A 72,089-nucleotide genomic window follows, 5' to 3' on the forward strand; every position below is an offset into this window, starting at 1 on the left:
CCGGCCAAGTCCAACTTCTCAGAATGGGAAATAGGCAGTTGTCAGAAGCCAGCAATTTAGGGGCTGTTGGTTACTGCAGCAGAAGCTGACTGATACACAGAAGGAACACATCACCGTGGACAACTCAGAAAACACAGGGTTAACCTTCAAAGATGTCAAGCCGCCAAGCTAGGTGAGCCAAGGGAGCTGTGGGGTGAGCCTGAGGCTGTCTAGGATAGTCCAAGTTCGTGAGCTTACAGCCAAAAGGCCAACCCCACTGAGGTGCCCCCTCCCCCCGCCCTCCGTCGACTCCCCACCCAGTCCTTTCCTGCAGAAACTCAGAGGCAGGAGCCTCTGAGATCGTTCTGGCCAACCACCACCTACCAGATCCACAAGCCAGCAGGCTGCGGCACTCCACAGGAGAGGACGCAGACCACGGACATTCCAAGGGCTGACAGCCACGCCACGCACCCGCTGGCCTGTCACACGACACCCAGCCCTCCGCAGCTAGATTTCCTCGGCACGCCCAAGAGATTGCATGGGGAATTTGTCTCCAGGGCTCCGAGCTGTGGTGCTCCACTCTGGACAAGTTGTTCATTGGGGCGGTGAACTGTTTATGAAAGCATTCTAGCTTTCCTACCCTCAGGCTGCACTAGGATTTCAGAGACAAGCTCTCAGGGAAGCTAACCACGTCATGTGGCCCTCTCCCATCCTCTGGATGGACCGACGTTGGTCACTTCCTGCTGTCCACCCGAGGGTCCAGCTGTGGACACCTCTAGCTATTTCCAGGGTGTATCATGAGCCAGCTATATGTAATGCACACATCTCCCTACATCCAGCCAGCTCCAGCCCTCCTTCAGACAACTCCCACTTCAGCCTTACCAGGAAGCCATCTCTGGTCCCCAGGATATCTTAGAGACCCCTTCAGCCAGCACTCGGCCCCTCCCTGGGCCCCTTCATAGAGTACCTGGCCCCTCCATGGCAGGCTGAGGTTGGAGACAGGTGTGACACCATGTTGTAGAACAACAAGCCAGGTTCAAGGGGTTCACACCCCAATAAAACTCCACAACCAGCTGCTTCCTGTCTTGAAACCATCTAGCTATGAGGGAAGATGCCAGTCTGTCACGAGCCACGTCCCTCGTGGCACAGTTACGCTCAACATTTCTGTCTGTTGTTGGATGTTACAGATGATGGGAATAGACAGCTGGCAATGCCCACGGGCGCCAAGGGCACTGGGGAGAAAGATTTTGACAAGAATCTTTGCGAGGATATGGAATCGCCGTTGTAGCTCAAGTTTTAGAGATGTGAAATCGATGGGCAGACTTGCCCGTACCCGATGTGAAGCCACCGCCAGACTCCTCGGAAGGAATGTGGTGCTCTGTCCCATGTAAATCTTAGCTCCATTATGCACAGCACCATCTCAACACGTGGATGTGGGGACTCTGTCCAAAATGGCCACAAATGAGCACTGTTTTCTTCCATGATGAGCTAGCTCGCGAAATCCAGACTACCACAGGACACACGATATGCAAGATAATTCATCACAGCCCTGAGGAAGTGAAGGGAGAGAGGAAGACAAAGACCACCCACCCTCTCCATGCCTCTCCCCACTCTCTGGAGGTTGTGAAAACTCTGGGACTACGTGCGGTGGCACCCTCTGGGAGGTCCTGGGTGTGAGATGGCCCCACGGTCAGGGTGACCTTCCTCAACGCTCAGTGCATCCTATCCCCTGGACACAAAGATCCAGCAACTCCCAAACACCTCCAACCCCTGCCTCTCCCTTCCCATGAAGCCTGTCTTTGGTTAAAAGCCTTCACGGGCCAACAGCATGGCTCCACACCTTCGCAGAGCTGGGAGAAAGATGTTGCATCACAGAAAACCCATGGAGAAAAGAAAAAATGGAATCCAAAGAATCATAGCCCTCCGCACCCACATGTCCCGTCTTTCTAAAGCACCGTAGGGGATGCTGAGTGCTCCCCTAGCTCTGCAGAAGCCATCCGTGTACCTGCCCGACCTTCCAGAAGCATAGGCTCCACTTCTGACCTCCCTTTCCGACGTCTCTTTCCTTCGGCCAAAATCTGTCATCCTCAGATGTGCTAGAAGAGCCCGGCCAGGAAGCTGCAGTCCCCAGACTCCCCGGGCTGCCTCCCACTCTGATCTCAGAGTGCTCTGTGCATAGACACAAAAGGCCGCAGGCCGCCAGAGCCCTCATCCCAGCCCAGCCCCTGCGCCGCTGTCGCCAGCGAGGACCGCAGTCCCGTGGGTGGCTCTAGATCCCAGCTAAGCAGCTGTGTCTGTGTGGGAGCCCATGCTGATGTAGCACCCTGTCGGGAGATGGAGTTTATGAATGAGATTTCCCCTGTCCAGGATAGAATTCATGAATGAGATTTCCCCTGTCCAAGATGGAGCTTATGAATGAGATTTTCCCTGTCAGGAGATAAGAGTTTATGAATGATATTTCCCACATCCCTAGAAATGTGCAGAAAGGGGGACTAGGGGCGTAAATGTGAAGAGATTTCTACACTAGGTTTTCAGTCATCATTTGGATATGTATTTTAGGGTCTGTTGGGGTGAAGGCAGAGGACAGGAAGGAGGTTGAGCAGGTGGCACACAGGGATTTAGGACAGTATACACCGAGGCAAGGACACACAACATCGTGCATTAATCAAAGGCCACTAAACATGCAAAGCCCATTGTGAGGTATATTGTGAACTGTGGACTTCAGTTAGTAACCGCATATGTGCCAAGTGTGGAAGTACACACCTCTAATCCCAGCTGGGAGGGTGAAGCGAAAGGATGGACAGCCAGGGCTACACTGCAAGACCCCATTCCCAAACAGACAAATTAAACCAGTTATGACCAATGTGCCAACAAAAGAACAGAAACAAACACTACACTGAGACCAAAGTAATGGGCTTCGTACATGCGAAAGAATGAGTATTGGTCGGTAATCGATGGTCATCTAATTGATAATCAAGAAATAATAAAACTTCACAGGTGTGATACCTTTAAAGAAAGAATAAAGTGCTCATTGCTAGAATCCAAAGCTGCGGCCAACAGATTCACTGCGGGATTGGAAGAGGATGTGAACTCTGTCTTTTCTGGCCTCAGGTCAGACTGTTCATAGTGCTGACCCCTAGGTCACAGCAGCCCACTGACCCCAGAGTCGCAGCCATCCCCACAGGCTGGTACCCAGCCCGGCATGAATGGGGTTAGCAGGAGATGCAGCACAAGGTGCTGGGCCGGGCTCCAGCCTTGGGAATCACTCATTCTATGCAGACAGGTATGGAAGACACAACCCTCCCTGTTTTCTTAAACAAGGAGTGGACAGAACAGTAGTCTCTGAAGAAGGAAGCAGGGGTCCCAGGTTGGGCAGGGCTGGAGGGGGAAGAACAGAGTGAGCAGGAGGTAGTTGAGGAAGTGGATGACCCAGAGAGTTCCACAGGGGAGGAGGACGAGGAGAGAGAAAGGAAACCTCTTGGACTTTGATGTACAGTTTTATTTGAACCAAGAGTTCCTCGGCTTTAGAAATAATACTTTTTTAAGTGACCATCTGGTTTCTTGCCCCGAAGGCATTTGCTGGGGCCAAGGAATGAAGCACCTGTGGGTGGAGAGCAGGTGGAGGCTGGGGGCTATGCACCCCAGGAGCCCATTCTCATTCCTAAGGGGATTACCCATCAGGAAGAATGGAACACCCACCTAGCATCCAGCTCCCACTTGGCTGCCCCTGCAGCTCTGCAGGGTGCTGTGGGTCGGGCTCCCTTCAGATCCATCCCCTGGGCCTGCAGCCTGGAGGATAAACAGCCCTGTCCACATGAGGTCAGCTGAAGCCCGGACCTAGGCTCTGACAGACAGGGGCTGACACGGTCCTGGTGTCTCCGTACTGAGGAGAAAGCAATCATTTATGCAAAATCATCTACTAGGTGAGAAGACACACACTCAAAAAGGAAGCAGGCAAACACTGTAATTATTTCCTTACAGCTTTCCGAAATAAAGGGCATGACCTACCAGAAGATACCATATTGGAATACATTGAGATTTGGCTTATTTTATTCATTTTCATCTTCTGTAGGTCCACAATAGACAAGGGTATTATCAATGGGACCTCAAGTTCACAAATTCATAGTTACTCGTTTTGACGTTCTAACCATTTAATTATCACCACTCCCCATCCCAACCAGCTCATGAAAGCACACAGACCACTTGGCTTCCCATGGGCTCCATACTCTCAACCCTGACCCATGAAAAAGGACAATTTTCCAGGCCAGACACCAGTGGCAGATGCCTATCATCCTAGCTACTCAGGAAGCTGAGATCTGAGGATCTGGGTTCAAGACCTGCCAGGGCAGACAAAACGAAGTGACTTATCTACAATTAACTGGCAAAAAGCCAGAAGTGGAGCTGTGATTCAAGTGTAGAGTACTGGCCTTAAGCCAAATGGCCAAGTAAGAACATAAGACTCTGTACATGCATGTACACCACACACACACACACACACACACACACACACACACACACACACACACACACAGTTTTAGAGGTCCCAAGGATCTTAAGAATCACATCCTAGGAAATGGTGAGTAAAATCAAACACGTTTCACAGCCTCGCAGTCCATTCTGGGCCTTATATGTGGCTCCCTTTCACCAAAAGGACAGGCACATTAGAACCCAAGCCATCATCTCTCATGAGTCTGGCCTGTCTCACTGTGCACACACATCTCCCTGGTGAGGTCACCCAAGGGCTCAGGCTGTTTCCCTATCTTGCTGGGCTCCATGAGCACTGGTGGTCCTCACTCCAAGCATCTGCTACACCAGAACTAAGACCCAGTCAACCTGCTCTGAGCCTCTTTCCAGGTGTCAATGCCATGTTGGATTCCACTCTGCTCAACACCCATGCTTTCCTTTCTTTGCCTCCTCTCTATACACTCAGCTACTCCACCCACTTTTATCCCCATTCTTCTTAGGGTCCCCAACTTTAATGCTCCACTACTTTTTGTCCAGTACAAAAAGTTGAGTCAGGGCTGGGAAGGTGGCTCAGTGGTAGAGCGCTTACTTTGCATGCATGAGGCCCTGGGTTCGATTCCTCAGCACCACATAAGCAGGGAGAAAAAGCCAGCAGTGGCACTGTGGCTCAAGTGGTAGAGCGCTAGCCTTGAGCTGAAGAGCTGAGGGAAAGCGCCCAGGCCCAAAGTTCAGGCCCACGACCGGACCAAAAAAAAAAATAAGTTGAGTCAGCTGCTGAGTTTCCAACAGCTAGCTACAGAAGTTTTTGAAACTTGAGCTATGAGCAGTCAGGGAATTAAGCCCAACCACACACATACACACACACACACACACACACAATCGAAATGTAGAGGTTTAGGCACAAAGTACTAGAGGGGTTCTAATTGGCTCCCCCAGCCAGCCTCTTGCTAACTGGTACCAATCAATCAGACAAGACACAAGAGCCCCCAGGAAATCTAAAATTAGGTTTTATTACCTATGCTGGAGGATTTATGGGTGGTTTAATTGGTAGTTTCAGAACTAAAACCTAATGGGCGGGAGGCGAACATCTTTTGGGGCCTGTGCACCCTCCACAACCCTCATCTGCAGCCCCTGAAGCATAGGCTGAGCAGGACGGAGGCCGGACACAGCCTTCATCCAAGAGCAGGGCCTTTCCTGTCCCTTCCACTTAGAAGCCCATTTGTATCTTGTGGTAGGATGAGTCTTCAAACTACACACTGACACACAGATGCTCCAAAAGCAAAAGAACCCATTCACATGGTCCTGTCCCCAAAGGTCCCAAACAAGACTCCAAGGTTCTGAGATGCTTCAGCCTGTCCACTGTCCACTCATTGCAGTGCACACCTGGCCCCAGCCCAGAGTCCCAGGTCACATTCTTTGGTCAATGTAAAGAATGAAGTATTCAGCCAGTAGCTGGCAGCTTGCACCAGTTATCGTAACTACTCAGGAGACAGATCTGAGGATCACACACAGTTAGAAGCCAGCCTGGGTAGGAAAGTCTACGAGATTTTTTTTTTCTGTCCATTGAGGGGCCTGAACTCCGGGCCTGGGCACTGTCCCTCAGCTCTTCTTCTCAAGGCTAGCGCTCTACCACGTTATCCACGGTGCCACTTCCAGGTTTTTTTCTGCTTATGTAGTGCTGAGGAGTCGAACCCAGGGCCTCATGCATGTAAGCTAAGCACTCTACCACTCTACCACTGAGCCACTTTCCCAGTCTATGAGATTCTTATCTTCAAAAAACCACCAAAAAAAAAATCTGGAAGTGGAGCTGTGTTGTTCAAATAGTAGAGCACCAGCCTTGAATGAAAAAGCTAAAGGACAGTGCTCTGAGTTCAAGCCATTCTCCCCAACGCACACCCCCCCAAAAATGGGGTGTATGTGTCTGTGGTCACCATGTGTTCCGGGAGATGTGAAGTAAAGAGGAGAGAGGAAGGAAGGGACTGAACTGCCGTCTGTCACCTACAGGGGGCAACGCAGAGCCAGGCACCTGCAGAAACCCTAGTGCAGGAATAGGGAAGGAAGATCCCAGCCCTTTCTGCCCCCTCTGCCCCTTCTTTCTCCCCTACCCTCTGAAGAAATGTTCTGAGTGGGTCTCTTCTCTAAAGGGTCTTCCTTTCTCCCCTGTCCACTGCGGAGCAGGAGACACAGGGAGAGAGGAAGTGAGGGGAGGGAGCAGGCAGGAGGACTGGCTTGGGACTTGGTGTGGTTTGACCATCTGCAGCAAGAAGCCCTCACCGGCTGCAGCGCCAGGCTCTTGAGCTTGTCAACCTCTAGGCTATGATCCACATAGGCTCCTGTTCTTTATAAATTACCCAACGTCTGGTGTTTTATTACAGCCACAGAAAATGCACTAAGACGAGGCTCTGATAGAAAAAGGTAGAACCTTTTATCAGCATGACATTCTTTCCACAAACCGGTATTAACAATACTGGTGCTGCCATGAAAACTTCTGTTTATTATAACGCACTATAGTCAGATGCAAACCCCATCTCCTAGGGCAGACCTCCCTCCCCGCTTGTGCAGGAGCCTTCCTCCTTTCCACTTGTCTGGCGGGGGCTCCCTGTGTAGGCCGAGACTTCTCTGCATCCTGGGACAACCCCCTCCACCTCCCCACCCCACCCCCTCGACACCAGCAGGTGCTTTTGTGCTACCAGGGAGGGCTTTGCATTCTGAAACTTCCAAGTCTGGGCTCACAGGACCGTGATGTCACATAATCATGATGTCATCTGGCCATTTGGTCAGTTCTGTATCTTTTTGGGGGCGGGGGGTAGGGTCGGTCCTGGGGCTTCAACTCTGGGCCTAGGCGCTGTCACTCAAGGCAAGCACTCTACCACTTGAGCCACAGGGCCACCTCCGAGTTCTGAGTCTTGATCTTCAAAATTCCCACTATGGAACCCCACTGACTTAAACTACCTCTCTGAATTTTTTTAAAGGCAATTTGAGAAGACAAGAGGAACTGAGGAAGACAGAGCTTTTACAATCAAATGCTACTTAGCAAAAAAGAATTTTTAAAAATGGAGTTTTTACATTCTGAACACGGTGCAGAGAGCAACAGAGGAAGTGAGGCTCTGAATTCTCACTCAGACCCTGCACCTCACAAACGCCCTGTGGAATTCCATCCAAAGGCACTGCAGGTACAGCACCCCATACCCAAATGCTTTGGAGAGGAGGATTCAGATTTCGAATTTGTTTGGAATATTTGTGCTTGCTCTGTGTGTGTGTGTGAGAGACAGAGAGACAGAGAGATAGAGATCTTGAGAATTAAACTCAAGTCAAAATACAAAATTCACACAGGCATTGTATACTTTTTTGGTGTGCCAGTGCCCAGTTTTGAACTCAACGATTCTGAATGCTGGCTTGGCTGTCTTGCTCACAGCGGGCACTCTGCCACTAGAGCCACACACCCCCAGCCAGTCTCTTCATTGGTTATTTTGGAGATGAGTGTCATAGAGTTGGCTTTTTGTTTGTCTGTTTGTTTGCCCTAGCTGGCTTTGAGCCTCAGTCCTCCAGATTTCAGACTCCTGAGGGTTTTTTTTTCTTTTCTTTTTTTACACACCAGTCTTGGCCTGTGTTCTGTCTGTCACATGAAGCAAGGTGTGGAATTTTCCACTTGCGGCATCAAGGTTCATCAAAGTTTTGAATTTGGGAGAATTTCAGGTTTTAGATGATTGGATTAAGGATGTTGAACCCTTCTGGAAGATACCACAGCATTTTCTCTACTCTGAGCTCGGGGGTGGTCATTTCAACCAACAATCCGTGTTTCGGTGCCTTCTATGCTCCAGGACCCTAACCTATCACTGAACTTTTCCTAGCAGACAGGAGGCTCTGTCAGGCCAGAATTAATGTGCCATTCTCAAAGTGGAGGGCTGGCTGGCACGGGGGAGGGGGAAGAGGGAGAGAAGGAGAGAAGGGGGAAGAAGGGAGGGGAAGGGGGGAAGGGATGGGAAAGGAGGGAAGGAGAAGAAGGAGAGGAGGGGGAGGGGAAGAGGAGAGGGAGGGAAAAAGGAGGAGGGAAGGGGGAAGAAAGGCAGGGGAGGAGGGGGAGGAGAAGGGAAAGGAGGAGAGGGGGAGGCAAAGAAGGAGAGGGGGAGGAGGGGAGAAGGGGGAAGGAAAGGAGGAGAGGAGGAGAAGGGGAGGAGGGGGAGGAGGAGGAAGAGGGAAGGGGAGGAGGAAGAGGGGAGGGGAGGAGGGGGAGAGAAAGGAAGGGAGGGGAGGGGGAGGAGAAGGAGGTCCTCACACAAGGCTGGGGTCTCCCATCCTCTCTTGTGTCACAGCTCATGCCTCTTTCCCTCTAGAAGGTTCTGGCTCTTTCCCAATTTTTGGTGTCCTTGGGTCATTTGTGACTCCGTGGGGCTGCAGGCATGGGTGTTGTTCGGCCCGCCTCACCCAGAACTCGCCGTCCTCTGACTCAGTCTTCTCTTCATGGAAATACTATTCGCTGATCATTTCCATAAAAATCTCTTCTGGCGCAGTTTTGTTTCTTTTGACATTGGCCCAAGTGTTTTTCCCTCCTGATTGAATTTTGGTCTACATGCTGCATGCCTTCCCCCCCCCCCCTTCTTCCATTGTTTGCTTTTTAATATATTTCCATTTTTACTGGAGAGGAACTGTGAGAATCAACGTACTCCATGGCAGAAGTGAGCCATTCCCCCCCCCCCCCCGCCCAACCTGTATCCAAGGCAACAGGAGATGCTGCCCACAGAAGAGGGGCACGGGGGTGTCACGAGACCTCTGAGACACAGGTGCCCAAAGCCCCCTCTCCCTCAGGGCTGCTTGTTCCCGACTTGCATCTTCCCACAGCCCCTGCCATCCTGCGCCCAGGACTGTGAATAAGCCCGTGCCCCCTTTCCACTTGCACTCTGAGGCGTGCGCTCACGGGTTTGTTTCGTTGAGATGCAGATGGAACCCAGAGCCTCCGGAGCACGAGGCAAGCGCTCTGCCACCCTTTGCTATGTTTTTCTATTTTGTCTTTGAGAGTCTGTCTACCTTTCCCCCAGCTGGTCTCAGACTCATGATTCTCCTGGCCTCCGCTTCCCAAGCAGCTGGGAATACAGGCATGTGCTGCTCTGTCTGGCTCATTTCACACGTTCCATGGTGTCTCTACAGAAACACCAAGGGGAACTGTCCACTGTCTCTTGCTGTGGCTGTCAGTTTCCTGGCACATCGCCCAGGGAGACCACAGCAGTGAAATGTTCCTGGTATAGTGTCTGTTCTACTGATTGTCCTTCTTCCTTCAGTTCCATCCAAAGATAGGGATAATCAGAACCTTTGTCAAGGTTAAGATCAGCACACATGTGGAAGCCACACTCTCCCACGGAGGATGAGGTTGTGCTGTTGTGGTGGTAGAGAAAGGCTCTTTTTGCGTACAAAGAACAGAGTCCTTGGTGTAGACACTCATGTTGTATATGTAAAACACCACACAGACCGACAGACAGACAAACAGACGGTGCAGCAATGGTATTATATTTTCAGATAAGAGAGAGCCAATTAGGAAGCCAATGTCTGAAGAGGTAGACTGAGATCACAAAACCAGGTAGAAAACACTAACCTAAGTCTAGGGAGTAACTGCAAGAGCAAACATCCTTCCTTCTAGAGGATTTTAGCCTTAACACCTGCAGTGAGGTGTATGTGCCAGGGCTATATTTATTCTGATCTGTTTAATGCATGTGACCTCTTGTTTCAAAAGACAAAGTCATCAGGTAAAAGAAACCAAAGGGGAAAAACTAAAGAGTTAATGGTCTGACAACTCAAAAACAGCCACATGCTTTTCTTTTCTTTTTTTTTCTTTTTTCTTTTTTTTTTTTGGTGGCACTCCTGGGTCTTGAATCCAGGGCCTGAGCTCTTTTGCTCAAGGCCAGCCATTCTACCGCTTGAGCCATAGTGCCACTTCTGGCTTTCTAGGTAGTTCACTGGAGATAAGCATCTCTGGGACTTTCCTGCCTGGATTGGCTCCTAATTGTCATCTTCAGATCTCAGCCTCCTGACTAGCTCTTATAGGCGTGAGCCGCCAGTCCCAGCTTGCCATGTGCTTTTTTTGTGTCTGTAAGTAAGACTTCCCAGGACACCTCTGTCCCCCACAGTAAGTATGTGCGCAGTGAACACCTCTCCCTGCAGCCGGCTACCAACACCTCACCTCTTCCAGAATCGAGCCGTGCCCTTCACACTGCCAGCAGGCAGACATGCAATTCCTGTGCTCACTGGTATAGAGCAAAAAACAAGGCAGGTGTCTCATCTTGCTTCCGAGCCCAGTTCCATTCCCTTCTCGCTCTTCTCCAACCTGGGCTAGGCCAGGGTTCACTCACAACCTCCAGCAAGGGTCACCACACCTCACACAGGCCCAGTTCTGACCATGCCAAGGCCTTCTTGCATGCTGGAGGGAACAGAATTGAACTATGAAGCTGAACTCATTGCCTACATTTGAGAGCACGAGCCTGGTAAGTTACCCCTTAGCATGGGGCCAGGTGAGCTGCCTTCATTTCTCATTTGTCCGGTGGTGGCATGTCAGTGAATTGTTTGTGTACTCGCTGGCCAGGGCTAATGGTATACTAGAGCCCACATCCATGTTCTTGGCTTGAATTGGGGGAGAAGGGGCCATTTTACAAAATAAACTATGAGGACCAGGCCCAGTGGCCCACATCTGTGATCCCAGCTACTCCAGAGGAATCAATGAGAGGATCGTGGTTTGAAGCCAACTTAAGCAAAATGCTAGAGAGATGCTATTTTAATCAACAAACCAGGCATTTAGCCTGCTCCTCTTATCCCATGTACACAGGAGGTGCAGGTAGAGGATCCTGTTCTGAGATCAACCTGGATAATACCACCAAGACCCTATTTTTAAAAAATAACTAAAGCAAAAAAAGTCAGGAGGCATGGCTCAAGTAGTAGAGCATATTCCTAGAAAGTATGAAGCCCTAAGCTCCAAGCCCAGTAACCAGCCAAAAACATAAAAAATATAAAAAATAAAAATAAAAGGGAATCTCGGGTTATAGGTTAGAGGCTAAAGCCTGGAGGAATCATGGTTGAGAAACAGCCAGAGCAGAAAAATCTGTGAAATTCCACCTCTAATTAACAAGCAAAATGTAGGGCTGAAAATATGGTTCAAATGGTAGAGCAGCAGCCGTGAGCAAGAAAGTTAGGTTAGAGCTTAAGACCCTGCATCTGATCCCTGCTGCTGACACAAAAATAAACTGATTAATTCATTAACAAACTGCAGTGTTCTTTCTCCCTCAATGTTTGGTCACCAATAGCTGCACTAAATTAGGTGCCAAATTTGATATGGCAATTACAGTTTTTGTTTTTTAATGGCAGTCACTGCCCACCAGGAAGAATGAGACAGCAGAACAAGAAGACCATCCTTGTGGACCAGCAAACCAACTACATTCATGAGGAGCCACAAAGTAGACACAGGATGCAAAAGCCAACTTCCCATTCAGGAAAGTATTAGGGAGGCAGAAGCTTCTGGGGAAGTTCTCCTCTGCTTAAAATGGAATCAAATAGCAACTTTAAGCAGGCCCAGCCTAATTCATAATTCAGAAGCTACATTATTCAGTCATACATTCCACATAGAAGACCAGGAAGCCTAGGAGCACCCTGAATTAACTCTTCCTCATTATTAGTATTATTATTATCTTTAAGTCACAGATCAAAAGAGCTTCAATTTGGCCTGGCAGCTCACGAGCCCAGTGCATCTTGCTCCACATTCCTGGATTAATTCTTGATGTAATTAACCTCTACCACTAACTTCAGTTTTCTACAAAATGCAAAGGTCTGAGTTGTTTTTTATTTTTTTTCAATATGCAATTTGTCATTACCAGGCTGCCTGACCGACCCTCTTCGAAGTTAATTCTGTGGTAATGTATTTAATCGATGCCTTTTCTTTCCCTGGGATGTCAGCACGCTAAGAACCGCTGGTCTTCAGAATGATAAATGTGTCTATCGTTCTCTAGAAACGTGCAAAATGAGACACATGTCATCGGGCTGGAATTATATTTAAATAGGGGGTCCTGAATCATGTTTTTGTGCATGAAGTTGTCCAGGCAGGATTCCAACCAAAGCAACTCCATTTGTTGCCAGGCATACAAAGATTCCCTCTGAAAGTGGGGATTTTGTGCTGCCCTTTGAAAAGCCTGGAGTGACTCAACAGGAAATTAAATATACATTTTTCCCTCCAATTTGAGACCCACGGATTTAGTACAGTGTGCATCACTGGAGCATTTGATTTTCTATCGCTTCCCTATCTGGTTCCACAGTGGTGTTTTGGGGTGAAGTTACCGTGGAGACACAATGTCACAATGTCACAAAACTGCAGTCTACCATAGACCTCATAGCTGCTGGTCAGCTTAACCTGAACCTCATGCTGATCTGCAGCACCCACCTGCCACGGAGCACTGGAATGCGGCCACACCAAGAAAATGGGTGCTCTAGGTGTGAAAGAATAACTTCCCCATTTCTTTTCCACAGACATGCATTCACACCACTTTCTAGATTTCATTGCATGTTGGTTCACACCTCTTCCTAGATTTCATTGAATGTTCGTTCACACCTCTGTTTAGATTCCATTGCATGTTCGTTCACTTGCATGTTCATGCACACCTCTTTCTAGATTTTATGGCACCTGCCTTCACACCTCTTTCTGGGTTTCATCACATATGCACTGACTGCCTTTCTAAATTCATGTGCACTCCTTCTCTTTCTAGATTTCAACTTCCTAAAGTGGGACCTGAGGCTTCCCTGTGGTGTCTTTCTGGGCATCCTGAATGGGAGACAAGGCAGCCAGATGGGAGCATAGCCTTCCCCACTGCAGCCTGCCCTTGCCAGCCTCTGCCCTGAGCTATCTTGTGATCCAGAGTGGCCAGCTTTCTGCAACAGGAGTCCAGGAGATTCTAAAGCCCATCTCCCTACCCGTCCTGTGTGAGCATTCACCTGCAGATGAACCATGGCAGTGTCCTGATGCGTGGCCACTGCTCAGCAACACTTAGCACCCTGAAGCGCTAAGGTCTGTGAGACTGGTTAGAAAGAGCAAAGTTCAGGCATGCCATACTTTCTGCAGTTGGAATGACAGGTGGATAGTCATCTCTGCACTGGAAATCAAGTTCATGTAATTCCTCCATGTATCTGCTGTGTTAGCACTCCCTGTCTGGCCACGTGTAAGTGCCAGAATAGCACTTATGTCCTAGGGAATTAGCAGATCTTAATTGAGAAATATATCTCCAAATCAAATTAAATTCATAAAGAAAACTTAGCATGGATTAAGGATTTATTTTTGCAAAGAAAAAAATAGCAGAGATGTTAAATGCACGTTATAAATACATTCTTCACAAACACACGAACGCTGCCTCTGTCGGGCTGTAGGTATGTACGGAATGAGTTTTATTGACTTGCCTTGGGTTCTGCGATTTAGTCACAGAGTGAGAAGAAGAAACTGCTTGTGTGGAGAGCCTGCTTCATCATCTACATTTATAAAGTTTAGCAAACAGCAAAAACAAAATTCAAATACATCACAAGATAGTGTAACTCCTTAACTGGTATGATTTACAACATAAAATGCCTTCCTGTTGCCATCTCGAACTGCAGTCAATAATGTCTCAGGGTGTTTTGGTGACAGGGGCTTTGGTAGGGTTTTGGAGCCTGGGGTGAACACTGGTGGTTTGCTGATCTAACCAACCTCTGCCTGAGGCCTATCGGGCTCCTCTGATCCAATTTTATTGTCATTATTTCTACTTTAAAGCTCTGTTGTGAAGTAGAAACTGTACTGCCAGGGTCAAATAAGACAACATAGTACTTTCGACACTGAAGAAGCAAATTTTTCCTCCACTTTTGCTTATTCTGTCATCTGCAAAAAAGAGCAAGGCTTGCACAAGCCAAGTTTAAACTTTTTTTTGTGTGCAACTAGAGACCCAGATTTGTAGCTGTGGCAGCAGGCTCCTGTGGGGGCCCAGGAGGCGGGATGCAGGTCCTGGGAGACTCCATTCATTGTACCAAATCTCAGAACAGCCTGCAACGGGGTGATTTCTTTTCCAAATGCTTTTAATCTCCTTTCCTTCCAGTAAAAGAAATCTCAGCTTTTAGCTAAATCTCGTGCATTTAGCTAAAATGTTGTAGGTGATGATTATATGAGTGGTTTGTGTTTAAAATCTTTCTCTTTCCTACAGCCTAATTTGTTATTTATTCTCAGCATAGATCTGCGTGCCTTCCATGCAATCATGCTAAAATGCAACTCCATCCGCCCTGGGCGTTCAAGGTTTTTCCCTTCTAAATGGTGCCACCATCCTCCTCTGCCTCACCCACGCTGGCTTCTCCTTACAGTTTCTTTCTGGCCTTTCTCTCAAGCCAGAGATCTCCAACCACCTCACCGTAGCTTCAAACAGAATTCCAAGCACCAGCCACACATCTGGGCAATTCTGTGGAGGAAGCCCCTGTTCCTGGAATTCCTGCTTCACCTGAATCTCTAACCTCCACCCCTTCTCTCACCTCAAGACAGCAGCATGGTGACCGCCTGCAGCCTTTCCCCCATCCGCAGTAAACTCACAATCCGCCGGACTGCTCCAAAATCTCCCTTACCATCCTCCGGCCTGGCCGACCTGGATGTGGGTGGGACACACAGGATGCCAGGAAAAATGTGCTCCCGGGTAACTTCAGAGTGGGGGGGGGGGGCGGGGGGGTTGGTAAAATGCTGAGCGGCTCTGCATCTAGCATGATAAAGCTTTGCTGTTTCCAGTCACTTTCTGAGACGTGACAGCACCGCCAGCAAGCGTCCAGGTCTGAAGTGAGTTACCAAGGATGTGGCCCCTCTCCTCCACAGGAGCAGAGCTTGGCGTGAAGGAGCTACCTGGGGAGCCACCCACAGTGCCTGCCTGCTTCCAGACGTTTCTGTTCAGTCTTCAGGCCCCAAGATGCCAGGGTGCCAGGGCTCCCCCATCCCTTGCTTTTGCCCCAACTCCCACACACCCCTCCACCTTGCCGAGGTCCCTACCATGGGGAAAGGGGGGGACTGTCCCAGAGGGCTCCCGTGTCCCACTAAGGGAGAGCAGAGAAGAATATTAGAATAATATTAGTTCTAAAATAAATCCCATTGGAAACAATATGTAAGTAAGAAGGGAGCTATAGGTCTAAGTTTTAAGAACCTTTAGACATGCTACCAGCTCGTCCAATGACAACTCTGACGTCTGCTTCTCAAAGATCAAAATGTTAAAGTGCTGAATGAATCCAGTGGCTCTTTCTACACCTCTGATGGACACTGCTATTCTCACGCATAGCCTTGAGAGTGGACACACTCACAGATCATGCTCCCTTTGCACACCCTTCAGAACATACACTGAGCCAGGTGTCTGTGTCTCACACCTGCAATCCTAGCTAGTCAGGAGGCTGAGATTTGAGGATGGCAGTTTGAAGCCAGCAGACAAATCCAAGAAACTCTTTATCACCAACAAATTACCCAAAAGCTGAAAGTGAAGTTGTGACTCAAGTGGTAGAGCGGTAGAGCACAGCTTTGAATAGAAAAGCTAAGCAAGAGCATGAGGCCCTGAGTTCAAGACCCAGTGCTGGCACAAAATAAAATAAAAAGAACACACATTGAGTCAAGGTAACCGAACCTCTACTTTCATTGTTAAATTACTGCTTCTCAGGAATCTGGGCCTTCTAGATTATGACCTGGCATTGTAAAAATAGAAGAACTTAAAAGTTAGTCTGAATCTAAAACTTAGAGCCCGCGCTCCATTTTTAGACACACCCTTTAATTTCCTAGGGCTGTCTACGTTTTACTTCCATTTAAATTTAGCCAAGTAATTTTAGCTCTCTCTCCTCCTTCACTACCTTTCCCTAGGTTCACAATGTCACAAACAAGAAGCACTGAGTTCTTGTCTTTCCTGGCCATACTAACGTTTAAAATAACAGCTAAAGTTAAAAAGGGGAGAAGACCCCACTGCCCCCCGCCCAATACACACACACACACATACATTTACCCTGACCAGCTATTTTGAAAACCTGGTTTGGATGTGAATCCAGCCATCAGAGACGAGTTTACCCAGGGGAACACCCAATGAACAGCCGGAGAAGCCAGGGAGAACGCTTCCAGAAAAGGACCTCAGCAGCTTGGTGCGTGACTGGTGGACCGTATACATGCATGAGCAGCACAAGTCACGGCAGTGACCTTCCAAGTCCCACAAAACTCCACTCCCCCTCTGCCACTCATCTGCCATGTGCCTCGAAGGTCTGTGTGCCCCTGTGCCCACTTGACGCTTCTGACAAACACTGCTCTTAAGTTTTGAATTACTTTGAATCCAAGGGGGAAGTGTATAAACCAAAAACTGTGGGTTGAAGGGATTTCCTTCCTGGGAATGCTTGGGTACCCCCTGGACATCAGGAAAAGATGAACAATTTTTAAAAGAACAGTGTTTTCTAGATGGAGACCCCTGTTTCGTTGGGAGAGAAGACAACCAAGCCAAGGGGTGGCATGAATGTCTGCCCACCTTAACTAAGCTGATTCCACTCCTGCACAGCTGGGTATCTGCTCAGGACTTAACTTCTAATCTCTAGTACCTTCAGCTGCATTATGCTTCCCAGCCTCAGCCAGACTCGATAGAAGCAGGCAGGTGTTCCTGTGTGGACATCTCCTGAGAGAGCTCCAGGAGAATCAGCCAGTGGAGACTAGAGTCCATCTGACAGTGCCTTCCTGCCATTCCAAATGGGGTGAGGGACACAGGCCCGCTAGTCTTTGCCCCCCCAGGGGGGATTGGAAAAGGACTTAGAGACATTCACTCCTCTGTCCCAGGAAAAAAGAAATCTCTCCTAATGTTTCTAATGTTACATTTAGACAAAAAAGAAAGTGTTGAAAGTTTCCTATTCCCTACTTAGGAAATGAGATACATTTAATAAACATGCAAGATATGAGACTTCAAGATAAATTCTAAGTTTAAAATCACTTTTGATATCTCTCAGAGATGCCTTACTTCTTGCTTAAATATCTAGCGTTCCTTTCAGTTCCTTAAATAAAATTTCTCACTTTGGAAGATTAAAAAGGGTTTTTATTTACTATCAAAACAGGAAAAGTGTTAGGATAATATAAAATATACAGTATACATGTCACTGAAGCCCCATCATTCAGTGCAAAGGCCAGTTTTTAAAACTGTCATTTAGCTAATTTAGATAAAACTCCACAGATTAGATAGCCAAGGGACTTGTCATGAAATAATACATCAGTGTGAAATAACGTCTCATAATTGGGCTTAAACACTGCAATCCAATGGTATAACTAACTGCAAAGGGTTACAAGATTGACATTTTAAGACCTAATCGAATGTTTTGTATCCATTAACCAATAGCCCTGAAGCTAGATTATGGACTACACATGGGCTAGTTTGGCATCATTTTTCCAGAAGTCACTGATAACAATCCAAAGCTAGAGTTCCCAGACTCCAAAAAGCACCACGTATCCAGAACTCACCTACGGCCCGTCTGGAGAGGTTTAAGCCCGTGTAATTCGCCACAGGTCTGGCGAGCTCACCCCGTTTGTACAGAACCGCAGGTGAGGTGCTGTGTGTCCCTCGGGAATCGTGTGACACCCCGTTCATCTGTGGAGCTGGGGTTTTGTATCACTGTACTCCTGGCGGCGCGGGAAGGGTTAATCCGGGACTGTGACAGCTCTGTGGTCTGTGACAGATCCGGAGCCTTGAGAGTGGTCGCTGTGCCACACAAACTCCACGCCCCGGGTATTTCCACGCGCGCGCACCCCAAAAAACCCGGGTTTGTATTTCTATGGGAAGTTCTCTCCTCTAGAAAGTCACACTCGCACGGGGCGAGGAACCTGCGACGCCCCGGGTCCAGGAAGAGCCCCAGGCACCCACCCTGCAGGGAGCCCGCCGCGCGCCCCGCCGTGCGCCCGCCGCGCGCACCCGCGGAGAACGGAGAACCGAGTGTGGATTAACCACGGAAACCTTGAGCCGGGGCTCTGACCGAAAGCAGCAGCCGCCGGTCCACCCAGGAAGGTGGGGAGCGGTTAGACCGGGGGGAGGGGGAGACCGGGGTCCTGGCGCCATCGGGGGCGGGGGGCCCAGCCAGGGACGCCTCTGCCCCCGCGGTGTCAGCTCGGGTCCCGCACCTGGCCGCGACTCGGAGCCCAGGACCGGCTGGAGCTGCGCCCCATCTTCATCCGAACAGGGCTCGGCCCCCCGCGGGCGCCCCTCCGCGTCCCGCGTCCCGCGTCCCGCGCCGCCACGTCCGGGCGTCCGTCCTCCTGCCCAGCGCGTCCGAGGAGCGCGGGCCGGGGAAGCTGCCCGCCCCCAAGCCGGTGCGCCCCCGGTCCCGCGCCATCCGAGAGCCCGCCCGCCTCCCCGGACGCCCGGACGCCGGGTGCGGAGCCGGCGCGCGGAGTCGCGCGGGGGACTTACCGGGAAGCGAGCGTTGGCGTCGGGGAGGGCGTGTCCCGCACGTGTGTCCCGCACGCGTGTCCGCGCCCCCCGCGTGTGCCCGCAGCACGGACCCGGGGAAGTCGGTCGGCGCCGACGGGCTCAGCCCATGTTGTGGGCGCCGGCCTCGAGGAGGCTCCGGCTCCCGCTCCCGCCAATCGCCGCGCTGGGCAGACACCCAGGCGCGCGCGCGCCCCCCACCCCCGGGAACCGCGAGTGCGCGCCTCCGCCAGGGGGGGGGGGGGCGAGGCGGGAGCGCGCGGCCAGGTGCGCGCAGGGGGTGGGGAGGCAGGGCGCGCACGCGTCCGTGCGCGGGGGGCGGGAGGGGAGCCCGCGTGCGCGCGCCCTCGGGGCCCGGCGCGAGTCCGCGGGGGCAGGGCGCGCGCGCGTCCGTGCGCGGGGGGGGGGGGGGAGCCGGCGCGTGCGCGCCCCCTCGGGGTCCGGGCTGGACCCCCGCGCGCCCGGCTCCGGGTGAGGACGCAGCAGCTGTCTGGCGGCTCCAGGGAGGAGGAGGAAGGGGAGGAGGAGGAGGCGCAGAGGCCAGGACCCAGGGAGAGGACGGCGCAGGGCCGGCCGGAGAGCAGCCCTGGACGCAGCTCCTGGGGGCGGCTGAGGGAAGAAAGGAGGGCCGGGGCGGGCCGGGCCGGGCCGCCTGGACGGGAGGGCCGGGCGGGAGCGGAGCCGCCGAGGTGCAGCCGGCGTCCGGGAGCCCGGCAGTGAGAAGTAAGACGACTTGTTTTCCCAGCCTCGGCGGAGCCCGTGGCCAGCCCGAGACGTGAGCGTGGCGCGTGGCCGCCGTGGCGGCGTCTAGCACGACCCTGGCACCGCCATGCGCAGGGAGGGACGGGGCTGCGGACGCCGACCTGCGCCCCGGCGCCCGGGCGGGCGGGAGCGTGGCGAGGGAGCCGCCGGCGGCCAGGGTCCCGGGAACCCGCCCGCCCGCCCGGGGCGCACGCCATCGGTGCCCGCAGCCCTCGGAGGAATCAGTGACCGTGCGCCCGTCCATCCGTCCGTCCGTTCACGACAAACGGCCTCCCGGGGCCGCAGCGGCCCGGCAGGGCTCCTCCGCCTCGGGTCTGCGTCGCGCCCCGTCCGGATCGGATCGGACCTTCCGCGCGTGGATGCGGGCGGCGCTTACCTGGGGCCCGGGCCCGGGACGTCCCCGCGCCGGCTCTAGGGCGCTCTCCCGCACCCTCCCTCCATCCCGACCGGAGAGAACTACCCACCGCCCTCCCTCTCCCAACTTTTAACAGCCAAGAACTTCAGCGAACAGCCAGAAAGCAAGTTAAGTCCCCCCCCCCGCAACCCCCCCAAGGGAAGGGAGGAATAAGCACTCTTTTAATTTGAAAAATAATAATTAAAACTCCCTCCACTTTTAAGGCCGAGCAACATAATCTATTAATTGGTCGCTATTAACATGCAGTTTTATTAACCGTAGCACACAGAAGTCCGATTGTGAAGGACGAGTGTTTTCAATGAAAGTGGAGTTATTTTAGCTGCAGACGTGTTTACATTTCTGTGGTTTAGTCTATAACTTTCTCTTTTTCTTGCTTCAGAATTCTGCTCCATGAAGCAAAGCCCTTAGCTCCCAGACATTCCAAAAAGTCTGCCAAAATAATAGGAAAAAAAAACGAGAGAGAGAGAGAGAGAGAGAGAGAGAGAGAAAAGAAAAAACACACAGAGACCCCCAAGTCTGGGTCAGACCCGGGGTTGCATGTGGGCAGACTGCAGATGGACCTCCCTGTGCCCTTTCCAGCTTAAAAATAAAGCCTTCAGGGTTCCGTTTCCTGCTCCAGGGTGCGGGGATGAAGCTAAGCAGCTGAGTGTAGAAACTGCCTTTTTTCAGACCTTGAGGGGCTCTTTAAGCCCAGTGGTGTCCAGTTAGGCTCACTGATTTGAAATGCTTAAGTAGGCAAAAGAAGTGTTTCCCTTTCCAAGTGACCCACCTAGTGAAGCTAAACGTGGACTCCTTGGAAATTTCTAGAACCACCTCTCCGTGCATGTCCAACAGGAGATAGCAATAAAAAGAAATGTTCAAGGCAGAAGATGTTTCTCATAAGCATATATCCTTTCATTCCTAGGGTTGTGATACAAAGGTAGAACACATTGGTTAAAGGAGCGAGTGGTTGGTGAGGGGACTAGTAGTCTACACAACCTGTGCGCCATCATCCATGGCAAAGCTGATTGGTTGGATTGGTTCAAAGTTGATTCCATTCTAATTGGAATCAATCATGTATACTAACAAACAGAAACCTTTGCTCTTAAAAAAAAAAAACTGCTCTTAAAAAAAATATCATGGGCTGGGAAGGTGGCTCAGTGGTAGAGCGCTTGCATTGCTGGGTTCGATTCCTCAGCACCACATAAGCAAAAAGAAAAAAGCCAGAAGTGGCGCTGTGGCTCAAGTGGTAGAGCGCTAGCCTTGAGCTGAAGAGCTGAGGGACAGCGCCCAGGCCCAGAGTTCAGGCCCCGCGACCGGACCCCCCCCCCCCCAAAAAAAAAATACCAGGCCTCTCCCCCTTAATTAGCAAATGCATATTTTAAATCCTTTTCTCTATTTTCTATCTATTCTAGATCCTGGGGATATTTCCTTGTGTTTTGAAATCTTAGCTGTTAACTTACAAAAATCACCTTGCAAAGCCCTTAATAATTAGAGGACAGCAGTAAAGGGACTTTGTGGGGTGAGTTCATAGAGCCAAGGAGCACCATCAGGGCCCTAGCAAAGCTAGCAGCAGCTGGAGATGAGAGAACTGCAGAACAGCGCTGATGTCCAAGTATTAGCTGTGCTCATTGACAGGTGGACATGTAACAATAAAGAAGTCACAAGAGTTTTAAAAAATGCAAGGTCAACAACCCAATAGTTACAACTGTGGAGAAGAGAAATACTCTTCTACTCCTCCGAAGACATCACAGAGGGGAGACTAGGGGGTAGAGAAGGAAAGGGAGAGAGAAGGGGAGAGGAAGGGAGAGTATTCTGAACCTATTTCCAAAGCTTGGGTCCTTAGTTTTGCAGAGGATTTTTTTTTTTTTTGCATAGATCTTATTCTGTCATCTCTTCTGACAGTCTTTACAATTGTATTTAGAAAGTTCCTTCTGTTGTTTAACCTTATCCCACTACTACCACCGTGTTTCCTTCCAGCTCATCCATGATTGAGGCCAAAGAGGAGGGAATCCATTCCAATGAAGTAAACCAGTAAGTTAATTTGAGAGGCAAGCAAAACAGAGCCAGGCAGACACATTCACTGCCCGTACTGTGGGCAAATGCCAGAACGCTAATAAACTTCAAACATTATTTGAAAGAAAGGTTTTATATAAACACCACTTGACACATTCCATTCAGATTAGTATTTTTTAAGTATCTCATTCATGAGCTGGTCTTCTTCCTATACAAAGTTTTGTGGGCGATCTAATTCTTTTTTTTTTTTTTTTCAAAAATCCCTTTTATCCCAAAGATGTTTTGGATTAATTTAAGTATTTGTCCCTGGAGAATGTCAGGCTCCTTTCTCGGCAGAATGTCCTGTGTTGGGTTGTCACACCTGTTAAATATAAGCCTCTTTTTCTTTTGATATTCTGAGAAGGGCCTTAAAAGGTTTACATCCTTCAATATGGAGACTTAATTGCTTCACCTATAATAAAAAATAATCCCTATAAAATTCAGATTGTGGATATTTCAAAGCTGGAAGGACGATTGGATGGTTGCAGTTCAAAAAGTCTTTCACTTTTAATATAGCATGCATGGTGTTATGAGTTATAAAGCCGGGTTGTCCTTCTGGAAGGTCTGGTCTTTGTTGTCCTTGCCCGAGAGTCTTTGAGCTTGCTTTATAACCAGAGCTGCCAGAGCATGTGCTAAATATGGGAAGGGCGGCAGATCCCCAGCCGTAAATGCTCATGAGGGAGGAAGTCCCAGATTCGGTTTTCAATGAGGAACTGGAGCAAGGCTCCCCACACTTGGTACCCCGAGTCTGTGGTGAGTCTCCACCAGCCCAGGAAGCCATTCCGAGTTCAGCCAGGGCCTGAGGGAGCAGACAGAGCCTGAGCTGCAAACACAGCTCATTGCCTGAGGCCTTGGCCACACACAGCCCCACTCCATCCCACGGGACTGCCTTCCACCATGGTGAAGGAACTGGCAGAGCAGCCCTGAAGAGAGGCGGCTGTCCCTTTTCTTCTGACCATGATGAGAACACACAAAGAGGACAGGGCCCGCCACCACCCACACCCTTCCTCCTCCTCCTCCTCTCCTCCTCCTCCTCCTCCTCCTCCTCCTCCTCCTCCTCCTCCTCCTCCTCCTCCTCCTCCTCCTTCTCCTCCTCCTCCTCCTCCTCTTCCTTCTCCTCCTCCTCCTCCTCCTCCAGCTATGCATTGATTCCCATGCACAGACTTGAAGTCTCCTAGGGGAGCACTCAGCCTACTGCCTATAAATGGCAACTGTGCTGGGCATTGGTGGTTCATGCCTGTAATCCTAGCTGCTCAGGAGACTGAGATCTGAGGATCGTGGTTCAAAGCCAGCCCAGGCAGGAAAGTCTGTGACATTCTTCTCTCCAATTAAACTACCAGAAAACTGGAAGTGGTGCTGTGATTCAAACTGGTAGAGCGCTAGCTTTGAGCAAAGGAGCTCAGGAACAGCACCCAGGCCCTGAGTTCAAGCCCCACAATGAACACACAAAATAAATAACACAGCAGCATTTACTCATTTCTTGTCATCTTCAAAAAGCCATGTTCAGGTGTTCCAGACCCTTCCAGCTGAACCCATTCCACACAGCTCCCTTCCCTCTGACGACATCAGCTCAGTCCATCTTCAGAGCTCACAGCGATCCTCACAACATGTGGAGACCACAAACAGCTCCATAAAATTGCAGGCTGCATAGCTCTTATCAACTCAGAGAACGCATGAAATGAGCTGATGTGAAACACATTGTAGGTCTGTCATGGGCCTTGGTGACTGAGGGTGCACAAAATGGATCAGGAGGTTTTATTTGTCATTTTTATAGTGGAATTACCGCGTGTGCCTGGTGGTTTGCTCCAGTCTTTCTGATAGCGACACTTGGACAATGCACTTGGAGATTCGCAGTGTGTGACCCTTAACTCTACCTAGGAACAATTTTGGTGTGTGTGTTGTAATAGCAGGATTCTTCATGCTGTGGAAGGAATTGCACTTTTAGAAAATAGAGATGATTTCTTGCCAGATGATTGACATAGGATATTGATACAAGTCTTAATGACTTTCTTTTGTATCCTAGGATCGTAAATCATTATCTGTTTATGGCTACAATGATGAATGTAATGGGAAAAACATCTATTTCAGATATAATGTACAGATAAACAGCAAAGAACACATAGGAGCAGACCTCTGTCAGCAGATGGCCATGAGCAGGGCAAATCGCCTTGGCCGACATCGCAGGTTTCTGAATGCATTTAATGAGGCTGTCAAGGAGCACGGGCGATACTCATCTTCATATTCCTACTCTTTGGCATGGTGACTGACCAACAGAAGAGCCAGTCAGAAACTCCCTTCTTCTTGGCTGGGCATGGTAGCATACACTTAGAATCTCAGCTGCACCACAGCCATAGATAGAAGGATCAAGGTCCAAGGTTATTCTGGGAGTTAAAAAAAAAAATCATGAGAACCCTCCAAAACATAAAGCAAGCAAAAGGATGGAAGGGAAGACAATGATCACTATGCATTGGGCTTGTAGCCTGATTTGTGGGATGGTAACCTCCTTGAACAACTGCTTAATAATAAAAATTTTTAAAGGATGGGGGCGTGGCTCAAATAGCACTTTCTGAGTGAGACATTGAGTTCAAATCGCTAGTACCAGAAAAAAATGTAAAGCGTAGAGGGAAAGAGAGATACACAGAGTAGCAGAGACAGCGAGAGACAGGGAGAAGCTCCAGTCCTCCTACTGAGCCCTGAGCACACCTTGGGTCTCCGAGCCACTTTGAGGCCACAGTGCTGCCCTTTTGCGATGGGTCTCTTTCCTTCTGCTCTGCCTGGGCCCCAGCCGCTCTGGGAGCTTCCAAAACACCACCATCTCGCAGGCCCAGCCCCGCCTCAGGGGACAGGGAGACCATGCAGGGAAGCACCTCTCTTGAGTCTCCAGCAGTGGAAATCACAGCCATGAAGTGAGTGCTCAGAAATGTCAACAACCTTTGCCTAATCTGACATTTCTCATAAGTACACGTTAAAAATAAACGCCCAACCTCCTTAGCAGCTGGCAGCCATGTTCCCCATATTTTATTCATGCATATTAATTACGCAATGTGGCAGTTTCGTTGCAATATTTCCACACATGCCTACCGTGTACTTTGATCACATTCGCCCTTCTATTACTTCCATACCCCCTTTCTACCATGTCCTTCTTATCTTTCTGGCAATTTTTTTTTGGTCCAGTCGTGGGGTCTGAACTCTGGGCCTGGGCGCTGCCCCTCAACTCTTCAGCTCAAGGCTAGTGCTCTACCACTTGAGCCATAGCGCCACTCCCGGCTTTTTTCTTTTTGCTTATGGGGTGCTGAGGAATTGAACCCAGGGCCTCAGGCATGCAAGGCAAGTGCTCTACCACTGAGCCAACTTCCTAGCCCCTTTCTGGCAATTTTTAAATGAATTTCTTTATGGTCTTTTCATCCTTGCGTACAACAAACTTTAGACATCCTCTTCGCTCCCCCTTGTCTTCTTCTTCCCCCTCTCCTACCTGGTCTCCTCACCAAAATAGTTGTCTCACCTTGCTCTTGTCATCTCCTCAGCCATGCAGCTTTGGAATCTCCATCCTGGCCCCTTTGGCAGAACAAACTTCCCACCTCCACCATGGCAGTGAGTAGATCCACACACCCATCCCAGCTCACCACCCTTCCCTACTCACAATCTTCTTCTGGCTGTCTCCTTAGCAGCCATGAGCCTGGTGTCATTCCTGTCCCAGGTCCATGCCTCCCCACGACCCAGAGACAGCAATGCCCGTCCTGCTCCATTGTCTGCCAAGGAGGCTGAAACTCACCAAGAACTTGGGTCCTGTCCTTCACTTGCACCCTAGCTAATGAGTCATCCAGGGTCATGTTGACGCCCCACGGCCCCCTGAGGGCCATTCCCAGGCCCTGCCCTCTACATCAGGTTCTAAACATGCACATCCGGTCACTGGGCTGGGTCCACCTGCCTCTGAATTCTCCTTGCACCACCTGACCAGTGGGCTGCAGCCAGCACTTTCTTGCCCTTCCAGGTTTGAGGTTGTCTCCTGCCTGTGGGGGGTGGGAGTGTGCTGTCAGAGCAGCCTGCTAATGGCGCTTCGAGGTGTGGAAGAGAGAGAAGAGCCCTGCTCACTGCTGGACTGGGGAGGGTGGGGAGAGGAGGGGCGTTGCCCGCTCCTCCTGGGGACCCATGGAAGATCAGGGAGGAAGAACCTCTTGGTCCCCATTGTCTTCCCAGGCTTCTCCCCAAAGATGCTGGGCAGGTGAGACCAACACTGTGGGCACCAAACCCCCTAACAAAGACCAAGCCAGAGCTAGAGGAGGGGGAGCAGAGGGGGATCTGGAGGTGATACTCCCCCCTCCCCCCGGGGGCTGCTGCAATGGGGTCAGATTACAGTCAAACCTCTGGGCCTAAGGCTGTGGCCAGCGCTGGAGGCAAGGCAGATGCATGGCAGAGGCAAGGCAGCTTCAGACGAGCTCCTCCAGCCACGGGCTCAGGCACAAGCAACAGGACAGGTCTAAAGCAGAGCAGAGGCCAGTCCCCAGACAGCCAAGCCCATTGGGGCCAAGGGCCTCAAACTCTCCCAGAGACAGAACTGCTTCCAGTGTGGTCCCTGGAACCTCACCAGCTGGCGAAAGTCATTATCACGCGTGACAAGATGTGCCCAGACACAGAGAGGCAGCCTGGGAGAAACGTCTATAGCAAGCTGACAATGTGGTTTTTATGTCTGCTCAACCAAATAACAAATATTTGAGCCCAGATTCTGCACATCTTTCTTCATTTCATTTTTCTGTGGTAACTTATTTTTCTTAGAGCTTACAAAATATCCATTAGCAACATACTGGAAATGTTAAAGTAAGCAATAAACTGGTTTTGCACCATGGAGAGTTTGAAAAACACTGCAGCAGCCCCCAGCAGCCCCACGTGACTGGTGACATCCTGGGAGGAGACAAGACGCAGGCAGGGCTGCAGATCGGTTTATCTGTGGGAGAGCCAGCCCAGCCTAAAGAGTCAGTTTCTCAGATTGAATTAAAAGCTTGGACCATACGCTGATATTTTTCTTGCTAACCAGAAGTTGGAGCAGAAAAGGAAACTTAAAGTCACAGAGACAGTGATCTTTCTCTGCAGATGAACTGTATAGTGTGACTAAGATTTATAACTCCTGGGCTGGGGCCTCAAGGGGTAGAGTACCTGCCTAGCAAGCATGAACCCCAGAACCACCATCAAAATATTTTTTTAAAAGTCTGAAAATTATTTATAGAGCTAGTTGGGTCTCCTGCAAATTGAGTGTGTGTGTTCAATGGATTTTGAACTCAAGACCTAGCTTTATCTGCTCAAGGATAGCACTCTACCACTTGAGCCACAGCTCTACTTCCAACTTCCTGGCTGGTTAATGGGTGATAACGGGAGTTTTCTGCCTGGGCTGGCTTTGTACTGCAATCCTCAGATCTCAGACTCCTGAGTAGCTAGGATGACAGGCCCGAGCCACTACCAGATTGGAATTTTAATTTGTCACACCTCATCTTCTTACACAAATCCCCAGGCAATTCAGACTCTGTAGCTCCCACCATCTCCCTTTTTGGTGACATTCAGCAGCAATGGAAAGAATCCATCTGGACAAAGGGCTATGGATTGGTTCGTTTGGGGTGTCACCTCCTAAAGCTCACGTAGGACTCCATGCAACCCAGCTCACCTGCTGCCGCCTAAATATGACCCCGAGCTGGCTTGCTGCCCTGTCTGGGCTGACGCTGAGCTCACCGCCGGTGAGCCGTCCTTCACAGGCTGACGGCTTCACCCTGTCCTCAGCCATATGCCTGGCTTCTCTGAAGAAGGCAGGGCAGCCCAGCGGTGCAGGGATTGGCTGCCTCCAGGTGCAACTCTCAGTGCGATGAGAGCAGCAGGGCTGGGTCACCGTCCCGGCTCTCCATCCTCCCAGGCCCGCTCTGACGGGCCCAGGAGGCGAGCCTGCCTGTCCAGCGCTACACAGGGCCACTCCCACGCGGCCACTTGGCCCCACCCCAGCCTCGGCCTCCTGGGATTACTTTTTAGATAAACGCCAGTCCTTGTCTGAAGTCCACGAGTGATGGATCTAAAAGAAGCACCGCTCACCAGGACAAGTCTTGTGTCATCCCTGTCAGTCAGAATCTTGTCCTGCACTGAGTGTCCTTGCAGAGCCAGACTGCCTGTCGGGGGTGGAGCATGCCTGCCTGTCGGGGGCGGAGCTTGCCTGCCTGTCGGGGGCGGAGCCTTCCTGTTGGGGGCGGAGCCTAGCTGCCTGCTGGGGGCGGAGCCTGGCTGCCTGCTGGGGGCGGAGCCTGACTGCCTGACAGAGGGCGGTGCCTGCCTGCCTGCTGTGGGCAGAGCCTGCCTGTCTGCCGGGGGGTGGAGCCTGTGCCCCTGACCCAGGAATAGACAAAGCCCAGACTACCTGCCAGGGGCGAAGACTGCCTGCCTTCCAGGGGGCGGAGCCTGACTACCTGACAGAGGGCGGAGCCTGACTACGTGCCCAGGGGCGGAGCCTGTGCTCCTGACCCAGGAATGGACAGAGCCCAGACTGCCTGCCAGGGGCGGAGACTGCCTGCCTTCCAGGGGGCGGAGCCTGACTACCTGACAGAGGGCGGAGTCTGGCTGCCAGCCGGGGGCGGAGCCTGGCTGCCTGACAGAGGGTGGAGCCTGTGCTCCTGACCCAGGAATGGACAGAACCCAGACTGCCAGCCGGGGACGGAGCCTGGCTACCTGACAGAGGGCGGAGCCTGTGCTCCTGACCCAGAAATGGACAAAGCCCAGGCGATCAGAAACCCAGAAGAACCAGAGAGTCCTCTGGACTTTGAGAAACTCGAAGGCCTCTCCCAATGACAGCCTGGCTACGGAGGCAGCTGGTGATGAAGAAGATGGTAACCGTCACAGGCCCCCAGACCTCCATCCCCAAGGAAAGTAGGGGATAGGCCCGCTCCGCTCCTCACCCACCGTCCGATGATTCTGTCCCTTCCTGGCAGCTCCTCAACATGAATTATAACCGAAGAGAGCAGAAGAAACTGAGGAAGAAGAGCAGGGGGTAGGGTGGTGAAGCCCCATCCCACCCCTGGATGGCCCTGAAACAGGCCCCAGCCAACAGCAAGCCCCGGCTCGGACAGACAGACAGACAGACAGACAGCAGCGGAAGGAAGCTTCACGAACTGCAATGTGTGCAGGCCAGGGCTCCCACTGCTCCTGGCCCAGGCTCGCTCTTCCCTTAGAGAGCCGAGCATGCGGTAGACATGAGGTTTGTCTCCGTCTCCTGCCAGCCCGGCGGGTCCTGAACGTGGGTTTCTGCCTTGTTTGTCTTGGGACTCTCAGAAGCTGGCACATGGGAGGTATTGAATAAATGTTTTCTAAATGGAGTTGAAACGAATTAAATCCGATCTTCTTTGGCTTGGATTAAAATATACTGAAGACAAAGATAACATAAGGCAATCTGTGTGAATTCTCATCTCTGTCTGTCTGTCTGTCTCTAAGTATGCATACATTATATTCCCTTCAAAGTTGATCTAAGTGAAGGATTCACAACTACTTTGTGTTAACTCCATTCATCCATCTGCTTCAGGGTTCTTTCTCGAGTCTAGCCCCAGTCATCGCAGGATTCCAAACCGTCACCGCAGGAAGAGGACCCCACCATGCCGCCCAGTTCCAAAGAAAAGAAAAACGTGAACTTTTCTCCCCGATGCTGACTGTGAGAGGCGGGTTTCCTGTGTGCTTTCTTCAGGACCTGCCACTGAGTGCTGACTTGCTAATGAATAGGTAGACTTTGCTGACCATTGCGCTTGGCAATTGAGATAAAAGTTGCCCAGTGTCTATGATATCCTGTCCCCAGGGTAAGTCCCCGACCCCACTTCCCTCCCCCCCCAAGCCCCATGCCGGTCACTCCCCAGTACCACGGCTAATCGCATCACTCAAACCACACCAGCCCTATTGAGCCGGCAGCTGGTGGCCATCTTCAAAGTAGTTATATTCCACCACCACCAAAGTCACTGGACCTCTTTTTTTTTCTTCAAACAATCTTTGGAAAGGATCCCAGCTGAAGAATGAACGAAAGTCGACATCCAGCCAAATATAACTTTTGAATAATTTAAATGAAAACTACTCGTATTCTGAAAACAACTCCAGCCTTGTGCTTCCCATGTGAACAGAAGAAAGAAGGGGCGGGGGGAAGCCCATTGTGCAGAATTCGACCCCAGGCTGGTGGCAGGTCTTGCCCGTCGCTGCCATTCCCGCATTGGCAGAGGTGCCTGGAGGCAGCTCTGCAGAGGTTTTCCATGACCACGTGCTTGGCAGAGTGGGCACCGGCTTGTGCTTGTGGAGAGAGCTCTAGGTTATGTTACAGCTAAATCCATCAGGAAATTTTCCTGGGGTTTTATTTCTTCTTCTTCTTCTTCTTCTAAATGGACACATCAGAGGCTGGGTGTGGGACCAAGTCTCCTTGGTCTGAGTTTGGCCAGAATGTCTCCCCACTTTCAGAAGAATCTGTGAGTATCACGTTCAGTATAAGCAGTAAAGCCTTTTGGGGAGCTTTCCCAGAGGAAGTCGGGTGGCTGCAGCCTGTAGTCCCAGCTACTTGAGAGGCAGGGATTGGGGAATTGAGGCCAGCCTCAGGCATAGAAGTTCTCAAGACTCCATCTCAAACAGTGGCAGGGTGCAGCCACACCCACCTGCCCATCTCCCGTGTTATAGAGAAACACAAGTAGAAAGATGTGGGCCCAGACTAGCAGGGGGATAAAACAAGACCTTACCTTGAAAATAACCAGCCCGATAAAGGGCTGGAGGTGTGGCTAAGTGGTAGACACCTGCCTAGCAAATGTGAGACACCAAGTTCAATGTCTATACTGTCAAAAAAAAAAAAAAAAAAGCGCAAATACCTGAAGAAAAACAAAGCTTAATGGAGTCACTGTAGAAGATCCTTTACTGGGGACCACGGGCAGAGCCCAGTGCAAAGAAACACAAAACCAGATGTGCTGCTTCTAAAGGCATTTGTTCATCTGAAAGAGTCCAGAGTCTCACAAAGTGCTCCGAACATATCCTGCACTGCTGCAAGTGACCTGGAAACTGCCTTCCTTATTAAAAAAAAGAAATGGATGGGAAGAACTAGGGCAGCAACTCCCAAATATACAGAAAGTCTATGTGAAATAAGAGCTAGAGAAATACAGTGAATCCAGAATCCATTGTTGCCTGTTTTTGTTTTGTCAGTCATGGGTTTGAACTCAGGGCCTGGACACTGTCCCTGAGCTTTTTTTTTTTGCTCAAGGCTAGTACTCTATCACTTTCAGCCACAGCTTCGCTTTAGGTTTTCTGGTCATTAATTAGTAAGAGTCTCACAGACTTTCCTGCTCATGCTGGCTTTGAATCGCAATCCTCAGATCTCAGCCTCCCAAGTAGCTAGGATTACAGGCATGAGCCAAAAGTGCCCAGCCATTGGAGAGTTTTTATCTGCATGGGAAGTCTCTCCTGGCATCAGGAAGCAAGGTGGGCCTCTTGTACATGATCTGGCGAGGGTGTCTGGTCATGGCATTCTCTCTCTATTCATAGGGGGAAGGCACCAGCTAAAGAAGCCACCCTCCTCAGACCCAGAATGCACAGGTGTGAGGGCCCACACGGCACAGGTGAGCAGAGAGCACTGAGGACAGGACCACCCAGAGATCTGTGGTTCTCTGAGAGGGGGACATACATATCACAAGACCCACTGCCCCTCCCAGAGGCAACCCAGATGGAAATAAGATGTGGTACCATCTGCAAAGTCATTTAATGTTAAGTAGACTCAAACTACACCTGTCTGGGAAACTGCTAAATGCAATGCAACAGACAACCCCCCCCCTACTCATTCAAATGCTAAAAACCCATAAACACATGGTCACAGTATAAGTGAGCTGGATTAAATTTGGACAAGTCTTGAAATACAAATTCATAGATTAAAGTCGAACTTCATGGTGGAGAAACATTCATTATTGTCCTAACCAGAAAATGTAAGCCCACACAGAGATTGGGCATAGGGCTCTGGGGCAAACTTGTACAAGGCCCTGTGCTTTCGGTTCCTGGCCCTTGAAAAGAAAATCTCAAATACATTTAAAGCAGGACTGAAAGAATAAAATGCATTTGACGTTATTTACACATACTTGGATTTGTGGTATGTTAAATCGAGTCAAGAATTGAGAATTCATCCCAAGTTGCATATTGCCAGGGTAATTTTGTTTATCCTTAGTAAAAAGTTAGCAATACCTCTGAGTTTATGTCTTTAAGAAGAGATAACTCTGGGTCTAACACTGTTAAGAAAATTGGTTATGCTAGACACTGGTGGCTCACACCTGTAATCCTAGCTACTCAGGAGGCTGAGACCCGAGGATCACAATTCAAAGCCAGCCCAGGCAGGAAAGTCTGAGACTCTAATCTTCAATGAATCACCAAAAAGCCAGAAATGGATCTGTAACTCAAGTGGTAAAGCCCCAGCCCTGAGTTCAAATCCCAGGACCTGCACAAAAGAAGAAAGAAGCAAAGAAAATTGGTTGGACATTCAACAGTGAGATTTGTTATGGAACCTTCTCCAGACTGTCTTGGCCCACAAAAAAAAAAAAAAAGCCCTCCATCTCCCAGAGATTATTTCAAGCTCCTCTTTTTTCTTTCCATCTTACATGTTTGGGTTTAGTTCAGTTTTGTTTTGCTGTTAGTATGTGTTAATTGAAGGAAGTAAGGAGCTTGATCATGACAGCTCTGTACTCACATATAACACTCTGATGGCCCTCACCCCTCCATGGCCTGTTCCGGTCCCCACCCCAGCTTCCCTGCCTGCTCTGCACGCCCCCCCCCCACACACACACACACTGCCAGCTCCTCCTCGCTTCCTCCCTGAGCCAGGCCACAGTTATAATTCCCTCCCCTTTCTCTCAGTACGAGGACTTTCCAAAATCCTCTCTGTGCTCCCCCTTCTCAATCACTCAGGCTCTCTGGGTCACTTTAGAGTGGATCGATGTACAAATTCCTATTGGATCGCTGGCTCCAGCTCAAATGGTGCTCATCAACCCAATGGTGCTCATCAAGACAATCCGAGTACAGCCGATTCTTCCCAGTAACAATGGGCAACGTGCCCACGCCAGCCCTGAGTTTCTCTACCACAGGAGGGTTCTGTGCATTTTCAGAAGGCCAGCATTAGCCCCTGAAGAGCTCTGATGCAAACGACAACAGGGTTCTCAGACTTCAAATGTCCTGCTAGCAGGCTTGTGTATATCATGGTTAACATTAAATAGAGGCAGGAGAAGAAAATGAAAATATACAGAGGTATTTGAACTAATTATTGATCGATTACAAGTCCTTGGCCTGAAACTCTGGGCCTGCGCTCTATCCCTGAGCTTCTTTTGCTCAAGGATACTGCTCTACCACTTGAGCCACAGAGATACTCCTGTCTTTTTCTAAGAAGTTTGTTGGAGACAAGAGTCTCATGGACTTTCCTGCCTGGGCCGGATTCAAGCTGCAATCCTCAGAGCTCAGCCTCCTAAGTAGCTAGGTTTACAGGCCTACGACACCAGCACCCAGCTGAGGTATTTGAATTGATTATCATTTAATTATTTAAAGCTTATTTTCATAAAGTATATTCCTTGTTCCTGTTTTGATGGAAACTGAAATCCATCTCCAACTTTCTGAGAAGATGCTATTTTGTTGGTTATATTCAATAAATGCAATTTTGTGTTATCTATCCTTTCCTTCAAATGTTACTTTTCTATCCTGTTAGTTAAAAAAATATTAGCATGCGTTAGTTGTACACAGGAGATTTCCTGTGACATTGCCAGATGTACAAACAATATATCCTCAGCCCTTCTGTCACTCTCCCCATCCAGCTCCCTCTTCTTAAAGCAATTTCATATAGATAAACTACACCAACCATATTCATCCTCTCCCTTCTCACCTGTGCCCCATGCTGAGACTGTTTGTTTTTGTGTTTGCCAGTCCTGGAGCTTGAACTCAGAGCCCGAGCACTGTCACTGAGCCTCTTTGTGCTCAAGGCTACTGCTCTACCACTGGAGCCATCGAGCCACTTCCGGCTTTTTCTGAATAGTTTATTGGAGATAAGCGTCTCATGGACTTTTTATTGCCTGGGCTGGCTTCAAACTGTGATCTTTAGATCTCAAGCTCCTGAGTAGCTAGGATTACAGGCGTGAGCCACTGGCGCCCATCTTGCTTTTCCATCATTTTTTTTTTTAGAGTGTATTCATTTATATTGCGATTTTTATTTATTAATCTCATAGAGAAGCAACTAGTTAAATAGGAGGGTGGAAACAAAGAAACTACAGCTCCTTTAAACCTATAGAAGTTTTAGATGTGATTAATCAAAACAGATTTAAGAGACTAAAATACAAATTCACCCATCCTTGCGGGTCAAATCACACTGGCCTTCAGCTGCCTGATTGGCTTTTTTAGGCTCTCGTTTTATTAGGAAAGTTAAATAAATTAATTTGTACTCATGCTTTCCTTCTGTTTCGATCAGAGACATAATGGAGAACTTCCTTGCCTAAGAGCAGAATAATATGTGAATTCTTTAAATTCATAAAGAAAATTTGTGCTATAAGAATTTCTTCCCTATTTTGGCTTGAATGACTAAATACACATAATAGCACATCCCTGGTAATTGAGTGACAAGTCCCTTGATTCTTCAAAAGGCATTTGAAGCTGGAGACCATTTGAGGCTGAGACCTGAGGACCAAGGTTCGAAGCCAGCTTGGGCAGGAAAGTCTCCAATTAAGCTGCAAAAAGCCAGAAGTGGCACTGTGGCTCAAGGGGTACAGCCCCAACATTCACAGAACAAGCTAAGGAACAGTACCCAGGCCCTGAGTTCAAATCCCAGTACTGGTACAGATAAATAAATGCATAAACAAGCAAAGCCATTTGATCAGACCACTCACGGGTCAAGCTCAGCATCAACAGCAGCCTTGTTTGGAAACTCAAGTCTCAGACCTTCCTTCCCAGCCTCCTCCCCTCCCAACCCGTCCCCCACCTCTGCACATAGCCGCACCGCGCTAGAAATACTCCCTGTCTTAATGAAAACCATATTTTTAAAAAAAATGTGTGCATGACCCTGTGCAACGCCTGGACAATCTTTAATGTCAGCTTCAGACGACACGTGTCTTATGAAAGTCTGGGGGCCCCGGCTCATCTGGCAAAGCAAGCTCTGTCCCACATCTTTATGAGAAAGAGGGACAAAACTTCTGTTTTTGGCATTTTATATTGGAGTCTGTTTTAAGCAAGGAAGGGGAAAAAATAGCAACGTAGAGTCTAGACAGAAGAGATGGGGGTGAAATCTGGAAGGCATTCACCAGCCAGGGGCAGCGGCAGCGGTGGCAAGATCACCTTACACCACCTAATTACACAAGAAAAATTCCTCTGCCCTCCTCTGCGGGGCACACAGAGGCTCCAGTGGTCCTCTGAGGTCCTCTGGGGTATGCAGATCATGCCACCGGCATCCTGAGATATTCTCATCTTCTCAGGAGCATAGCCACTCCCCTCACCAACACTCGTCCTGGATTTTCAGTGGGTTTAAACTATGGCAAATGGGCCACATACATGCTTTGTTTACTATTGAGGAATTTCGCTAGGTTATTGTGAATTAGAATTAGATGCACTTCTATTGCAAAGAGTTTGTCCAATATTGAAACTACGAGGTCACAGGGCTTGTTTTAGGATTTAACTTATGGAGTGGTATCATAAGAAAAACGATGTTGAAGTCATGAGCTTGGAATGACCGTCTTGGGCATGCATGCTTCTACATTCTAAACAGGATACATTTTTTTTTTAAAGATTCCCTTAATACATTGTCCTCTAGGAGTTCAAAGTGCTTTTCACAGGTGTTTGCACTGGGTCACAAAGCATTCCTGGGATCTAGAGGGTGGTGAGCTCTGAGGCAGGAGGAAATCTGCAGAGGGCTTGTGTGTGTGTGTGTGTGTGTGTGTGTGCGTGCGTGCGTGCGTGCGCACGTGCGTGTGTGTGTGTGTGTGTGTGTGTGTGTGTGTGGTGGATAAGGTGATGGGTAGAGGGGGCAGTGAATGTGTGAAGGAAGGAGAGAAGGAAAAACAAGGATAGCGGTATAGAGACCAGGAGAGATCATCAAGAGGGAGAAACAAAGAGATAGAGAAGGGAAGGACAGATGGAAGGGTGAGAAGGAGAAGCAAGGGAGAGACAAAAATAAAAAGACAAGAGACAGGAGCTAGGTGCTGATGACTCCTGCCTGTAATCCTAGCTACTCAGAAGGCTGAGGTCTGAGGATCACAGTTCAAATTCATCCCAGGCAGGAAAGTCTGTGAGACACTCCAATTAACCACCAAAAAAGGCAGATGTGGGATATGGCTCAAGTGGTACAGTGCCAACATGGAGCAGAAAAAGACAAACAAGAACATGAGACCCTGAGTTCAAGCCCTAATATGGATTATCCCACCACCACACACACACACACACACAGAGAAAGAGACAGAGAGCTAGAGAGAGGGAGAAACATAAATAGAGACAGAAAGAGTTAGCGCTGTCCCAGAGACATGGAGACAAACACAGAGTGACAAGCACAGAGCTAGAAAGAGAGGATCCAGCTAGTTTATAACAATAATAAAATGAGCTAGAGACTTGCCCAGGCCTTCACAGAAGCCTTTATGTTAGAGGCCAATAAACTAATTTCTATCATCTCCTTGGCATCCTGCAGCCTTCAGACAAAAGTATTTTTGTTGGGACAACCACACACACGATTCACCAACCTGTAATTTCACTTGCTTCCACCTTCTCCCCTTTTTTCTCCATCCCCTTCGCCCCCATCCACAGCCTTTCTCCAAAGCTTTGCTTCCACCAAGGAGACACGCTCCATCCTGCAGCCAGAGGCATCGTTTGAACCTGAGAGAAAAGGCTGAGGTCAGTGGTCTGACTTGAGGGATGATTGTGGGGTGTCTTGGGTTCAATTAGGCATTCGGTGTCTCTGAACCTTTTCCCAGGGGGGCTTCCTGCCCTCACAGCCAAGGAAGGGGAGTGTGGTGTCCCTTTATGAGAAGAGTTGAATTTTCCAGGTAGCAGATGATGGCGCTGAGTGAAGGGGCCTGAGCAAAAAGATGGGGCTCCAAGGAAAGATCTGGATTCTGAGTCCTAACTGTGAGAAGTGAGGGAGGCTGGCAAGGAATAAGAGCAGGCCTGGGACTATGGGATTCACAGCACCGCGAGCTGTCTCCTGACTTTCCTGCGGCCCCAGAGCTCTCCCACCAGCCTCTGGTTGGAATTCCCATCTCAGACTCCTCGTTGACCAAAATGCGGACCACCACTGCAAACCATCCCTGCCCCTGCCCGGTCTTTGTATACTGACCCCCCAAAAATACCCTTTCATTTTTTTAATTCTTTACCTTAAAAAAATTATTTTCCCAAAGCATCTTAAGCAATTTTTGAAGCCTAAAGGTTGGTATTTGATTGCTTGGTTAATTCATGTAACTTTTTTTTACATTTTTTTTACAGCACTCCTCAGCAGAACTGAGAGGAAGGTACAGAGATTTCCCATAATTCCACAGCCCCCCCCCCCCCACGTGGCAGCTCAGTTAGGATGGATGGCGGCCCAGCTAGACGGCCCTGGTGCCCGCAGTCCCAGAGCTGAGCTGAGCTGCCACAAGGCTCCTCATTCCTCTGCCATCCTCCGAGTCTAGACATATTGGAAGAAAAATGTATTCTTTAAATCCTACGAGCCCCTGATGGACATTTTAAATTGTGATTTGATTGTTCATTTAATTTCTTTTTTTTTTTTTTTTGTAATTCACCTTGTTTCCAAACCTCCCTTCGGTCATTTTTGAAAATTTTTATTCACATATTTCTATTTTTCTTTCCTCACTCAAGGCTTAAAGATTCACTAACAACAAGAGCGTCTGACCTTCTTTACTGAAAATATAAATTAGAAAGACATGGCTGGGCGCCGGTGGCTCACGCCTGTCATCCTAGCTACTCAAGAGGCTGAGGATTATGGTTCAAAGCCAGCCTGGGCAGGAAAGTCTATGGGATCCTTACCTCCAATTAACCACCAAAAAGCTGGAAGTGAAGGTGTGGCTCAAGTGGTAGAATGCTAGCCTTGAGCCAAAAAGCTCAAGATTAGCATCCTGATCCTAGTACCAGCACCAAAGAAAAAGAGAGAGGCGAGAGGAAAGAGGAGGGGTGGGGAGGGGAGAGGAGGGGGAGGAAAGGGAAAGGGAAGGAAAGGGGAAGACGAAGGGGAAGAAGAAGGGATGGGAGGGGAGAGGAGGGAAGGGGGAGGGGAAGGGAGGGGAGGGGAGGGGAGGGGAGGGGAGGGGAGGACCAGACCCTTGGATCGAGTCACAGCTCACTAGTGACTGTGAAATCTTTGTCAGCAGACAAGGGCTGGGGCAGCACCAACCACCGAAACACCTGCGCAGCATCTGCTCTCCGCCTTTCTCTGGGGTTGGAAGGTGCAGGAGAAGCTGACCAGAGGAAGTGAATCACTTCCTGTGGTCACCCCTCTGCCTACAGTTGAGTTATTTTTAACGGCTGGCACAAAATCTTAAATCCAACGCTGGGTGTGTATTTTATTTATTTAACATGAGCCCAATAAGTCAGAGTGGGTGCGGAAACACAACACGGGAGGAACAGAGCCAGTGGGGCGAACACCCACTCAAAACACGCCCCCGCTCCAACACACTCCTCAACCACGCCCGTCGCTTTGTAACCTCTTGTGGAAAACTTGTGACGGAGAACGAGAGGAATCGCTTCAATGCTAACTTCCTACTCTCAGAGGACCTCACTCAAGTTTGCAGCAAGGGAGCATCCATGATAAACTACCCGAACATTCCAGCCACCAACTAGAACCGTGCTGAGATCTTCTATCAGTGCCATCTCTGCTTCACCACAGAAGTGCTATTTCTACAACATCTGTAAAAAAGCAGAACCAGGAATCTGAGATGATTCACTAAGAAATGCTGGGATATCAAGCACAATTTCTCTCCAAAGGAGAGAGCGGATTCATTTGTTAGAGGCGCCGTAACAATAGTCTGTTAGAGGACTATGGTCTGAGGGCTTAAAAATGACACACATTTAGTGTCTCCCAGTTCAGCAGAGTGCAGTTCCAAGGTGAGGGTGTCGGTCAGCGGGGTTCTTCTCCTGATTCTGGGGAGCATCAGCTCTAGGCCTCAGGCCGATGCTGACATCAGGTAGATGGCTGTCTTCTTCCCAAGCCTCTCTCTCTCTCTCTCTCTCTCTCTCTGTCTCCAACCCCCCCTGCCCTGTCCTCCCTTCCCCTCCCCCCCACCCCGTTTCCTTCCTCTGCTTTCATAGCCCAGTCCAGAGTCCAGTCTGTTGATTTTCACAAAAGATGTCAATTTTAATAACTTCCAGGAATTGACAGCTGAGCATGGTGGAGTAGCTGAGCATGGTGGAGTGGCTGAGCATGGTGGAGCAGCTGAGCATGGTGGAGCAGCTGAGGGTGGTGGAGTAGCTGAACACGGTGGAGCAGCTGAACGTGGTAGAGTAGCTGAGCGTGCTGGAGTAGCTTAGCATGTTGGAGCAGCTGAGCGTGGTGGAACAGTTGAGCATGGTGGAGTAGCTGAGCCTGGTGGAGCAGCTGAGCATGGTGGAGTGGCTGAGCGTGGTGGAGCAGCTGAGCGCGGTGGAGTAGCTGAACACGGTGGAGCAGCTGAACGTGGTAGAGTAGCTGAGCGTGCTGGAGTAGCTGAGCATGATGGAGCAGCTGAGCATGGTGGAACAGTTGAGCATGGTGGAGTAGCTGAGCGTGGTGGAGCAGCTGAGTGTGGTGGAGTAGCTGAGCATGGTGGAGCAGCTGAGCATGATGGAGTAGCTGAGCATGATGGAGCAGCTGAGTGTGGTGGAACAGCTGAGCGTGGTGGAACAGCTGAGCATGGTAGAGTAGCTGAGCGTGGTGGAACAGCTGAGCATGGTGGAGCAGCTGAGCATGGTGGAACAGCTGAGCGTGGTGGAGTAGCTGAGTGTGGTGGAGCAGCTGAGCATGGTGGAGCAGCTGAGCATGATGGAGCAGCTGAGCATGGTGGAGCAGCTGAGTGTGGTGGAGTAGCTGAGTGTGGTGGAGCAGCTGAGCATGGTGGGGCAGCTAAGCATGGTGGAGTGGCTGAGCATGGTGGAGTGGCTGAGCATGGTGGAGCGGCTGAGCATGGTGGAGTAGCTGAGTGTGGTGGAGCAGCTGAGTGTGATGGAGCAGCTGAGCATGGTGGAGCAGCTGAGCACGGTGGAGCGGCTGAGCACGGTGGAGCGGCTGAGCACGGTGGAGTAGCTGAGTGTGGTGGAGCAGCTGAGTGTGATGGAGCAGCTGAGTGTGATGGAGCAGCTGAGCGTGGTGGAGCAGCTGAGTGTGATGGAGCAGCTGAGCATGGTGGAGCAGCTGAGCATGGTGGAGCGGCTGAGCACGGTGGAGCGGCTGAGCGTGGTGGAGTAGCTGAGTGTGGTGGAGCAGCTGAGTGTGATGGAGCAGCTGAGTGTGATGGAGCAGCTGAGCGTGGTGGAGCAGCTGAGTGTGGTGGAGCAGCTGAGCGTGGTGGAACAGCTGAGTGTGGTGCATCTTCCATGCCCCTGAACCAGCATCTCTTCCCAGGTGTGGAATGTCCTCGCTCTAGCCACGGGGAGTAGTGAGTGTAAACCCCTGGAGGTGTAGTAGTCATCTTCCACTTCAAACACAGCCCAAACAGCTCCCCACTCAGCACACAGACGAACGCTGCCTTCTACTGCGGTCCCCTATCCTCCATCCCCTCCTCCCTGACGGCCTCTGCCTCCATCCTCTCCTCCCGGATGGCCTCTGCCTCCATCCCCTCCTCCCGGACGGCCTCTGCCTCCATCCCCTCCTCCCTGACGGCCTCTGCCTCCATCCCCTCCTCCCTGACGGCCTCTGCCTCCATCCCCTCCTCCCGGACAGCCTCTGGCCTTCCCCTGCCATCATTTTGTCATTTCATGCTCAATGTCACACCGCTGTTTGCTGGCTGAGTGGAGCCTGGGTGGCGTAGTATGTCCTGCTTGCACACCAGCTGCAGGGATGTTGAAGAGCCAGGAGGGCGATACTCGTCTGTGGATTTTGGTTTTGGGGTACTGGGGTTGAACTCAGGGCCCCACGAGGCAGGCACTCTGCCGCTAGAGCCATGCCTCCAGCCCACTTTGTGATGATTACTTTCAAGGCAAGGCTCACTCTATGCCCAGGCCAGCATAGACTTCCATCCTCCTGTTGGTGTTTCCCTGTGCCACTGGGGTGACAGACACGGCCACTGCACCCAGCCATTGTGCTTCCCCAATAGCTGGGACTATAGGTAGGCAGTACGGTGCTTGTCAGTTAGTTGAGATGGATTCTTGTGAACTTTTGTGTTCACACCAGCTTGAGCCTCCACACCTAGTATGTTTATTTTTAAATGACTTGAAGGTTTGGAGTGCTTGCCTCACTAACCAAAGCAAATGTTCGAGCTGCCGGATATGCTAAGATTTGACCCTGTAGTCCACACATGTGTACAATAATTATATGACCACTGAAAACAAAATCAAACTCAGAAAACGTGGCTTCTGGGGGGCTGCTCGGGTGGAAAGAGTTAAACAAATGTATTTGGAAACAAACAAGAAGCTAGAATTCAGCACCCCTACATGATAGGGGTTTTCCTTTGTGCTCAACTTTTTTTTTTTTTTTTTTTTGGTCAGTCGTGGGGCTTGAACTCTGGGCCTGGGCGCTGTCCCTCAGCTCTTCAGCTCAAGGCGAGTGCTCTACCACTTGAGCTACAGCACCACTTCCAGTTTTCTAGTGGTTTATTGGAGATAGGAGTCTCATGGTCTTTCCTGCTCAGGCTGGCTTTGAACTTGGATCCTCAGATCTCAGCCTCCTAAGTAGCTAGGATTACAGGTGTGATCTACCGGCGCTCAGCTTGTGCTCAACTTTATCTTGAGTTTCAAAGTGCCTGGACTGGCCTTACTACAGAAAACATTTTCCAGCTCTTTTTTTTTTTTTTTTTGCCAGTCCTGGGGCTTGAACTCAGGGCTGGGCACTGTCCCTGAGCTTCTTTGGCTCAAGGCTACACTCTACCACTTGAGCCACAGTGCCACTTCTGGCTTTTTCTGTGTATGTGGTGCTGAGGAATTGAACCCAGGGCTTTATGCATGCTAGGCAAGCGCTCTACCACTAGGCCACATTCTCAGCCCCAGCTCTTTCTTTAAGCTCTACCAAACAAATAAGTATTTTTCAAATTTCTGAAAAGAGATGTCCTAAAACTCACAATCGTGTTATCCATGATGAGCCTTGGGTACTTGAGCTAGATTGGGTGAAAGAATATATATAAATTATAAAATGAAAGAGTATCTAGATATTCATTCTCTGAGTAATAACAAATTATCACAAAGAAGTCATTGTTGCTCTCTACTCTAATGTGATTTTAATAGGGAGTCTCTATTCTCCTAACCCCAGATTACTTCTTGCTTTGGAAAAACAAAACCTAAATTGCCCTAAGAGGAAAGGCACCGATGGGTTGCAGTCATTAGAAATTTGACATTTCTAAACTGGGCTTGACAGTGGAACTCTGAAAATATTTATCTATCAGAAAATAGTTTCAGCCATGGGCAATTTGGTAAAAAGGTTTGGTTGATGGAAAAAACATAACTCAGCGTGACTGGCTTTAATGTAAGATGTTCTCGAAGGCCGCAGAATCGCCAGCGTTTCCAAAAAGCGGGAAAATTTAGACCAGCCTGGAAAAATAACAGCGCCTGGAGGAGGCAGCCAAAGCACTGCGCAGGATCAGATGAATTTATGTGCTTGAGAGACTCAGGTTTTAATATTAAATTATAACCAAAGATGACGGACACTTGGACCAAACTCTGAACCGGGTCTGAACCTCTGAGCTCTTCTCCTGCTTCTCCTAAAATTTAGGGTAATTTCCCAACATGATAGGTTCTATTCCATTTGCCCATTTATTCCTACAGCTCCCTTGAAGAGTTGAAAGGGAACCCAGTCCTGAGGGGCTGGCCTGTGTCTTGGTATTTTTGTGTGGCTTTCGAACCCAAGGCAATGCCCTGCCGTCTCGGCTCTGCTCAGTGTCCCCGGTCTGCGCAGCTAGTGGCTGCACCGGCTGTTCCCACTTCTCACGGGCACGCTGCCCAGCGAACGTCCTCCGCCCAGCCCAGGCTGGCCTCTGCGTGGCCGGCGGGCCAGGCCACTGGAAGTCCTGCAGCCATTTCTTATGCCATTTTCTCTTACAATTGCCCCCAAAACAGTGCACTTCTAGAATTCTCTTATGGACACGATCAGATTTTCCTCTTTCATCTTTTTTCTGCTTCCAGACCAAGATAAAAGGCAGCACCTCCTCCTGCCCCTCCTGCCCACCCAAAGGACAAGAAAACCCTCATACACACAAAGAAACAGGAGCCCTGGTCCCCAGCACATGGTTCTCAACCTGGCACAGCTCCTGCCCATCTCCTCTCCCCTCTGACTATGCTCAGAGCTGCACGGTCCATGGCCTAAAACCCCCTTCCCTTGGGGGGAACGGCCTCTGGGCCCTGCTTATCTTCCTGGCCTCAGTTCCGTGTCCCCATCGGGCTCTGTATTTCTTCCCTAGCCAGGCATCTCCTTCTCCTCTTCCATCCCCAGCTCTGGAACATTCCAGACTGGAGTGTTATTCTTATAACTCCTGCCCTGCCCTTCGGTCACCCAGCCCCTCGTCCCTGCCAGGGTCACTGTGTTTGTAACCATCCCTCGGCACTAGATGCAGCCCCAGCGCCCTGCTATGCTACAGCGTGAGTTTTACACACTCAGCTGTAACTGCTGTTTGCACAGCTGCTCCCTGTTACAACCCTGGAGGGCAAAGGCTGCGTCTTATTCCCCCGTGGTATTCTCACCGCCCAGAACTAGGTTGGACACATGATAAGTGTTGAACAAATATTTGATGAATAGACTAGTATAATTCCAAGAGCTAATGTTTAGGTTAGGCTCTATGAATTGATGCTTTTGGACCAATAAAGAAAGGACAAGTTCATGATTCTAGCTAACAAACAAAACTGCCTCAATCATTAAGGACTACCAAAAGTTACCTCCAAGATATGTGTATGGGGGGTGGGGGAGGGAATATATGTGACCCCAGGATGTCAAGTTTCAGATAAGTCAGGAGAAAACAAGAAATTGGAAAAAGGACTGACCAGGCATTTCCAATCAGTTGTAGGCTGATGGTTTTTTCTGGTCTCTCAAATGTTGTCCCTTTGGCCTTCCGAACCATGTGGAAAGTTCCTTCTTCTGAATAAGGCATGATTGTGCCAAATGTGAACACTGACAGGCACCTCAAAGCCCGCCAGACCTGGTAGCACAATGAATAATGCTGATCTGAATCATTTAGGCTTATTTGGTCTTGGGAAAGACTCAATAATGATGGGATTAAAACATTAAACACAGAGCATGCTTGGATCTTTAAGTCTGTTCAGAGAAATAGGCTTCTAGAAGGAGATTGAAGCTCATAATGAGAAAACATGAGCTGATCCAATGTGAGTCGATGTTTGGAGCATGCTACTCTTGACTTGAGAGTCCATCCGCTGGGTAAAGGTGGCACTGCCCTCCTCTCCTGGGAGAAGGCCCATCCAGAGAACAGACCTTCACCCAACCCAACCTCCCAGGCCTCAGTGGAGGGAATTTATCTTGTAGGACATTGAGAAGTGAGTGTCCAAGCCACGGGCACAGTTCTCTGGAGTGAAATCTCAGGTGAGTCAAATGAGAACATGTTGGAAACTACAAGTAAGAAGCCAAGCCTAAAACTAAAACTAGGACCCCGGAACTCTTAGGGGTGCCATGCATTCAGGTTGCACAGGCCCTGGTTTACAGAGGTCCTTCTCAAGGGGAGATATGTCCCAAGGGCGGTATCATCCTTAGAACATTCTCCAGGACTGTCATTCAAAAGTGAACCTGAAGCTGGGCACTGGTGGCTCATGCCTGCAATCCTAGCAACTTGAGAGAGTGAGAATGGAGCTCATAGCTTGAGGCCAGCTCCAGCAGAAGGGCTCATGAGACCCCTTCTCCATTAAGAGCTGGGTGCATTGACACATGCCTTCTATTCCAGCTACAATGACAAATCTAAAATAGGTTGATCCTGGCCTGGTTAGGAAGCTAATGCCCCATCTCAAAAATAACCAGTGCAGTCAGGTGCTGGTGGCTCACGCCTGCAATCCTAGCTACTCAGGAGGCTGAGATCTGAGGATTATGGTTCAAAGCCAGCCTGGGCAGGAAAGTCCATGAGAGTCTTATCTCCACCAGAAAGCCGGAAGTGGTGCTATGGCTCAAGTGGTAGAGTGCTTGAGCTGAAGAGCTGAGGGACAGAGCCCAGGCCCAGAGTTCAAGACCCACAACAAACACACACACACACACACACACACACACACACACACACACACACACACACTAACCAGTGCAAAAAAAGGAGGAGGGGGCTGGAAGTGTGGCTCTGTGGTACAGCACTGATTAGCAAGCATGAGGCCTGAGTTCACACCTCAGTACCATCTAAAGCAACACCACCAACAACCAAACTCCGCCTCAAAAATTCACCATAGCCATCCATCAGTTATCCATCATGAACTTTTGAGTCACAGATTAAGAATAACTCAAGCCTTCCAGGAATTTGCCATCTTCAGCAATAGTAGGCTGCCACAGATTCTGAAAGCAAATGGAATGTTGAGGCACAAAACAAGGAGTTGAGGAACAGGCTTAGTTAACTGTGGGTGTGAGTAGTACTCAGAGAACGGGGCGTCAAAAGCAAGATGGCGGCTGACAAATAACTGGGGAAGTCGATGGAGATATCTTGCAGAAACAGACCCATTTGACATGTTCTTGCTAGAGCTGCATCAGCAAAGTGGACACCATGGAGGGTTTGGGGGAGATGCTTTAGTCCCAAGTCAGGCAGGAGAATTTAACTGGGACTATGAAATCTCAGGCTCTTTGGGCTGTTAAACTACAGTTTTTTTTTCCTGTGCATGTCTCTCTCTCTCTCTCTCTGTCTCTTTCTGTCTGTCTGTCTCTCTCTCTCTCTCTCTCACACACACACACACACACAGAGTTATGTGTTATTTTTATTTTCACAGTGCCAAGGACCAAACCCACATCTTTGTAAGCACTTTACCACTTAGAGCTACACTCCCATTCCTGCTGCTGTTTCTATGATCATTTTTCCTTCATGCATGAATTTATCTCATTTACTTTTATTGCTATGTTTAGAAATTGTTCTGATGTTTTGTTTTCCTCTTCCTTTTCAGGATTGGTTTTTCTCTGACCTCATAATTGAAGTACAGTACATATAAGAAAAAATAAATCAAAATTGCACAAGGCAAAGAGTCTCCTTGGAGTGAATGCAGCTGAGGAACCAGCATCCAGATGAGGACATGGTGGTAGACGCCATTCCAGCTCTGTCTCCATCACCAACTCTCTCCCAGGAGCCACTGGCCTGACTCTAATGACACAGAATCACTTCACCTCTTATTGAACATTACATAGAGTCATACACAGATGTGCACTTTCCCACATCTGGCTTCTTTGGCCCAATGTCATGCTTATGAGATTCAGGCCTATGTTTGTGGGGGCTTGTCGTCCATCCACCCTTAGGGCCGAGTATCACTGTGACGTGGGGGTACACCTTATCACACTCAATGTATATCTGAGTAATTCCCCACTGGGGATCAGAATTAGTGTTACCAGAAGCACTCTTAATTGTCCCTTTTGAGAACATCTGTATGCATTCCTGATTGGTACCTGCCTGGGACTATCAGATCTAGAAGATGCTGTCAGGGTGCTCTCTAAAGCCTCTAAAGGGTGCACACATTTGCATTCCCACCATCAATGGAAATCAGTATAACAAAACAAAACCCTCCTGGGCTTCCTTAGAAGACACATATTTAATGGTGAAACTCCTTCTATAGCAACAGATCAAAGCCAGAATGATTAAGTTCAAAATATTTTTGTGGCCTTCTTAGGACAAAAATAAGAGTGAGCTGTACTGTGGGTCAAAGGAAGGTAATAAAAGGAACACAACAACAACAATGTGTTCTGATAAGCATTAAGTGCTCCCTTCCAGGCTGAATGAATAATGTAAAACGAATAAAGGTTGGGAAAATGGCACAGAAAGCAACAATCAAGAGTTACTAAGATTGTGCCCGACGGCACGTATCAAGCCAGATGTGTCCAGGGAATTATAATTCTTGTTTTGAATTTTGCTGGCCAAATTCGGGGCAAAATTGTACATCTCAAACTCACAGGGCTGACAACAATGCTTATCTTACAATGAAAAAGAAAACAACAACAACAACTTCCCAAGATGTAGCTAAGAAAATGCTGATAAAAATTTAAAAATTCATGAGATCGATTTGAAAGAATTTTCCAATTTTCCTCAAATATGCATTCTATTGTAGCACCATTAGCTTAACAACAACAAAACGCAAAGAACTGCTGTAAGAGATTAGAAACGAGCTCCAAACCTGCAGGAGACTTCTCTGAACCGCAGGAACAAGGCCACGGGACCCACAGGTGTGGAGACACTGTTGTGGCATTTTTTTCCCCCTCGTGGATTAGAAAGACTGCAGTTGCAGGCCCATTGCGGACAATGGGACACTCCATACCTTCTCTCTTTCTAAACCTCACCAGCTGTTTCTCCCCTCACATCTCAATATTCTGTCATGGCTCCCAAGGCCGTTTATGACCAGCCTCTGCCCCACAATTCCCTGCAGTTCACCCCTCCCTCTGCCCGCGTCAGTCCAGCACTGGGAAGCTGGTGGGACCTCTCCCCTTCTGTCAGAATGTCTTCTCCCCCCATGCCGTGTGACCCCGCCTTCCGCTCCCACTACTCCAAGCTGCTGTCACTGAGGTCAGCTACCCCTCTCTTTCTCCCAGCCAGGTCTTCCACTCCCAGTCTTTGTCTTCCTGGGTCACCTTCCTTCAGGAGACACATTCCCCACTACTTCAGGGACGCCTTGCTGTCCTCTCTTGCCACCTCTCCCAATTATCTCCATCCATTCCTCCTCCTTCCTCCTCCTAAGCCTGCAGGCCAGGTGTCCCCTCGCCTCAGCTCTTGACGATCTTCTCCGTCTGTGCTATCTTCTCAAGTGACCCCACCTGCAGTCCCGGCATTCATTTCTTTATCCTCCACTTCTCTTCCAAGCTCCACCTGCGTTTGCCCTCCTTCTCCTCGGCTGCAGCAGGTGCAGCTGAGATTCCGCGTCTCCTTAACACCCTGCCTCCGAGTCCCTGATCCCCGGAAGCTTTCCCAGGCTCTCAGATGGCTCCCTGGCCATCCTCTGTCACAAAAGCCCAGCCCGGTGTGCAGATGGTGTCAGCGAAATGCCAGGTGAGTGAAGACGTGAATGAGAGTACTAAAGCTCTGGAGCTTGACCAGGGGAACCGAGGAGTAGCTACTCAGCTCCGACATGCCCCAACTTGTGGATTGAGCTTTTCAGAGATTGTTGAAGCTAAACCCTCTCAGTGGGCGTGTGAAGCCTCTCCTGCCTGGGCTCCCGATGGCGTGTGAATTTATGGGCCAGAAGGAGAGCCTGGCAGCCCTCCCTGTGCTCCCCTGAGCTGGGCCCGTGGGTGGACCGGAACTTACTGGTCCACTTGCTGGGGAGCCACTCCCAACAACTGGGAAAGAGCAGAGGAATCCCTCTGGAGCTGTGCACGTCCATTCTGGGAAAGCAAGCAATGTGGCCAAGTTAGGCATCCAATATTTGCAAAGTCAAGTTGTGAGCAAGGTAGATTTCATTTCCATGAACGCCTCACCCATCATCTCAAGTCACGAAAGCACAGGGAAACCACCCAAGTTAGACAGAGAAGTGATGTTTTGTGAAAATTCCCAAGGAGCTCATTTCGGAACTATTCTTTCCTCTCTGCAGGTGTATGTGTAAGCACATGTGCCTTGTAAAAAATAGACTCTTCTGCTGGGTGCAAGTGGATTATGCCTGTAATGCTAGTTAAGAGGAGGCTGAGATTGGAAGGATCATGGTTTGAGGCCAGCCAGGGTTAAAACACTCAAAGAAGAAATAGGAGGATCATGATCCAAGCCAGCCCAGGTAAAAAATGCAAGGCCATCCCAAAAAGTATCCAAAATTAGAAGGACTTGAGTGGCTCAAGGGGTAGAGCATCTGCCTAACAATCATGAGGCCTGGTCTAGAACCTATCACAAAAAATAAAAATTTAAAAAGCACTATTAGTGAAGTTTGAGGATTTATGTATTTCCTCTTGAAAAACATAATTTCATCTAGTCTTTGCTAACAACCAGAGATGGTGGCTGTGTGGTAGGATCTGTGAATTTTTTTTTGTTACATATATTAAGAGTTTAGTAATTCTTACAATATAATCCTCTAATTTCACATCAAGGAATTTACTGGAAAGGTGGAACAGAAATTTTAGACCAAGCTTGCATTTATCAAATGCTTGTCTCAACCTGGTTTATAATCGTAAACATTGGAATCTACCTAATTCATCCAATGGGGGATTGAGACTCAGTTATGTGATGAACTATCACATGGCTGCTATATGTAAAAACGTAGCATATAGTATGTTATAAAGTAAAAGGTAAAACATATTCAACAAACCGAACCAGGATTAGATGCGATTTGAGAAAAAAACCACAACACCTCTGCTTATTAAAAAGTAAAACTAAACTCCAGAGGTATCAAAGTTGGATTTTGCCAGTGATAGCTGAAGCTGGAAATGTCACAGAAAATGTTCTTGTCATATTTTATGTGTTTTGTTCTTTTAAAAATGAATGGTTCTCCAGTCCAAGTCTGAGAACGTAAGAGACCAGAGTAGAGGGGTGCCCCCCAGCCTGGCCGCCATGGGGAGGGGCAGGGGAGGAGGTGGAGGGAGGGAGGAGTAACTCCTTATACTAGCCAACCTTGGTGGTGGGGTGAAGGGGACCCCAGGGGAACCATCGGCCCCAGCAGTGTGAAGGGTCTAGGAAGCCATTATGTTGAATAAACGACTAAGGAATCAAATCATAAAAATGGATGCATCCGCTCACCCTGTATCTGAGGCATGAGAGCAGGTGAACAAAAGCTTAACACCCATTTGTGACTCTGGAATTTCTCATTCTGCTTGCCTGTGCTTTCTGAAATCCCCCCCCATCAACATAAATTATGGTTTAGAAAAGACAAATCAATAAGAGGCTATTTTTAAAAGGAAAATGTGTCGATGGTGGGAAGGGGATTGGCAAAGGGAAGATCAGACTAGCCGGAGTGGGAAAGGGGATGGGGAGCCTGGAAGGGGGTGGGAGGGGCAGGACTGTCCCCAGGCCAGCCCAGGACACCCCGTACCGTGCACACACCCTCACCACACACACACACACACACACACACACACACACACAGGTCTCTTTGATGTCTGTCCTTTTCTAGAAGGTTCAGCCCCAGCTTGGTTTATAGATCACTCTATTTTTTATTTATTTATTTTTACCAAGATGCACTAGTGAGCTGAGGGTAGAGGAGGTGTCCAGGTGTCTAGGAAAAATGAGGGTGTCAACCTCGTCAAATGTGACCTCTGTCGCCCTGTGGCTCACACCTGTCATCCCAGCTACTCAGGAGGCTGAGATCTGGGGATCGCATTCAAAGCCAGCCTGGGCAGAAAAGTCTGCAAGAGGGCTGGGAAGATGGCTCAGTGGTAGAGCGCTTGCCTTGCATGCCTGAGACCCTGGGTTGGATTCCTCAGTGCCACATAAGCAAAAAGAAAAAAGCTGGAAGTGGCGCTGTGGCTCAAGTGGTAGAGGGCTAGCCTTGAGCTGAAGAGCTGAGGGACAGCGCCCAGGCCCAGAGTTCAGGCCCACGACGGGAACCCCCCCCCCAAAAAAAGAAAGAAAAGTCTGCAAGATTCTTATTTCTAGTTAACCAGCCAGAAGCCAAAACTGGAGGCATGACTCAGGTGGTAGAACATCAGCTTGAATGATAAAGTCAAGGGAGAGCAAGAGGCCCTGAGTTCAAGCCCCAGAACTGGCACCAAACAAACAAACAAAAAGTATGTGCTCTGTGTTTCAGGCTGACTGTGTTTCATCTCTTGGATGATTGTTTAGAACTCAGAACTGAGTGTTTCCCACATTCTTGACAGCTCCTCTCTGCTCAGACTCTGGAGGGAATAGCTAAATGCCAGCACACCGCATTTTGTTTTCAATCCTGTCTCTCCTGGCAGCCTAAACCCAAACAGGCTCACACGCGGGCTAGCTAGCGCAGCCACGGCCCGCCAGAACACTTCACTGTTGAGAGGCGAGATTTGGCTCTGCTTAATTGATTCCATCTTTGCTTTTCCAATCAAGCCAAAAGGCAAACACTTCTTTCACGTCTCCATTTCTCGGTACCCAGAATGCAAACTGACCTTGTTTTGGTGGAGGAGCACACAGAACAGCCTCCACCCCCACTTCCGGAGCAGGACCTGGTGTGCCCGTATGCCTTCCTTCAACTCCCCTTAGGCCACTTCCACTGATTAGACGAAGACCTCCCCCACCTCAAGCCCAGCGAGAGGCTGGGTGGTGGACAGGTCACACATGCAGAGCACGTTTATTAGCTGACCAGCGGTTCGGAGGCCCACCGCCTGCCAAATCCAGAAATTATACTCCGCAGCTTCCCTGATTAAAAAGTGTTTAAACATCTGCTACTTAAACGATACTTGAAAAGTAATAAAGAGGCTGAAGGAGGGAGAAAGTCTCTCTAAATGGAGAAGCCATATTTTCCCATTTCTGAAATGATCCTTTGACAATTTGGAAATCAGCAACTCACTCAGGTGTGCAGAGGAGAAAGGAAATCGGCACACACTTAATGAGAACCAGGCAGGCATCCAGAAGAAATTCAATGTCGTGGCCGTCTTGCTTGTCCTCGGCTTGGGTTTACTGTACATAAGCTTTCATGGAGGGAAGACCACCTGGCCAGTTCCCACGAGACCCAAGGCTTTAGCCAAAGGTGTCCTGCCTGCTGGCCATTCCTGTCCCACCAGGCTGGGCCAACCAGGAATCCAAGCTGCAACATTGCAAACCAGATACGTGAAGGAATTCAATCGAGCCTGGTTACTTTAGAAAAGGAGTTGCTGATTTTTCTGTCATGCTTTAAAGAACTAATGATTGGCCATGACCAATAGTAACTGTTTCCTTGCTGTTTGGCATTTGGATAGGGTTTTGTTTTGTTTTGTTTTTAATCTCTAATATTAGATAACTCCCTAGGGTCCCCAGGTTTTAGGAGTGTCCAACACACACCCACTCTCTTACTGTTTCACTTCCCATGGTTTCACTTACGCGTGGTGTGAAAACAAAATAGTACAGAAAAAATGAGAATCCATTCATTTTAAGTCACGTTCCAAGGCTGGGAAGGTGGCTCAGTGGTAGAGCATTTGCCTTGCATGCATGAGGCCCTGGGTTTGATTCCTTAGCACTACATAAGCAAAAAGAAAAAAGCCAGAAGTGGCACTGTGGCTCAAGTGGTAGAGTGCTAGCCTTGAGCTGAAGAGCTGAGGGACAGTGCCCAGAGTTCAGGCCCCACGACCGGACCCAAAAAAAAAAAAAAATCATGTTCTATTCGTGATTAGCATGAGTAGCACGATAAAGCCTGCCTTTCCATCCTGTCTCTCTGGGAAAGTGACTTGCCTTTTTCCCAGTACACCCAGGCCAGGTGTGCTCCTGTGCCCCTGCCTGCCTGTGTTCACACAGTCCTGGTTACCAGGGTGAGTGCTGTGATAGCACACAGTGGTGTCCACATGACCTCATCATGCTCCGTAACGGCTCCAGAACAGAAGTGGTGATGTCCACAACTCATGCTCTAAAATGCTATCCCAGGCGTGAATTAAGCTCTGGCTCAGCTTTCTTGCTCATGACTGACGCCTCTTCCATCTGAACCATGCTTCCAGTCTGGAATTTTTCTAGCTATTAGGAGATGGAGTCCCCTGGATTTTTTTTCTGCCCAGGATGGCTGTAAGCCACTCTCCTCTAGACCCCAGCCTCCTGGATAGCTAGGATTCTAAGCCTGAGCCATGAGCACCTAGCTGCTATCTTTGATTTAAGGAAAGATATAGGCTGAGGCTGTGATCTGTGAAATTGTGAAGCTAGAAAAGGTAGTATATAGTAGGTTTGCTCTGATGCCTCAAACTTAGAGTTAATAGCCATGGTGCACAAGAAATGTTTAAGGTGAACTGATAGAAGATAGAGACAAATGTATGGATGAGTGGTGGGTAGGTGGATCAACAAATGGGTGGATGGATGGATGGGTGGGTAGATAGATGAATGGATGGATGGGTGGGTAGATAGATGAATGGATGGGTGGGTGGGTAGATAGATGAATGGATGGGTGGGTGGGTAGATAGATGAATGGATGGGTGGGTGGGTAGACAGATGAATGGATGGGTGGGTGGGTAGATAGATGAATGGATGGGTGGGTGGGTAGATAGATGAATGGATGGATGGGTGGGTAGATAGATGAATGGATGGATGGGTGGGTGGACAGATGAAGGGATGGATGGATGGGTAGGTGACTGGCTGGTTAAGTGGATGGATGGATAGATACGTGTCTGGGCAGATGGATGTGGGTAGACGGGTAGATGGATAAATGGATAGATGGATGGGTAGATGGATGATTGGGTAGGTGGGTGAATAAATGAGTGGATGGATGGATGGGTAGATGGGTGATGAGTGGATGGCTGGAGATAAAATTATAGTCTTTACTCTCTGTGGTGTCAATCTTCCACTAAGGTGGGGGCAGGCATCTTTCAGATGGGGCAGGAGACTACTGCACATTTGTCTCCAAAGGAAAAGCTAATTTCCAAAATTAAAAGCTGTGACACTGTGCCACCTGGGAATGCAACAAGCAGGAGTTTCATGGACAGTCACTCGCCATGCGTCTGCATACACACAGCTCTGCCTGTCCTGTGGCAAGACTTTCATCTCCCACACGGTATGGCATGGCCCTGTAGCCCAACTACTTTGTTCTTGAAGCCTCTTCTTTATGGCCAACCATTGCTTTGGCACTTAGCTCAAAAACAGATGCTCCATTTCTCACATTAGCTGAGCTGCAGATGTGGGCAGAGTGCTTAAGTAAACAGGCATTTGGAATGTGTGTCATGGGGCCGTCTGCACGTGCCTTCCTCACCTCTTTCTAGGCTGGGCGTCACAGTAGACTCTTTTTGGCCTCTTTTTCAACTACAGGAAACTTGAGCTTTGGCTGTAACTGGATGTGTGTTTCACTCATGCATGGCAGAGATCCTGCCATCCTAACAAGAGCTCAGGGCTCAGGATCAGTTGATCCAGTCACCTTGGGTCTGCCGCTCACAGAGAGAATGATCTTCAAAAAGGTACTGCCTCATTCTTTCTCCTTCCTAAAACTAAAAATATGTCCTTGTGCAGCTCCCAGGAGCAGGCCCAAGCCCCTAAGAGTGTGTGTGAATGCACTCATTGGTCAAGTCTTGTATCATGGTCTGCTCAGTGTGTCTGTCACATCGTAACAAATGGGGAGAGGAAGGACACATGACCTTGGGGATCTTTACTATTCTTGTCATACAAGGAGACATGGGGGATGAAGACCTAAGCATGCAGTGGTACACACTTGTAATCCCAGCTACTCAGGAGGCAGAGATAGGAGGATTGTGGCCTGAGGTCCATCTGGCCAAGCAAAAGCCCAAGACCCTACCTAAAAGCAAAATTGAAAATGCGTAAAGGGCTGGCATGTGGTTCAAGTGGTAGAGTGTGCGCCTTGCAAGCATGAGGCTCTGAGTTCAGTCCCTATGACTGCAAAAAATAAAAAACATTCTTGTTGTAGTTTCTCAATTTACAAATAAATATTCATGCTTAAACAATGAAAAGAAATAAATATCACTCAAATTAAGCGGCAACCATTTTTAACAGTTTTGCATTCTTTTAGCCAGACCTACACATGGTTTTAAGGATTTTTCTTTTCTTTCTTTCTTGTGAAATTTGGATCGCAATGCACGTGAGTCACTGTCCATCTTTTAATTATTTCCTTTGGCTGAGTTCTGAAGACAAGTTACTGCACCCAAGCGGAGCAGCTGTGTGAGGGCTCTGCCCGCGTTCACAAGACGCCTCTGAGGAAGGCTCCAGTTGAGAACGGCGCCCACCGAGCTGTGAGCAGCCACCGGGGAGCAGCCTCCCAACACCAACGCATCACCAGGCCAAACCTTTGCCGAGCTCCGTTTCTTTATTGTGAAAGGCCTCCTGTCAGATGAAATCCATCCTGCTCCATCGACTTGAATGGTGGCTGAGCTTCTTCTGCAGACATGCCCTCTCCTCCCAGAGCAGGAGCTCGGCCCCTCCTTCAGGATGCAAGCCCCACCCAGGGTGTACTCCTGACAAAGCAGTGGGTGCCTTCCTCTGGCCCAGTCAGGACGAAGTTTAAAGAAAGTAAAGCTAACAAAGGAAGTGATGGAAATATTCAAATATTTCTCTTGGCCCTTTTCATAAGAGCTAACTAGTAAGTGACCCTAATGTTCATCAATATGGGGTCCGCAGTGAAGTAAAGAATGATGTATTTATGCAAAGGGGGGAATTGGTGCTTTGGACCAATATTTAGTGACATGAAAAAAATGTAGCACTCCATCTATTCACACAGTGGAATATTATACACCAGTCTAAATGACATGTTGAAAACTAATGGTGGCACTGTACAGTGTTCACAATATATAATTGTGTACAGAAAACTATATATACAAAGTTGTGTAAGTGTGATGTTGGTCACACAAAAATGATATAGGAGGAAGTGGTGCTGTGGCTCAAGCTTGCCTTGAGCTGAAGAGTGCAGGGACAGTGCCCAGGCCCAGAGTTCAAGTCCCATGACCAACCCCCAACAACAACAACAACAACAAAAATGATACAGGATTTTGTCTATATTGAAAAGTTAACAAAAATCTATTTTCTGTTCTAAGTCTTCCATAAGGAAGCGAGATTAAGTTTCAGAGCGGATACTGCTAACAGCCAAACCTACCCTTCTTTTCCGTTAACTCCACTCTACCATGGCTTACATGGCATGGACCAGCCCAGCCCGCGGCCTCTTCAGAATGCACAGGTTAGCAGCAAAGACAGCACATCTTCCTGAGGTGTGTTACCAGTGACACATGTCCTCGCGCTGTCCAGCGCTCCGTAGACAGATGCAGAGGGGCATGTGTTCCTGTATGGGCGGGGTACACTGAGCTTCCTGGCACCCCTGGCAGCTGTGCTAGAAGCTTCTGGCTGGCCCCAAGGCCAAAGAGGCTGCTACTCTGGAGACTGGCTCCCTGGCCAAAGAGCTCTAAGGGCAAAACTGAGGCCTTTGGGACCCTGACCAACTTCTTCCTCTTAAATAGAACAAGTCCAATGTCGTAAGGGAGCAAGGGTCACAAGTCTTTCTTCCCAATTTATTTTTCTTTTTGTGCCAGTACTGGGACTTGAACTCAGAGCCTACACCCTTGCTTAGCTTTCTTTCTTGCTCAAGATTAGTGCTCTACCACTTGAACCACACCTCCACTTCTGCTTCACTGTTGGTGAATTGGAAATAAGAGTCTTGAGGATTTGTCCTCAGATCTCAGTCTCCTGAGGAGCTAGGATGACAGGCATGAGCCACCAGCACCCTGCTAGGCCCTCATCCTTGCTAATTGTAATTAAGTTGCATTTCACAGTGCTGTTGAATTGTGCCTTCTTTCTCCTCCTTTGTTGAACTACACTGGGTCTAGAAATCAGGACATACAGGAAGAAAGGACATTAAATCTAAGAGGGCTAAGCTGGGACCCAGTGGCTCTACAACCAACAAAAAAGAAAAGAAGAGAAGAGAAGAGGACTAGACAATTCTACTCTCGACCAACCTGGAGAGAAAACAAGATCAAAATAAAATGTTCTAGCTGGGTGGTGGTGGCTCAAACCCTGAGTTCAAGCCCCAGGGCTGGCACTAATTAATTAATTAATTAATAACAAAATGTTCTCCTGCCCAGTCTAGCTGGGAGCTTGCCTGAGCACTTCTCTGCCCGTGGCTGTGGCACACGCTCCCACCCTGGTCCTCTGCAGGGGATGAGGCCAAGCCAGCAGCAGTCCTCACATCTGCACACATCCAGAACCACACAGCCCCATAGCCCCCATCCCTGCTGGACCTGGGGTCGCTCAGTCTACAGGAAAAGCCATTTCTCATTTTTGTTTGTTTCTGATTTTCTTTTCATTTTAAAGAAGGTAAGTCGAGGAAACAATCAGCCCAACTTTCCCCCTAAATTTTAGATGCAGAAACACACTGGAAAACTTAGAGACAGAGGTCTATCAACTAGCAGAGAGAGAAGCACAAAATAGCCCACCAGAGCCTCCCTCCGACTCAGGAGAGGAGAAAAGGCAAAGCAGAAAGGAAACCCACAAAACTCTGATCTGATGCATTTCAGTTCACCCCAAGAGTTGGCAATGGTGCCGGAGGGGAGGTGACCCACATACCTTACCATCAATTCGTGGGCGGTATTCTGGCTCAAAGGAAGCATCTTCACCACCATGTTGTATCTGATGCACTGTAGCTTTTGACACTGGACATCTGTCTTGTGAAAGCCTTGGCTCATCAGTTGTCACCATCATCATCATCAGAGAAGCAGCGGGTCTCTACCTGGTCCCTGGGCTGGATTGTGGGGCACACGTTGTACGGCCCCATCACCCAGCTGCCCAGGGTTCCCCCTTCATTACTGGGAGCTGGGTTTGTGCAGCGTAAACACACGTAGTTTAGGCCTCTGGTGACGGGTAGGGGGCACATACACAGGGAACGTATTTTGACCGCACTGGACCAGGGCACAAAAGCAGCGGCCCCTGGGTTCTCATGTCAGTGTGTCACGCGGCCTGGGCTTGGTCAGCATGACCTACAAACTCCTTCAAGAACACCAGGGTGGCTGATTCGACAGCGACGGGCACGTGTGTGTAGCCATGGCTGCAGTGGCTCATGGGGAGCCTCACATCACTCACACCTCCCTCTCCACCTCCTGTCCTCCCCTGCTGAGTTCACACCCAGCTCCACCACACCGCGACCGATGGGTACAACTGCTGTGAACAAAGTATCTCCACCAAAACTTGTGTAGAAATGGAAGCCCCTGAGTGAGGAATTATGAGGCAGGGCCCTTGTTATGTCAGAAAGGCTCTACCCACACAGGTAGATGAGTCTCTGTGTGGGTTAATGGAATATTACTTCTTATGTGTTACTGTGGGCGTGGCTTCGCTGGGGGGAGCAGCTCTTCCTGGCTTCCATGCTGTGCCTATGATGTCATCTGACACCTTAGGGTGCAGACACCACCAAGAATCCGGAGTGCCTGGCTCTCAGGTTTCCAGAATGTTGAGTCACAGTAAACCTTCTTCTAAGTCATTCAGCCTCCGCCATTTTGTTATAGCAAAAGAAAATGGACCAACACGACAACAACAATAACAACACAAATAACTGTGTACTTTCTAAGTTGAGCTCACAAAGAGTCCTGAAGATTCTGTTCTCTTCAATTTCTTACTCTGGAAAAAGGCAGCCAACTGATGGTTAGACTATTTCAGCCACACGGAGAAGCTAAAACAAACCAGGGCCAGAAGCTTTCTGTCCACAGCCAGCACAGACCAGCAGGGCACACGAGGGAGCTGTGTGAGGCTGGCCCTCCATCCATAGCCAAACTTTCACTGTGTTTCGTTTTCTTTGTTTGTATGTCGATCATGGGGCTTGAACTCGGGGCCTGGGCACTGTCCCTGAGCTCTTCAGCTCAAGGCAAGTGCTCTACCACTTGAGCCACAGCACCACTTCCTCACAGCCAAACTTTCAGAAGTCTGTGGTGTACCAGAATGAGTAAGCCCTTCAGAGACGCCACCCAGAACTTGAACTACCAGCCAAGCCAGTGGTCCACCACAGAAACATCTAGAAAGTGGAAGTTTAATAGTATTTTTAAACCCTCTTAGGCATTGATCGATATCTAACATAGAGTGGGTTGTGAGCAATAGTAAATGGTGTATCTCCATAGTAATACTACCACGTTGGAAGAAACATTACAGAAGCAGGAAGTCTGAATCCTCTTTTGTGAAGGCCACGGTCTTGAGGAGAGTGAGATCAATGTTTGTGTGGGTTTCACTCAGGCCTTGCTCAGTCTGATCAGCCTCGAGCAAGCACATACGTTGGATAAGAAAATAAGGCTGACAGTGGCTATGTAATCATGTAAAAAGCCAGGTGAGTGATAAGTGGCAAAGCTGAGATTCAAACCCCATACTGTCTGCTTTCAATCGCAGTCCTTGCCTATACAGAGACAAAAATCTCTACCCAAGATGGATGGAGTTTGAATGCCCATGGTTCTATTGCCGGAAAGGCTTCCCACTTCTATGGTGGGAAATACATCTAATGTCACATGGAACGGGCCACACCTTCTACCACACACATGCTGTCCTCCAATTGGTCTACTGGGCACCCATTCCATTCTGCACCTTCTGTCCCTGAGCATCTGGTGGCAAAACTAAACTCGGCAGGGACAAGACAAAATTTACAAATAGGGAGGTCATTCCCACTGCACATTCATTAATCCAGAATCTGAGCCAAAAACGGCTGCTGAGTCTGAGAGCTGTCACACAGGATGAGCAGGCTCTGAGCTAGACTTAGAAGGCACTTTCTAGTACCAGGGGGCTACAGTACAATCCATAGAGATTTCTCACTTGTGTTTGATGAGAGTGGAGTGATGGCCACATCCTTCCCCCGGATGTCCCCTGAGGTCCGCTCAGCCAGTCTGCCTGGGTGCAAAGACATGCAGGTCCATACAGGCAGCAGCTTGGAGAAAAAGAGAGAAGGAGGAAGTCCACTCATTGTCTCTCAGGATATAGTCATTCTTGATCTTTTCTTTACTGCAAATCCACTCCAGCCCACAAAGCCCCGGTGAGGCTGAACTCATTTTCTGTCACCAGCGCAGAGAATGTAACTCAAGCTTGGCCATCCAAAGCCTTGTCACCCTCCAGCCCAGAGAAGTGGGTCAGGGAGGGACAAGTGACCCCATGAAGATCCAGTGAATGAGCTCAGGACCTCAGCAATTCCTGCTGTCCCCCAGTCAGGTGAGGGGGGGAGGAGAAGACAAAGAAGATGAAGATGAAGACAAAGATGAAGAGGAGGAGGAGGGAGAGAAGTAGGAGGAGGAGGAGGAGGAAGAGAAGGGGGAGGAGGAGAAGGAAGAAGAGAAGGAGGAGGAGGAGGAAGAGGAGGAAGAAGAGGAGGAGGAGGAGGAAGAGAGAGATGACTCATGGATATCCCTAAGCAGAATTTCCTGGGCTGGTGGTTTGGTTTGGATTTCTGCACAAGAAGACAGGAATGAGACAGCTGGTACACATCGCTGACTGGGAGTGGGTGAGGGAAGGCCAGTAGGGAAGGAAGATCATGAGTTAGAGGAAAGAATGAAGCCAGTGAAGGATGCTGGAGTAAGCAGAAAAATGACTCCCTAAAGATTTCCCGGCCCCAGTCTCAGAAATCAGAGACAAGTTCTAAAGCTAAGGTGAGCTAGATTTGTTCCACCTGACCTCTAGACAGATGACCCTATATCATCGGATTGGGCCCACTGTGCTCCCTATAGGTTCAAAGGGAGGAGAGGCCCAGAGAGAGAGAGTGAGAGACAGACAGACAGACAGACGACAGACAGACAGACAGACAGACAGACAGATGAAGATGCCACGCCCCTTCCTGGGAGATGGGAGAAGGAGATGGGAGGATGGGGACCAGCCATCTCAGGGAGTCCAGAAAGAAAAGCACCTGATCTCCACTGACATCTGACTCTGAGCTCCACAAATAACCCTTGTTGCTCTCATCCACTAAGGTCATCACAATCTGTCACCATGATGACAGGAAATCAGTCAAGTGGGCTCTGCTAGGACTCGGGTCCACGGGAGGATGGAAGATGGTGTGGGATATATTCCCCAGTGGTCCCAGCTCCCCTAGTCTGTTCCTCCACCAGCAGCCATGGAGACTGGATCCCGGACAAACCCTCTGAACTTCAGGGTCTCCCCAGGGGAGCTTCTTCATGGAGCAACACGGCCTCAGAGTGAAAGGTTGGGGTCGTCAGGCTGTTGCACATGCACACGCATGTGGACAGCTTCTGCAACCAGATGCTATGGGAGGGAAGCGCCCGGGCAGGGTGTGAGGAGAACGGAAGTCACAGAGCCTGCGTTTGCTGCCAGGGCTGAACACGGTAAACAGCCCAGACTCCCCGGGAACATTCCAGAAAATCATCTCAGCAATATGGCAGGAGGCCGACACAACCTCAGTCTGCTCTACAAGCTGGCAGTCAGGTGTCCTTCCTGCCTGAGTTGTGCAGCATGCATTTTCCATCCAGACACAGGGATGTCGAGGAGGATCTGAGCTCCTCATGGAAAACATGTCCCGCAGCTTTCAGAGGAAGAGAACGATGGCCGATAATTGATAACAGCTGGACTGGACTCCCATCCAATGCTTCACACTTTCCCCACGGTGCTGAAAGGAACCTTCTGTCATGAAGTCACAGAGACGAGTTCTAAGAGGAAGGCGGTGAGGGGGCGGGGCAGTGTGCTTCTCTCCGTCCCAACACAGGGCTCTCAGCCTGTGATGCTTAAGTACCTGGGGGGATTTCCTGCCCGAGTGAGGGCTGATGGGGGACCCAGGGCCACATACCCCACTCTGCAGATGGTTTCTTGGCATGATTCCTGCCTTTGCTCTCCAGCCCTGCCATGACACAGGACCACAACCAACAACTCGAAGGCGTTCTCTCCTAGTTCTGAAGGCTGGGGACCCGTAAGCATGCCCCTGCAGCTCTCCAGTCGCCGCCTCCACTGTGCGCAGCATCTGGGGGCTGCCATACATGGGCTCCCACCCCCGCCTCATGGCTTCTGCTGTGGGTCTATGGTCTCTCGATATCCAACTTCTCTTCCTTGTGTAAGGACACTGGTGACAGGGTTTAGGGCCCCACTTTGCTCCCACATGACCCCATCTGACAGATCACGTCAGAAAAACCTCATCGCCCAGCGAGCTCACATCCACAGGAACCAGAGGCTAAAGACTCAACCTATCCCTCTTGGTGGACAGCATTCAAGCCTAACCCCAACCGCTCGATCCTACATACCTGATGTCAACTGACCGGTGTTGGGTGACTTGGGCTGGTGGGAGAAGCTCAGAAGCCCCCGCTCCCATGATTATGTCCACCCAGTGGATATGCCCACCCATCTTATGGTCCCCAGACACAGCCCTCTCCAGAACTTGAGGAGTAACCTTGAGAGTAAACCTAGGAAAGCAATCTCCTTGCCAGGAGTCTCACAAAGCAGGGCCAAAGCTCTCCACAGAGAGTTTCTTGTCACAGCTGTGGTCTAGCTGGCCTTGCTTGGTGGGTGGCTGATGAGGACTTTCTTCAACATGAGGCTCACTGGATTAACTCACCAGGACTTGAGATTCTTTTACCTGCAAGGACAACTGCATACCAGGTTTGAGTGGCTACTGTTGATTGGACATCAAATGATCTCTGATAGAGCTTCGCTATGAAGAATAAGCCTGCTAGAAAGAAGCCAACAGAACTCAGGTCACAGTCCAAGCAGGAGAGAGTAAACAATGCACTCTTCCAGTTCTGCATGGGTTAGATTGTTGATCAAATCCTCTTGTCCCCTCCAGAATAGCCTTGTTTAGATTCTGCTCAGAACAGAAGCAGTCGATGGCTACCGTGGTCTCAGAAGCCTGGGGAATATCTCCAAATCCAGTTATGACTGCTTTCACCCCCACAGCCCAGTGACTCGCGTGAGAGCTTTCTGCCAATACCAATAAGATGTCCTGGCCTCGAGCTGCTCTGAGAAAACCCTCTTTATTTCCATCTAAAATAAAAATAATAATAATGATAAATCTGACAGCGGTCAGCAAGTTGTAATTGACTGAAAAGTTAGGTCTTTGTCTTTTGCTTTCCTCTTCAAACAAGGTCAGATTTATGTCCTTGACCATGGCTGGAGCCTCACCCCAAGGCCTATTGCTGGCATCAGAGTTTTGGTTGAAGCTGTCACTCAAAGAGGGATTTATGCTTCGTTGCAAAACCAGAGCTTGGGGTTGGGAAAGTAGCTCAGTAGTAGAGTGCTCGCCTCACGTGCATGAGGCCCTTGGTTTGATTCCTCAGCACCACATAAGCAGAAAAAGCTGGAAGTGGTGCTGTGGCTCAAGAGGTAGAGTGCTAGCCTTGAGCTGAAGAGCTGAGGGACAGAGACCAGACCCAGAGTTCAGGCCCCCAACTGACAAAAAAAAAAAATCAGAGTGTCACAGTAATAGATCGTGTCCTTTAAACTTGGAGATCCTGGTACCTTTTTCCAAAGACATATCAAAGTTGATCTTTAAGAAAGTAGTGTCTAACTTCTTGAATCAACAATTCTCTCCATCCAACACATTGCTTTTCTTGGATATAGGTTTCAGACTCTTCACATGGAAGGAAGGAAGGCTACCAAGTTTTCTAACTAAAAACCCCACCCTCCCAATTCCTGAGGCTTCTCTGAGTAATTGTGGGCTGTCTACAGTTCCATCTATTAGACTTTTTGTTTGTTGTTTTGTTTATATTTTAACTTTTGTATAATTGCTCAGACTGTAAACTCTTTTGGGGGGGAGGGGAAAAGGGGTGAACCGAGATTTGAACTCAGGGCCTTACATTTGTTGGGCAACCTTTCCAATAATTTTGTGTACATTATAAAAAATAAAAATAGAGTTTTGGATTTAAAAAAGTCACAATACCAATCCTAATGGTTTCCCAGACACTGTTTCCAAGAGTCAGCACACACACGTGCAAGCACACGTGAGGTTCTCACATGACCAGGCTGTTTCGGAGCCTAGATCAGCAACGTCAGTGCTTGAAGAGAGAGGAAAAATGGGTGACAAAGGAGAATTTCCTGCTGGGTTTTGCTGACCTACTTTTTATATCACCAAAGCATGTTATATCCAACATATATATATAAACTTGAAGTGATTTTTAGCTCAAGACACGAGTGCTCCTGAAGCCCGGATGACGGCACGAGAAATGCACACCTGCGTTACATTCAGGGGGAAGTAACTGCAAGCGCGGGCGCGCGCACGCGCGGTCCGCGCCGGCGCTGGCTAGGGTGCAGGACCCCGCCCGCGCGGGCTCCGGGCCTCCTCCCCGGAGGCCGGCGGAGGCCGTTCCCACTCGCGCCAGGTGGGGGCGCTGGAGGCAAACGGTGCCGGCCGAGGTCCCGCGGGGGCGCGGCCCGGGAAGATGCTCTGCGCGCGAGTCTGGGCATGCGCGAGTCCGGCGTCCTCGCGTCCGCGCGGCCTCCGAGCACCGCCGGGGCGGACCTGCGGCCGCTCTCCCGGCACGGACTCCGAGCGGGATGGATCGGTCCTACGGGAATGGCGCCCAAGCACAACACAGAAACAAACAACAACCCCTCCAGATCGGCCAGAGCCGCGTGGACGCGGCTCCCGCCCGGGGCGCCCGGGGAACCCGGGTGCGGGGAGCCCGGGTGCGGGGCCGGCCGCCGCCTCAGCCCAGCCGCCCGCACTAGCCGCGCGGGGACCGCGGACGCGGGTAAAGACCCGGCGGCCGCCCCTCGGCGGCCAGCGCCGCTCGGCGGCCAGCGCGCGGCTCCCCGCGCCGCCCGGGCCGCGCCTCGGCTGCCGCCCGCGTCCCGAACAAGCGAACGCACGGCCGACCGTCCGGACCCGCGTCTCCAGACCCGCGTCCCCTCAGGACCGGCGTCCCCTCAGGACCGGCGAATCGTCCAGACCCGGCGGCGTCTCGCGGATCTGCGTCCCCTCAGGACCCGCGTCCCCTCAGGACCGGCGTCCCCTCAGGTCCGGCGTCCCCTCAGGACCGGCGTCCCCTCAGGACCCGCGTCCCCTCAGGTCCCGCGTCCCCTCAGGTCCGGCGTCCCCTCAGGACCGGCGTCCCCTCAGGACCCGCGTCTCCTCAGGACCCGCGTCCCCTCAGGACCCGCGTCCCCTCAGGTCCGGCGTCCCCTCAGGTCCCGCGTCCCCTCAGGACCCGCGTCCCCTCAGGTCCCGCGTCCCCTCCCTCTCTCCAACCGTCCGGCGTCCGCACGTAGAAAGGATCTTCTGTGTCCTGGCGGCCGGTTAAACACGGAGGATCCAGGAAGCCTGAGGACATTAAACTAAGGCCACAGAGGCCCAAGTTCCACCTGAGCAGGTTCCGACCCTCGGCCAAGCGCTGCCTGAGTCTGGGTGCTGTGCACTGAGAGACTTCTAGAAGGGGGTGCTTCCAGAAGCCCTGCTTTCCCCGGCGAGCGCGTCGTCGCCTTTGCAATAACGCCGCGCGGAATCAGCACCCGCCGCGTGGGCCTGCGCGCCGCTCCCAGACCCCCGCGCGCAGCGGCGGGACCGAGGAGTCACGGTGTGGGGCCGAGCGAGGGGAGGCCGAGGCCGCCGCCCCAGCCCTCCGCTGTGGACTCCTCCACGGCACGCAACGAAATCACACCGTGCGCGAGGCCGACCTCCAGCTCCCTTCACTGCCTGTTTTCCTGTTGACATTTTGAACCAACGCCTAGAAAATTCCCTAGCTTCCAGTTCTGACACACCAGGGCTCACTGCTCTGGGAGAAAGCAAGTCCTCTGCCTCTCTAGACAGGAAACAACAATAATAATAATAATAAGAGGAGGATCTGGTGGCCAACAACTTACCCAGCACCCCCAGATCCCCTGCAGGCACTGGCTTGTGTAACTGGAGGATGGGAAGTGTGTGGCCCAGTGTATCCTGACTGAGGCTGAACAGAAGAGACAGCACCCATCTTTTTCCAAATTTCACAAGTTCTTTGTGGCAGATGCATACTTCAGTGGAATAGTTCTGGTCTGTAAAATAAACAAACGGAAATGTTTGTTTTAAAACTGTGGCCATTCTCTTCAAAGTTACACTTCAACCCAAAGCACAATAAGGTGGGAGCAAGCCGTGGATGCCGTGATCCAACTCTACATTAGACTCCAAAAAACAGAATGTCTGAACAATTCACTGCGTGAAAACCCATCCAACTTACCTTTATATTCAGAAATAATATCCACTTGTCAAAGTTTACTTGATGTTTTCCTCCCGTAAGGAACCTAGAGGTGTGCAAACATGAGACCCTGAATTCAAATCCCAGAAAAGGAAAGAGGAGGAGGAAGAGAAGAATCTGATGATGATAGAGGAGGAGGTGGAAAGCAATTGCAAAAAAAAAAAAAATCTTGATTAGTTCAGAATATAAAAATATAACTTCCAGAGGCAGATTTTCTGGGTTTGGCTCTCAGTTCTGCAATATACTAGATTGGTGACCTTAAGCAAGACCTCTAACCTTTTAGTGCCTTGGTTCCTTCAACTGTAAATGAGACAGTGGGATAGATAACTCTTAAGGTCTCTAGGAGGGGTGAGTTGCATGTGAAGCATTTGGGATAGCATCTGTGTCCAGAAAATATAAAATATACCAGGTAATCTACTACAGTTTCTCATATCAGGTTTTTCCTAAGTTAAAGAAGTTAAAGACCTTCATTTCCATGTGTTACTTTATTAGCATGAGGGTAAAATGGCTCTGTGGTTTAGAGAATTCCATGCCATAAGGTTAGAAGGATTAATATTTTTAAGTGTGTTTTGATGTTCTTGGAGCATCAAAACATTTTTGAGCTAAATGCTCAAGAAGAAATTGGTTAAGAAAATTATAGAAAGGGTAAAGGCTATTACAAATAATTTAAGTATAAATAGCTGCTTGTGGCATGTTAAGCCAGCATATGATTTTTTTTAATAGTAAACTCAAACAGATTATACAACCAATAAAAAGAAACTGTGGTTAAGGCCAAAGGGGCTGATCAGCTTCTCAGAGAGCCAGAACACAGAGGATATAGCTGTCGTTCATCAGATTTTCCAAGATGTGACAATTTGCCTCACAAAGCTGATAACACTAACTACAAAGCAGAGCTCTACATGCTTAATGTGTGTGTTCATCTGGTTTCATGCTGCAAAAACAGTGGATAAGTTATAAAGAATGGGACTTTCCTGCAATTCTGAAGGCTGAGAAGGCCAAAGTGCTGCTCGGGTCTGGTATCTAATAAGGGCCAGCCTCTGGGCTTCTACCATCACCTCCCCTGGGGGTTTGGAGTGTCATGTCTTCACATCGAGGAAGAAATAGAAGGGCAAATCAAGCTTGCTCCAGCTCCATTATGAGGTACTCAAGTACCTATGAGGACAGAGCCCTCCCTCTGCCCACCTCTTGAAACTGCCACAGCAGGGATGAAGTTTCAATGTGGAGCAAATGACTTTTGGAGGGGATGAAGCTTAACTATAGCATCGCATGTATTCACATAAGCCATCTTAGTTAGATGGCATAGTTGCTCCTGTTTTTCAGATGGAAAAAACAAAAAACCAAGGCTAATGAGGAAAACTGACTTGTCCACAGCTGCAGCTGTCAATATGATGGCTGGGAGCTTACTGCTGGCTTCTGACCCCAGCTTGCTCTTAGTCTCCCATTGCTTCTATATACAAATATAGATAGATAGATATCTCACTCTCTCTTTCTTTCTCTCTCTCTCTCTCTGTATATATATATATATATATATATACATATACATATATATGTGTGTGTGTGTATACATACCACTTCATATCAGAATTAAATGAAATCACTTTCATAGAATTTAATTTTTCAGACAAGTACTTGGCCAAATATAGGTGTTTACATTAGAATACAGTATTTGTATGTACCATGGATTTCATTTTTAGATGGCCAAAAAATTAGTAATGGTATGATAGTAAATTTATATGGCTTATTTTGATTTTTCTAAATATTGCTTTCTTTAACTACTTTGATGAAAGCGACTTCCAAAATCATGAGCCAGGCTTTAAACACACACAAAGGACATAACTTTGTATTATTCTACAATACAAGAATAATAGGTGATATTAGGGCTTGAATTTAGGGTCTTGCACTTACTAGCTAGATGCTCTACCCCTTGAGTCATACCACAACCCCTTTTTGCTTTGGCTATTTTCCAAGTAGTTTCTCATATTTATGCCCAAGCTAGCCTAGACCACAATTCTCCTATTTATGCTTTTCACATAGCTATAATGGCAGGCTGTATCACTAAGTTCATGTTTTTATTGGTTGAGATAGGGTTTGTATACTTTTGCCTGAACTAGCCTCAAATTTTGTTCCTTTTAGTCTCAGCTTCTTGAGTACATAGTTTTATAGACATAAGCCACTATGCCCAGCTAGAAATATATTTTTAAAACCATATGTGGGTTGGGGATGTGTTAGAATAATTTTCTGCAATTTGGACTTGGATATGGTTCTGGGAGAAGAAAATCACCCACAAGTTCCAAGGTTTATTTCATTTTCTGTTTCCTTGGAGGATCATAGCTAAGAATTTGAAAAGTGGAAAACAGTTCTTCAGTTAAAAATACATTTGATTTAACGTCAGAAGTAAAGAATGCCAAAGCTTTCAGCAAAGATTTGCTACACATTGGTCCAAGCGCCCAGCTTAGTGGCAGCTCACGATGACTAATGGCGGGCATTTGCCTCCATGAGAACCTACACACCAGGGTCTTCATTCAGCAAGTGTTCTCTTCCACTGTGCCAAGCACTGTTCTAAGAGTTAAAAGCATTTGGCAAGTCATCATTAAAATACTTGCCCAGCCCAGGAGCCTGAGGTTAAAATAAGGCGTCTACAGATATTTTGATTTAAGTAAACAAGACTTCAAGGATGTGTTGACCATCCAATATCAACTAGATACAAAGCGTCCTTGGAATAGAAGTGGGCGAAAGTGCTTTTGAAATTCCCGGTGGATGATGGGAAAAGAAGAGCCAGGGATTGGCTGCTAATAGGAGGCAGAGCCTAGCAACCAAGTGGATGGAACATTCTGGGAAAACCTTCTCCCACCCAAGGGCCAGAAGTAAACACACTCTTGAGAACAGAAACACCCCTAAGCCTTGGAAAGCAGAACACCCTGCTGGTTTAATTGAACGCTGACTTGAAACCAAGTGCATTTTGCCTGTCTGCTTGATCAGATGACACCGGCTACTCCACACTGAATAATTTAGTGATTTCAACAAGGAATCCATTTGTTGGACTTCATTCCATGTGGAAAATCAAATAAGCTTTCTGTCCCTTTGTTAGCGAAATGAGCTTCCTTCCCTTAGCTTAGCACACTCCTTCCCCTCTCCACAGCTTGGCATGCTCTCTTCCTAGGCAACACTAGGCCCACTTCATAAAGGCAGTAAAGTCAGCCTCCAACTCCAGTGACCTTGGGATGGCACTTCTCTGGGGCAGCTACCTCATAGAAGGCAACAAGAGCCCCTTAGAGTGACCCTCAGGTCTGGGCAGCTGCAGGACCCTTATCTACTATTTGGATAGCAGCCATCAATCCTAGTCTGCCATGATGAAGCCCCTGGCCCACAAGTCCACACCAGAGTTTCCACCCCCTAGCCCCTGCCAGCCCCTCCTAAACCTCCTAGGTTATATAGGTCACCTCAGACGCTGCTTCTCACCCCTCTCTTGTGAGAAGGGGTCTCGCCAGCCCCTTTCCTGACCATCACCTTTCTATGTTCTCTGTACCTGGATGTTTTGCGTGGTTCTCTGGCAAAGTCCAATCATCTTTCACCCTTAAAATCACTGCCCTGTGACTGCTGAAATTATACCAAAGGGTGACTTTTGTCTTCCAGCCTGACCAGGAAGTACAGTAGAAGAGTTTCCTCTTTATGGGCAGCAGCAGCTGCTGCTCTACATAGCAGAAAGGTTGGGATTGGAGACCAAGACGTTCTCTCCCTGTATCCTTCCTTTTCTTCTTCTCCCTTCTTTCCTTTCTTCCCTCCCTTCCTTCCTTCCTCTCCATTCCTTTTTACTTTTCTCCTTTCCTTTTTCCTTCTAAAAGTTAATAAGAAAATATCTCACTGGGCACTGGTGGCTCACACCTGTACTCCTAGCTACTCAAGAGCCTGAGATCTGAGGATCACGGTTCAAAGCCAGCCCATACAGGAAAGTCCATGAGACTCTTATCTCCAATGAACCACCAGAAAACCAAAAGTGGCACTATGGCTCAAATGGTAGAGGGCTCACCTTGAGCTGAAGAGCTCGGGGACAGCACCCAGGCCCAGAGTTCAAGCCCCATGACCAACAAAAGAAAAGAAAATCATTATCAGTTGAAATAGCTATCTTATGGTTGAATGTCTGGTCTCTTCTCTCCTCTCTCTCTCTCTCTCTCTCTGTCTGTCTCTCTGTCTCTCTCTCCCTCACCCACCCCCTCTCTCTATCTCTCACACACACACACAAAGTGATGCAAAGCACTATCATCTAAAATATTTCAGGAGCTGGGAATGGGAATGTGGCTTAGTGGTAGAGTGCTTGCCTTGCACGCATGCAGCCCTGGGTTCAGTTCCTCAGTGAAAGCGCCCATCCCCGAAGACCACACAGACACACACAGAAGGGGTTTGTCATCAGCCAGGGCTGTCAAGGATGCCTCCTTCATAGGAGAGGGGAAGTGGTGTCTGTCTTTTTTCCAGGGCACCCTTAAACAGTCCCGGGACTAGAGGCGGGAGGTACTCTGCGTGGGTGTGCAGCTTGTCTCCTAAGATAGAACATAGGCAGGGTGGAGTTTAAGTCTGGCCAGAAAGCTGGAATGCGGATGAAACCCAGAGAAACCAGCTGGAGCCCTCAGGGAGAGTTTCTCTGTTTTTTGTGAAGGGCAGGGTGAAGTTCAGGTCTAGCTGGGGGCTAGAGATACATGCTGACAAGGGCCGGGGATGGAGACTATAAACCCCAAATGGAAGAGGACACAGTAGCAGAACCACATAAACAGAAAAGGCCAGAAGTGGCACTGTGGCTCTAATGGTAAAGAGCTAGCCTTGAGCAAAGAAGCTCAGGGACAATGCCCAGGCCCTGAGTTCTATTAGCATTATTCCCACCTCTGGTCCTCAACTCCACTCAGACCTGAGCTCCTTCCTGCCCTAGAGTTCCCGCCACCTAGCTGGCCACCCTCTTTCGTCTGCCCAGACCTACCTGCACTTGGACCTCCATACTTGCCCCAGAGCTACCCACCTAGATGGGGCACATGCCATATGCTCCTCTCCCTGGGGAGATATGGCCTCTCTAATAAACCTCCTGATCATCCTTTTCCAGTAAACCTTCTGATCATCCTTCTCCAATAAACCTTCTGATCATCCTCCAATAAACCTTCTGATCATCCTTCTCCAATAAACCTTCTGATCATCCTTCTCCAGTGCCTGCCTACATGTGGTCCCTTGGGATGGTCCTGATGGATCCTAACAAGTTCAAGCCCAGGACTGGTTAAAAAGAAAAAGAAAAAGAAAAAAAAATTAGAACTTAAAAATATATAAAGGAGAGGGGGAGGGAGGAGGCTGGGAAGGGATGTGAAGGATAAACAAAGGAGGAGGCTGCAATGCGTGGTAAGAAATGTACGCATTATCCTGCCCATCTAATTGTAACCCCTCTGTACAGTATGTTCACAAATAAAATAAAATAAATTAAAAAAAATTTATACAAATACAAGAAAATATATATATATATATATATATAAAGGAGAAAAAAGAATGGTGAACAATAATACCACTTTCAAAATGTAGGCTTCTTTCTTGGGCCTGGTCCTTTATTTTTTTGAGAGGTCAAATCTAGAATATTATAAAGCCAGCAGCCGCAGGCAGGCACATGTCTCCCCAAATCTTGAAGCCTCAAACACAATACTGCTAGGAAACTGAGCCACCAGGGTTCCTACTTTGGTAAAGAAAGAGCAGAAAACGAGTCTTAACAAACCAGATCAACTCTAATGGAGAGCTAAGAGGGAAGCCACAGTGACCTGAGAAGAGTCACGAGACGTGAGGCGTGGCCCAAAATGGCAGAGGGGTGTAAATAGGGTCATGGTCAGGAGGCAGGGTCACTGGGAGCTCTAGAGTTCAAAGCCTCTGAGTTCACTTCACCAGTTGGCAAGTCCTAGTGTCCAAGTCCCCACCCCTGCCTCTAGGAATTTAGCCACACCCATCACCTGAGGGTAGGACTCCACCGCCAAGAGTTTTTGGAAATTTCCACTCTGCCATCATGTGGCCTAGATGGCACCAATTAGACCCAATTCCCTATATCATCCGTGTTGCCAAG

Source organism: Dipodomys spectabilis, unplaced genomic scaffold, assembly GCF_019054845.1.
Source record: "Dipodomys spectabilis isolate Male_0828 unplaced genomic scaffold, ASM1905484v1 ptg000107l, whole genome shotgun sequence".
Classification (NCBI taxonomy): Eukaryota; Metazoa; Chordata; class Mammalia; order Rodentia; family Heteromyidae; genus Dipodomys; species Dipodomys spectabilis.